At 39.4% G+C, this 72,089-nt stretch overlaps 2 protein-coding genes across 2 annotated transcripts; both read right to left on the bottom strand.

Annotated features, from left to right (window-relative positions):
* Positions 1-24,859: 24,859 nt before the first annotated feature.
* On the bottom strand, positions 24,860-27,588 carry LOC137743684 (protein disulfide-isomerase LQY1, chloroplastic). The gene is made up of 4 exons (XM_068483615.1): positions 27,264-27,588; positions 26,919-26,955; positions 25,623-25,706; positions 24,860-25,072 (listed from the first exon to the last, which is right to left on the bottom strand). The coding sequence occupies exons 1-4, from the start codon at positions 27,579-27,581 to the stop codon at positions 25,020-25,022; spliced, it is 492 nt and encodes a 163-aa protein (XP_068339716.1). The 5' UTR covers positions 27,582-27,588; the 3' UTR covers positions 24,860-25,019.
* Positions 27,589-28,760: 1,172 nt separating this feature from the next.
* Positions 28,761-48,861, bottom strand: LOC137741737 (ubiquitin C-terminal hydrolase 12-like). Its single transcript, XM_068481453.1, has 32 exons — positions 48,657-48,861; positions 48,276-48,345; positions 47,821-47,971; positions 47,570-47,727; positions 46,669-46,934; positions 46,368-46,586; positions 46,175-46,283; positions 45,983-46,098; positions 43,875-43,973; positions 43,076-43,185; positions 41,566-41,640; positions 40,655-40,733; positions 40,414-40,560; positions 39,970-40,050; positions 39,744-39,863; positions 34,513-34,635; positions 33,741-33,818; positions 33,541-33,629; positions 33,336-33,444; positions 32,893-32,961; positions 32,710-32,817; positions 32,086-32,141; positions 31,770-31,947; positions 31,595-31,696; positions 31,445-31,516; positions 31,179-31,244; positions 30,472-30,537; positions 30,264-30,350; positions 30,019-30,135; positions 29,805-29,879; positions 29,569-29,655; positions 28,761-29,406 (listed from the first exon to the last, which is right to left on the bottom strand). The coding sequence occupies exons 1-32, from the start codon at positions 48,684-48,686 to the stop codon at positions 29,365-29,367; spliced, it is 3,354 nt and encodes a 1,117-aa protein (XP_068337554.1). The 5' UTR covers positions 48,687-48,861; the 3' UTR covers positions 28,761-29,364.
* Between the last annotated feature and the right edge of the window lie 23,228 nt (positions 48,862-72,089).

Here is a 72,089-nt window from a genome sequence, read left to right as displayed (position 1 = left end):
ACCGAGGACACATGCCGATTTAAAAATGGCACGAATGGAGGAAATCATAAAGCACAACAGTGTCTCCAAGGCAGCAGCATCCCACGTGCTGCCCATGTCTCTTCTCTTGCTGCCAGTGCAGGGACGGGTCCCATCACTGCTGTAAACGTAGCACCTGCCACTTAGACTCAAACACAGCCTTCACCGAACCCGCCGAACCCGTTGCAAGGTCTTTCTGCTGACCAACTTCAACAGTTGGCTTAAGTTGTGTCCATGATGAATTTAAACAATACCTCTGGTAATAACAGTGCTTATGCGAATGCAGCAGGTCTGTCTCCTTTTATTGTTGCATCCATTAATTCTGTATATACTAAACCTTGGATTTTGGATAGTGGGGCTACCAATCATATCATTTTAGATTCTTCATATTGTTCCGAAAGCACATCTTCACCAATATCCACTGTTAAATTACCCACCGGCTCTTCAGCTAAAATCACTTCTACATGCATTGTACTGATAGGAGCATATTCATGCGACTTAAATGGCTTGTTCTCGTGCATTTACGTTATGTTTCTTTAGTTATTTTAGTCCTTTATGCTTCTTTTGTGTGTTTTCAGGTTCTAAGGGCAAAGTATGCAAAAGGATGCCTTTTGGAGCAAATTGGAGATTGGAATGGATATCATATGCTTGGAGCCAAGAGGATGGACGAAATTGAAGGATTCCTCCTTCATTGCAGCCACATGCACATTCAATCATTTACACCAAAACCTTGCACATGCTTTCCCATTTCATTATTCATTCACCTTGCAGCCACTCCACATGCATTTCTAGCTTTTCCTTTGCATTCCCTCTTTAATCAACACATGCATCCACTCACCAAGAAATCATTCATTCCACATGCACCCAAAACACCACCAGAAATCATCATTGCCGTGGGTACCTATCCCATTTCAGATTGTCATTCCACTTCATTGCACATGCATCTTCATAATTCAACACATCCATTCACCACAGAAATAAGGCCTTTGTGCCAGAAATTCATCCATTCCAAACACTCTTCCATAAACTCATCCATTGCAGAAATGTAGACATCAAACCACCCTTGTGCCGTGCCTTCCCTATTAATCCAAACACCACTCCCCAAACCATTCACACCATCAAACTCACCTTAGACCTTGTGCCACAACGAAGAGGAAGAGAAGAGTGCCTAAACGTTCATACAATTCAAGTTTGAGTTGTTGGAATGTTTAGGTGTTTCTTTGATTTCAATGTTTAATTTCAATGCTCTTTGTTTTGTACGAATGAGGAATGGATGATAAGAGGGCCTAAACGTTCATACAATTCAAGTTTGAGTTGTTGGAATGTTTAGGTGTTTCTTTGATTCTCTTTGTTTTGTACCATGAGGAACTAAACCCCCCTTGGCTAGGGGGGGATTCGAAATATATGTTTATGCTTGCATTTTGATTTGAATACTTCTAATTGCGTTTCATAAGTTGTGGATTCAATTTGTTTAACCGTTTGATTGATAACTTATTTATGTATGTTTATTGAGAATGCGCGCTTAATTTTCATGCATGAATATGACGCTAGAATATAAGTAAGTTTCACCTAATCGTTATGAACTTATATTCACAAGTAGTGGAGGTTGCTTATAAACAATCGCGTTAAACAAATTCTTGGCATAAGTTTCATGCAATCCATAGTAACGAATGCCTCGTCAACACTTATAATTTTCATAGAGCGTAATGATTCTTGCTTGTATCTCTTCTATGCATTCATGTTGAGGACTTGTGGGGAATGTTTTGAATTGTTGTATGCGCTAACCCATCCAATTCAATAACGTTAGGAAGATTTGAAGGTTAATTAGTGCATCACGGTTAACCCGGGGTGTTGAGTTTCATGGTTTATTGAAATGCAATTGGAAATCATTTTATTATGCAAGTATAACATGTATGGAGATGAACCCCTTAGCCATTCTATCATCCATTCATTCCATTCCATCAAATTCGTTTTACAATCTGTTTAGTTTATTAACTTGTTTTGTTATTTCAATTTTCGTATAAATCTAAATCCCCCTTTACTTTAATGTCCAATTTAGTTAGAAATCAATTTAGTTTGTGCTTTTAAGTGTTTTGATTCATTTTATTTCCCAATTTCGTCCAGATTCACCAAAACGCTCAAAACTGCCCAGAAAGTGATTTTAAGGCAGTTTTGAGTGTTTTGGGTGATGTTTGAGTCTTTTGGTTTGTGTTAATGTTTTAAGTGTTTAGTTTTACATTCTTTGAGTTAGTTTAGTGTTTTATATTGTGTTTTTAAGTGTTTTGATTCATTTTATTTCCCAATTTCGTCCAGATTCACCAAAGTGCTCAAAACTGCCCAGAAAGTGATTTTAAGGCAGTTTTGAGTGTTTTGGGTGATGTTTGAGTCTTTTGGTTTGTGTTAATGTTTTAAGTGTTTAGTTTTACATTCTTTGAGTTAGTTTAGTGTTTTATATTGTGTTTTTAAGTGTTTTGATTCATTTTATTTCCCAATTTCGTCCAGATTCACCAAAGTGCTCAAAACTGCCCAGAAAGTGATTTTAAGGCAGTTTTGAGTGTTTTGGGTGATGTTTGAGTCTTTTGGTTTGTGTTAATGTTTTAAGTGTTTAGTTTTACATTCTTTGAGTCTAGTATAGTGTTTCATATTGTTATTTTACGTTTTTGAGTCAAATCCAAGTGGTTAACAATCCCTCCTAATCCCCGGTCCAGAACGATCCCTACTTATACATATACTACAATTTGACGAAAAGAGGGTTTAATTTGTGTGCGTATAAATCTCGCACCATGTACCATTCAATTTAGATATTACCTTAGACAATGTTTTATGTGTTCCTTCTTTTCACCTAAATCTCATGTCTACCAGTCAAGTCACCGATTCTCTAAATTGTTGCGCCATTTTGTTTCCCACTTTCTGTGTCTTGCAGGACTTGGCTACAGGGAAGATGATTGGATCGGGTAAGCAACGTGATGGTCTTTATTACATGTCCCCGTTACAACGAACGCCTCTCTCCTGTCAAGTTTCCCATTCCTCCAATTTGTGGCATATGTGACTTGGACATCCTTCACCCACTTGCCTTAAATTAGTATTTCCTTCATTGTCTTCAAATAATTTTTCTTTTGATAGTAATTGTACTGTTTGTCCCATGGCTAAACAAACCAGACTTCCATTTCCTTTAAATTCTATATCAACTCATGCTTCCTTTGATTTGTTACATTGTGATATATAGGGCCCTCATAAAGTTCCTACACATTCAGGAGCTCGATTCTTTCTTACCATAGTTGATGATTTTACTAGGTGCACATGGGTTTTTTTGATGCAACATAAATTTGAAACTCAACACCTTTTAAAATCTTTTGTTACTTTTGCTCATACACAATTTCATGCAAATATAAAAGCAGTAAGGGTTGACAATGGGTTTGAGTTTTTGTCTATGAAAGATTTTTTTCAAACCAATGGCATTGAATACCAACGCACCTGTGTTTACACTCCACAACAAAATGACATTGTCGAACGTAAGCATTGTCACATTCTCACCATTGCGCGTAGCTTACGCTTCCAATCTCATGTACCCCTTTCATTTTGGGGTGAGTGTGTATCCACCACTGTCTATCTTATTAACCGATTACCATCTCCTTTGTTATCTAACAAATCTCTTTTTGAATTATTATATAAACGTCCACCATCTTTTGACCACTTGAAAGTTTTTGGTTGTTTGTGTTTTACTACTGTTGTTCACCCTGCTCATAAATTCGATCCTCGTGCTCAACGATGTGCCTTTGTTGGATACCCCACTGGTCAAAAAGGTTATAAACTATACGATTTGGACACTAAAAAATTCTTTGTCAACCGTGACGTTAAATTTACAGAAAATGCCTTCCATTTTCAGTCTCTACCTTCATCCCCTTTGACCCCCACCCTTCCCCTACATGACAGCGAGCCCCTCATATCTCCCCACCTACCTAATCTTGCTGACACCACAATCTCACTGCCAGCTTGTCAACCCTCTCATCCATCACCCTCTAATCCTAACCCCCGGACCCCACTACCTAATCCTACACCACCTGACATGCTCCCACCACCTAATCCTACCTTTCCTGCCATGCTTCCATCACCCTCCCTACCCAATGCCGTGTCTATCTCTCCTACCTCACCATCCACTAACATATCTGCCCTATCACCTGTCCTCTCCCATTCACCAGATGCCATGTCCGTTCAGTCACCCTCTCCACCCCTTCCACGCCAATCTATCCGTCCTAAGCACCCTCCCATACATCATAAAGACTATCATGTGACTAACCAGGTCAGTCACTCTCCTTCGGCGCCTCGTCCTTCCACAGATACTCGTTACCCTTTCTCTAATTTTCTTTCTTACTCACGCATTTCTTCTGCCCATTGTGTTTTTCTAGCCAACATTACAGGTCACACTGAACCTAATTCATATGCTCAGGCTATCCTTGATCCTAATTGGCGACATGCCATGCATGCAGAATTAATGGCTTTGCAGCAAAACAATACATGGACCATGGTTCCCTTACCTGCAGGTCATAAACCCATTGGCTGCAAATGGGTTTATAAAATCAAATACAACTCTGATGGCACAATTGAACGTTACAAGGCTTGTCTTGTTGCAAAAGGATACACTCAAATTGAGGGCATCGATTATCAGGAGACATTTTCTCTTACTGCCAAACTCACTACTCTTCATTGTCTCCTTGCTGTTGCCAATGCACATCATTGGTTCATTCATCAACTGGATGTTCAAAACGCTTTTCTCCATGGTGATTTGCATGATGTTGTTTTGATGGAACCTCCTCCTGGTCTTCGCCGACAGGGGGAGAACATTGTATGTCAGCTTAACAAATCTTTATATGGACTCAAACACGCATCTAGAAATTGGTTTTCGACTTTTTCAGTCACCATTCAAAGAGCAGGTTGCCAACAATCAAAAGCTGATTATTCTCTTTTTACCAAGGCTCAAGGTTCTTTGTTTACTGCAGTTCTTATCTATGTGGATGACATACTTCTTACAGGGAATGATCTTCAAGAGATGGAACGCCTCAAAACATTTCTTCTCACACGCTTCCGCATCAAAGATCTTGGTAATTTGAAATATTTTTTAGGCATTGAATTTTCTCGTTCTCATAAAGGCATTTTCATGTCTCAAAGAAAATATGCACTAGACATTTTGCAGGATTCTGGACTTTCGGGAGCATGACCAGACAAGTTTCCAATGGAACAAAATTTGAAACTCAGTCCCATTGATGGAGCATTGTTAGATGATCCCACCAAGTATAGAAGACTAGTCGGGCAATTGATTTATCTTACTGTCACTAAGCATGACATAGTCTTTTCAGTTCGCACATTGAGTCAATTCATGCATGAGCCTCGCAAGCCTCATTGGGATGCAGCTTTACGAATTCTCAGGTACATCAAAGGTACTCCTGGCCAAGGTTTATTATTTCTTGTCACTGACAATCTTGAGTTAAAAGCTTTTTGTGATTTCGATTGGGGAGGTCGCCGTGCCACAAGAAGGTCAGTTACAGGATATTGTGTTTTTCTTGGAAATTCTCTCATCTCTTGGAAATCCAAGAAACAAGACAATGTTTCTCGATCATCTACAGAAGCCGAATATCGAGCTATGGCCAACACATGTTTAGAGTTAACCTGGCTACGCTATATCTTGCAAGATTTAAAGGTTCTGCAAAAGGCTCCTGCACCTTTATTTTGTGATAATCAAGCTGCCCTATATATTGCAGCTAATCCTGTTTTTCACGAGTGTACAAAGCATATTGAAATTGATTGTCACATCGTTCGAGAAAAACTGCAAACTTGAATGATTATTCCCTCACATGTGCCTACACGTTTCCAGTTAGCAGATTTATTTACAAAGGCCTTGGGAAAAGATCAATTTGCGATACTACGAACAAGTTGGGAGTTCATAATATTCACTCTGCAACTTGAGGGGGAGTATTAAGAAATATTATGTAATATATTTACTTAATATGGTTTATGTCAAATCCCACCAAAAGAGGGATACGATTTTCTAGGACATTGTGTAAACACGAAAAGTTCCTGAAACAAGAAACAAGAATACCGTGTACAAAATATCTTTTTGTGTTTAATGATTTTGGGGTTACAATCTCTTTGTAATTTGATCCTCTGATTCTATCTTCGTAGGGTGTAGGTTTGTGGATGAGTTGTTGATCCAAAGGGCCGTCGGGGCTTGATCTAGGGATGAACAGTTGATGAACGGATCTTCGAGGGCTTTTGAGCTTGATCTTGAATACTGGGTGTATGGATTTCTTCAAGGGGGCCGTCGGAGCTTGATCTTGAGGGTTGATGGATGAGCGGATCTTCAAGGGCTTTTGGGCCTAATCTTGAAGATTGAGTGTATGGATTTCTTCAAGAGGCCGTCGGGGCTTGATCTTGAGGGTTGATGGATGAGCGGATCTTCAAGGGCTTTTGGGCCTAATCTTGAAGACTGATTGGATGTGTGGATTTGTTGAGGTTGTTGATCCAAAGGGCCGTTGGGGCTTGATCTTAGGACGAACGGATGATGAACACTTTCTTCAAGGGGCCGTCGGGGCTTGATCTTGAGTCGGCGGAAGTTCTTCAAGGGCCGTTGGGGCTTGACCTTGAAGGAGGGTTTGACGAAGAACGAAGAGTGTTTTCTTGATCCTTCGGGATTTGCTTGAGAGCTTTAGAGTTTCAAGGCTTCAAGGTTTTGGTGTGATGTAAATTCCCTTCTTTCTTTCTTTCTTTCTTTCTTTCTTTCTTTCTTCCTTTCTTTCTCTCTTTCTTCCTTTCTTTCTCTCTTTCTTCCTTTCTTTCTCCCCCCTAAATGAATGCCTTGGCTTCCTATTTATAGAATTTCAAAACTTGATTTTTGGATTTAAATAATCAGATGAAATAAATCATTTCTGCCAAGTAATGACACGTGTCCTATTTGATGACTTTTCCAATTTATTTCGATTTTTCATTGAGTCACACGCTACATGTAAAATTTATGTGACACGTGAGTGTTGAAATTTTAATTATTGGTCAACATTCATTTCACCGAAATTTCGATGTCCACAAATGCCCCCACTTCAAGGCGCGTCGTAGACATGTGCTTGTCACGTGTAGAAGATGCGTTTTGAAGTCCCTTAATGTAGATGTCAACCCAAGGGCCGTCGAGGCTTGATCTTGAATTGAGCTGGAAATTTCTTCAAGGGCCATCGAGGCTTGATCTTGAGTTCGACTGGAAGATTTTCTGGTTTCCTCCAATCGTTGATTTTCCACAAGCTTAATCTTGAACTGGGCTGGAAGATTCTTTTGGTCTCCTCCGAAGGTCTGAACTTACTCCTTTTATCTGGAGTTGAATTTGATTCAAGGGTGGTGAACACTTGATTTTGAATCGGACTTGTGATTTCTTCAAGGGCCATTGAGGCTTGATCTTGAACTGGGCTGGAGGATTCTTCTGGTCTCCTCCGCTCGTTGATTTTCCTTTGTGCTACTCTTGAACTGGGCAGCAGGATTCTTTTGGTCTCCCCCCGAAGGTCTACGAGCGGTTTCAGGATATGGCAGGCAAGTACGAAGTGGAGGTGCTGACCTGTTTCTTTGTTCAATCTTTCCAATTCGTATTGAATACGAATCGGAAAGATTGAAGTTTCCTTGTCCCTTCTCTGGCAGTGTATCAACCGTTGAAGATGACTACTCGAGAGCAATACTAGGTAAGCAATCAGGAATAGATTCCAGGTAGTCGGTTCCAGATCGGAAGACTGACTCCAAGTGCCGGCTGATTGCTTCTTTCACTTTGCCATGCGAGTAAGAACAAGGACAAAGGAAAAGACAGGGAAAAAGCATGATATGAGATACCTTTGCTTTCGAAGAAGCAGCGAATGAATCAACACATATATTTGTTGTGCTTGTCTCCACATGCTTCGATGTATCATTTTCACTTGCCTTACTTGCTCCCCTTTGCAGAAGTGGTATTTCCTTATGCAGGTTTAGCATCTTCTCTTGTAGTATTTGTCCTCCGATGCAGGAGTTGAATGCAACCTTTGCATTTAAATGGTGCTTCACTTCTTGGTGGCAACTGGTTTGAGTGGAGGTTCCGACATATTGCTTTCTCTGTCCTTGTCTTGGCAGGTGAGAACAAGGGCAAAGGAAAAGATAGGGAAAAAGCATGATATGAGATACCTTTGCTTTCGCCCTTGATGATATGAGATACCTTTGCTTTTGAAGAAGCGGTGAATGAATCAGCACATGCTTCAATCTATCGTTTCCTCCTGGGTCATCTGTACTCCAGGCATCTGGTATCTTCAAAGGTTGAATAGGTTTTCTCAAAGGAAGAAGAAGAATTGTGTATTTCGAGAGGCTTTGCTGGGAGTGCGCCCTCAGAGGTGAGGAAGAGTTGGGCATTTTCTTCAGGTCTGCCTTGCCATAAAAGACGAAGGTCGACACATATAGGGATTTCTTAATAGCAAGTGGTGGTACCGTTCTTTTACCCTTGTCGACAAACGTCTCTTCGATATCTGAACGACGCCTCTTCGATTTCTGAACGACGCCTCTTCGATTTCTGAACGAGCGCCACTTTTGACAAAGTTGCACGCGTTTTCTGAAAAGCAGAGAAAGCGTCGCCGAACTTTGCGCTTGTCGGCTAAAGACGTGTAGTTGCGATGATGGCCTCCACGCGTTCTCGACTTTGTCAGATATCTTTTGACAAAGTTGAACGCATTTTCTGAAAAGCCACGAACGCGTCGCCGAACTTCACGCAGGAAAATCCGGATTTTTGAATCGGTGGTCGTGTCGCTTGGCTTTTTACAGAGGTATCGATCACTCCAACATACACACTCTGAAAATTGCCCATTCTTGAAAATCGTCTCCGGCCTTTTGAGAATTATCTTCATCCACCCATTCTCTCTGAACACCTTTGAAAAAAATGACTAACTCATCGAACCTTTGCTTAGATTTGAGTCTCAGCAGCGATCCGGTTGCACCCGGTCAAGGTAATGTATGGCGCCCTTCTTTTTTATCTTCTAACGGTCCTCTTACAGGTGAAGACTCCGTGATGCAGGACGCCACAACAGCTACAATAGTAGCTAGGAACCTCCTCACTCCAAAAGATAGTAGGCTGCTGTCAGGACGGTCCGATGAGTTGGCCGTTCAAGAGTCCCTCGCTCTCAGCGTTCAGTGTGCAGGCTCTGTGTCCAACATGGGCCAACGCCTACTTGCTCGCTCCCGTCAGGTTGAATCGTTGATGGCAGAGGTGGAAAGTCTCAAGCAAGAGATCAAGCAGCTGAAGTATGAGAATAGAAGTTTGCACGTGCTTGCAAACAACTATTCGACGGGCATGAAGAGGAAGCTTGATGAGCTACAAGAGTCTGAAGGTCAGATTCAAAGTGACCGTCAAAGGTTTTCGTCTTTCCTCCAGAGGCACATTTTTCCTGGGTCTTCCAGTGTTTGGCCAAGTATTGAGGCCTCGAATGCTCTATCTTCGATGCCTCCCGCTCTGATGCCTTCCGCTCCGAGAGTTTTGCCAAATAATGGGGCTTCACGTGAACATCCTTTGTGAAAGCTCCAATCTTGTATTTTTTTTTTTTTTTTTTTTTTTTTTTTTTTCATGCTTGTAATTTCTTGAAGATTAATGGACATGTTTTATTTTATTCAGTGTATTGTGCTAAATACAAATAAAACATATACATCACTAAGTTTTTTTTTTTTCCTCCTTCGGTGGCACTGATCCACCAAAGTTTTTTTTTTTTTTTTTTTTTTTTTATGTTGGAAAGTGGCCAACTTGGCTATGCTTTCAGCTAGACAACAATTGCAAATGCTTTTGGCTATAAAAAATTATAAAGGAAGAAAAGGAGAAACATTTTCCTTGTTTTAGGGAGGAAAAACAGGAAAGTGTTTTTGTTTTTTTCTTCCACATCCGTTGGTTTAAATAGCCTTTGAAGCAAAGGAAAAAAAAGTGAAGATAGCTCATTTCGGTTTTGGAGAAAATAGAGAAGAAGAGAGAGCTCAATACTCTGCTGAGAAAAAAAAAAAACTGCAAATAGAGAAGAGAAGCTGCTGCTTCATTTGGTTAGTAATCATCTACCAAAGTAGTTGTTGTTTGTAATAGCTTTGAGCTATATGTATAGAGAAGAAATTATTCATTATATTTCTTCCTCTATTTGTTTCTTTGGTGTGTGAGAGCTTTTGGGTGTATTGGGTTATTTGGGCTGTGAGATTACCAACACTTTGTAAACTCCCATTTGGTTGATAGTGGATTATTGGGTGAGCTCCTACTGCTCCAAGGACGTACTCCAGTTACACTGACTGTGGAGGAACCTCGTTAAATTTTTTTTTGTCTTTTATATTTTGTTCTTGCATTTTTTTTTTTTTTTTTTTTTTTTTTTTTTGTGTTTTTTTTTTGTGTTTTTTTATTATATATATATATATATATATATTTTTTTTATTAATTTTTTTATATGGTGATCTGCAAGGCTGAGGCTGCCAAATCGACGAAGAACCCAGGAACGCGTAAATTGGTGGTGTAGAAAGAGTGGTGTTGTGCAAAGATTGCAAAGGGATTTTTGCTGTGTAATGCCTTTTGGTCACAGTCTTCCCTTGGTAGTGACGTTGCCGTGCCTCTTGCTGCTGCTTGGAGCTTGTTGCAGTGTGTCACTTTTACCGTGTGGGGTTATGCAAAAGACTGCAGCGAGTTTATGCTGTGTAGTGCCTTTTGATCATAATTTTCCTCGGTGGTGACGTTGTTGTGCCTCTTGTTGCTGCTTGCTGCACCGTCATCGCTGCACACCATTGCACTGTCTGTTGTCCTGCTGTTCAAGTTTTGTGGCTGTTTTTTTTTTTTTTTTTTTTTTTTTTTTTTTTTTGCGGTCATGGTATTTTTCAAATGTTTTAAGAGCAACACCATTACCATTCTTGCGAAGGAAAATGATTCGCAAGATAGGGGAACAACTCTGAAGATTTACGCCCCACTGACTGGCCTTAAGGCGCTTGCTCTTCCTACAAAAGACAACTCCATGCATATTAAGTCGTGGTCTTCTGAAGTATCTTGGAAGGTGGCAAACTTTGTTCGATCAAATACGAAGAGGGAGGCGTGCTCACCGGGGATTCTTATCTTGAACCCTTCACACCATGCTCATGACAGTCATCCGGCTTCGTTTAAGCTTCTCGGAGATCACATCCGCAGCGGAGCTATGGCTTGGAATGATGCCTTGTCGACTACCGGAGAAGCTGTTTTTGATGAGTCTTATTGGGAGTGGCTTGAAGATGTCTTGGGCCGATCTAAACATGTGCTTACTAGCATGGGCCTTTACCATGCCGTGTACGCATCTTTGTTTAGTTATGATCTCCATCATTCTGTCCTTCATGCGTTCTTCGAGCATTGGTGTTCAGCGACTAACACGCTTCATACAGCTCAAGGAGAGATGTCAATTTCACTTTGGGATCTCCACAAGATAGGGGGATTGCCAATCCAAGGTAAGTTTTATGACGAGGTCGTTCCTAGTGCGGAGGAACTTTCTCTCTGCAATAACCGAGGATTGCCTGCGAGTTGTCGCTGTTTATTTTGGGCATATCACAAGCTTTTCCAAGATGCTCGAAGTAAATCAGGCGTGAAGATTTCTTCATGGATCCGCTTCTGGTATTGGGAGGACACAAGGTACAAGAAGTCCTCGAAGAGAAGAAGTTGCAACAAAACCACTAAGCCAAAGGGAGACTCATATCCATCTGGTGCCATTGGTTCAGCTAGGCGCTGTTCCCCTGCCGAGTTGAGAGCGTTTGAGGACCTTGGCATAGCATCAGAGCATGTGGAAGAATCTTACCTAGCTGCTTTCTTAGCTTGTTGGCTTTGTAAGTTTGTTTTTCCAATTGGCGACGTCAACTTTGTTCGTCCTGGGGTTTTCAAAGTTGCTAGCAAGATGGCTGCAGGTGAATCTTTCAGTCTTGCTATCCCGGTTTTGGCCAATATTTATAATGGCTTGAGTGTTGTTTCGAACTCAGCAAACACTGAAGATCGTGCCGCGGTTCTTCCCTACCATTATGTGTATGGTTGGTTGGGTGAGTACTTCGGTACTCATTTTTTTTCTTCAACTCTAAACAAGTCAGGGCCTTTGATGACGAAGCATTCTGGCGTGCTTTCTTCGAAGAGCCTCGATGATTCCCAGGCGCAAGCACTGTTTAGAAGCTGCGAAGGCTTGAAGATGGACTATCTGGCGAGAGTTGGCTCGGTGCGGCGAGGCATCATGGACGATTCGCATCTTCGCTTCTCAGACTTATCTTACCTTGTAAGTCTTCGCTCAGGGTATGTTTCTTTGCGGCAAGAAGATCGATGCATTGTTCAGCCGTATAGTCCCCACCGTTTCAGCAGGCAATTTGGTTTTGTCCAACATGTGCCAGGCAAGCTGAAGGAAAAAAACCAATTAGACTCCTTGCAAGCCGTGTATATGCATTGGGAGTCTTGTACCCGTGCATGTACAAATGCTTCTATCACCCTGCCGGCAAAAGACGAGTTCAAGAGTAGTCCAGTAACCCGTGCTTACATAAGTTGGTGGTCAAAGGTATATTATGAGAATTCGGGGATGGCAAGTGGTACCAATTCTTCTCATTCACACCTCAATGTATTGAAGGAGGGGTGTTCTGTGGTTCCTACACAACTGATATCTTTTGATTGCGCGAGTGCTGCTACTTTGCAAGATAGACCAGTGGTTTTAGTCCCTCAATGCCCACGCTTGTCTTCTCAACATCTGGATGTATCTGAAGAGGCCGGTGATGAAGTTGATTCGCACGAAGATGGACTTGTTTTGCGGCAGGGTCAACAAGTTTTAAACAAGCGACGCCTTGAAGGCGCTCAGGCTGATAGCGATGTCAATTTTCGTCATAAGAAGAAAGAAGTGTTTAGGCTCCCTCAACTCGATGGTAGTGTGTCGTTTGAGAAAGACGTATGCATCTTCTTCTCTCTTATGACTTCTTCTGCTTTCATTGTTCTAGCTTTTGTTTCTAACAGCTTTCTTTGTTTTCTTTAGGTTGGGCCTTCTTGTTCTTTTGACTTGGCGACCACAGGTATTTATTCTTATACGGAGATGCTATTTGGAGGCGACCTACCCACAGGCGAGGAGATTGGGGATCCACCTGGTACTGAGCTTATCCCAAGTTCGTCAAGTTTCCCAAGTTTGCCGTGTGTAGGTGGAGGCATGCAAAATCCCGTCATGCATTCTACACCTTTGCCAGCTAGCTCTGAGATCTCTCTGAGAGGGCCAAACCTTAGTGGTACTGAGCAGCTTATTCATCGCATCAATCTTCGTGCGGCAATGGATATCAAGAGCCATATTGAGGGGAGGATTTTGAAATGCCCGTCGGAGGACCTTGCGTTGCTTAAAGAGGACTTGTCGAAACTTATTTCTGCAATTGACAATCTTAACATTGATTCTTCATCCTTGAAGATCAAGATCGCCGAAATTATGGCCGCCTCAACTGAGTATTCTTCCTTGCGTGTTATTTCCTCGAAGAAGTTGAGTCCAGATGTTAGAGCTCACCAACTTGCTGCAATAGACTTGTCACTAACCCAAGCCCGGTCTTCTCAGCAAGCTGCTTCGGGAGATTATCAATCTACAGAGACTTCTTTAGCTTCTGTCCGGGTACATCTAGATACGTTGATGCAAGAACAAGAACAGCTTGGCATCGAGGCATCAAAACTTGAAAGTGTTCTCGGGGAGCAGGGAGCTACACTTTCTCAATGCCAAGAGGAGATTTCACGCCTAGAACAAGAGAAAGACATGGCTATGGAGTTGCCCATCCTGTCTCTCACTGAGGTAGAGACTTTGAAGGCTTTGGAAGGCTTGCTTGAAGACCGCCTCCTTAGTTTTAGGGACATAGTTTTCAAGTAGTGTCTTCCGCCCTTTTTCTTTTGTAATCAGACTTTTTCCTTCAAAGAAATAAAATGTTTGCATTCTTGAATTTGCTCTTTATTCTTCAAAGCGTTTTTTTTTTTTTTTTTTTTTTTTTTTTTTTTGAGATGTGACTGTACTTGAAGTTTTGAAGTTTCAAGTTGCCTACGTACCCTTGGTTGAGGAGGGATCAAGTCATGACGTAGTTCAAATGAGTGATGGTTTTTTATGATGATTTTGCCGTACACAGTTTATGCTCTTGCGGGCCAGGAGCGTGGCACGTTTGCTTTAGGGGTAGTAGCGCTTCAAAAATCTGCCGTTGATGGGGCCGATCTTCAACCCGTCTTCTGCCGTGATTAAGTAGGCGCCATTGGTGTAAATCTCTTGTATTACGTAGGGTCCATCCCATTTTGATGTGAACTTGCTTTTTGTCTTATGGGTTGTAATGATAGGCCTACGCAATGCCAGCACGAGATCTCCGGCTTGGAAAGACCTTGGGCGGACTTTCTTGTTGAATGCCTTGGCTAACCGTGCTTGGTAGCATTCCAAGTGTTGTTGAGCTTCGAGCCTTCTCTCATCCAGCGCTTCCAACTCCTGAAGGCGCAACTTTGCATTTTCTTCATCAGTCAAGCCTTCTTGTATAGCCATCCTTAGTGAGGGGATTTGACTTTCAAGCGGTAGAACAGCTTCTACGCCATATACGAGAGAATAAGGTGTAGCTTGGGTAGGAGTCCTATGTGTAGTCCTATATGCCCAAAGTGCTTCACTTATTCTTTCATGCCAGTCTCTCTTTGTTCGGCCGATTACCTTTTTCAGGAGGTTGCACAGCGTCTTGTTGAATGCTTCTGCGAGGCCGTTGGCCGGAGCATGATACATGGAAGACTTGTGCTGCTTGAACTTGTATTTGTCGCAAAGCTCGTCCACGAGTCGGTTGGAAAACTGCTTTCCATTGTCCGTGATAATGTAGCGAGGCACCCCATATCGGTGGATGATATGCTCCTTGATGAAACGAACAACAGTTTCCTTTTTTACTTCCCTTAAAGGTATGGCTTCAGCCCACTTGGAAAAGTAATCTGTTGCAGCTAGGATGTAAGCTTCCCCTGCAGATGACTTTGGCGTAATTGGTCCCACAACGTCTAATCCCCATGCGTCGAACGGCCATGAAGCAACTGTAGGGTGTAATGGTTCAGGCGGTTGATGTATGAAGTTGGCGTGGAATTGGCAGGCTTGGCACCTTTTGGCGTGTTCCAGGCAGTCCTTCACCATGCTCGGCCAGTAGTAACCCATTCTTTTAAGCTGGAAATGTAGCTTTGGTCCAGATTGATGTGCCCCACACATACCTGAATGTGCTTCTTCCATGGCTTGATTAACTTCTTCCTCACCTAGGCATCTCAGGAGCAGTCCTTCAAAAGAGCGTCGGTAAAGTGTTCCTTTGTAGTAAAGGAAGCGAGGTGCTCGTCGACGTATTTCGGAACGGTGTCTAAGATCATCTGGAAGCTTTCCGTGCTCTAAGTAGTCGATCAGCGGCTGTCTCCACTCTTCAGCATCGACTGGAAGTACTGAGATGACATTTGTATCATCTAGTAACATTTCATTAACGAGAGGAATCACCCATCTTTGGCAAACTGGCACGTCTGCAACTTCATCTTTTCCTAGTGTCATACTTGAGGCTAGATTGGCGAGAGCGTCTGCCATTTGATTTTCCTTTCTTGGCACATGTTCTAGTGTCACAGCTTCGAACCTTTGTAGCAGTTGGGTCGCTAACCGGAAGTATGGGACGAGATCATCTTTCCTCACCTCATATTCAGTTAAGAGTTGATTGATTATGAGCTTGGAATCGCCATATACCTCAAGAGCTGTGATTTCCATGTTGATCGCCATTTGGAGCCCGATGATCAATGCTTGGTACTCAGCAACATTGTTGGAGCATAGCTCATTCAATTGGAAGGAGTAAGGTAGTATGTGCCTTTGTGGTGACATGAATACTACTCCTGCCCCTGCTCCGTCTGCTCGTGCGGATCCGTCGAAGAACATCGTCCATGTCGGGAAGATGTCGATGTAGAACACCTCCTCGTCAGGCAAGTCATCTGAGATTTTCCAATCAGCCGGGATTGGATGATCGGCAAGGAAGTCTGCTAGCGCTTGTCCCTTGACGGCTTTAGCTGGGACGTAGATGATCTCATATTGATTAAGAAGCAAAGCCCATTTAGCGAGTCGCCCTGTCAAGACTGGCTTAGTCATAACGTATTTGACAGGGTCGGCTTTAGCAACCAAGTGGATGGTGTAAGCATGCATGTAATGTCTGAGTTTCTGAATGGCAAACACCAAAGCGAGGCACATCTTTTCTATTGGGGAATAGTTCAACTCAGCGCCGGTGAGAGTTCGACTGAGGTAGTATAGTGCTCCTTCTCTTTGGGATTCATTCTCTTGCGCCAAGAGTGCTCCGATTGAACTTTCCTGAGCAGCAATATACAATATGAGTGGTTTCCCGGGCACAGGTGCCCTCAGGACAGGTGGACTTAACAAATATTTCTTTATGCTTTCAAAAGCATTATGGCATGCTTTGTCCCATACGAATGGAACATCTTTCTTCATAAGGCGACTAAACGGTTGACAACGCCCTGCGAGGTTAGAGATGAAGCGTCTGATGAAGGCTAGCCGTCCTTGTAGACTTTTCAGCTCGTGCAGGTTTCTTGGCTCGGGCATGCTTTGAATGGCCTTGATCTTTGATTGGTCTACTTCAATACCACGGTGCTTGACGATGAAGCCGAGGAATTTTCCAGAGGTGACGCCAAACGCACACTTTAACGGGTTCATCTTGAGGTTGTATTTTCGCAGCCTTTCGAACACTATTCGCAGATCCTTCAAGTGTTCTGATCTTTTCTTCGTCTTAACCACCACATCATCTACGTAACATTCTACATTTTTGTGTAGCATGTCATTGAAGATTTTCTGCATTGCGCGTTGATACGTAGCTCCAGCGTTCTTTAGACCAAAGGGCATTACCTTGTAGCAGTAGATACCTTTTGGAGTACGAAAGGCTGTTAGTTCCTCGTCTTCGAGGGCCATGCGAATTTGATTGTACCCAGAAGAGCCATCCATGAATGATAATGCCTCATGTCCAGTGGTTGCATCCACCATGATTTCAATAATTGGCAAGGGGAAGTCATCCTTTGGGCAAGCATCGTTGAGGTCCCGGAAGTCTACGCAAACACGTATTTGTCCTGATTTTTTAAGGACAATGACGATGTTGGAGATCCACTTGGGGTATTGCACTTCTCGAATAAAGCCTGCTTCGATTAGCTTGTCGATCTCGACCTCGATTTGTGGGATAAGCTCAGATCGATAGCGTCTTTGAGTTTGCTTTATCGGCCGTGTTCCAGGCCTGACCGCAAGATGATGAACAGCGATGATAGGGTCCAGGCCGGGCATTTCTTTGTAGGTCCAGGCAAAGACGTCTTTGTACTCTAACAACAACTGATAATACTCCTCTATCTCATATGTACTTAATAATGCACTTACGAAGATAGGTTTTGGTTCCTTGCTTGTACCTAAGTTGAGTTCCTTGAGATCATCGATTGTGGCTTGCCCCCCATCTTCGAGCTGTGGTGGTGCAGCAGTGACATCTTCCTCGGGGATTTCGTCTTCTTTACCTTCTTGAACCGTGACGTGGAAAACATCTTGGATCTCCTCTTCGGTGCTGCCTTCTCGAGCTTGTCGGCATAAGGATTGTCTGGTGTTCTGGGAGAGGCGTTCCTCGCAATCTTCATAGGAAGGAGCCTTGACCGGGTAATTGAAGAAGTCTTCTGGGAAGAGGTCGCACATTGTGATGGGGATGGACGATCTTTGTGTCGAAATTTCATTATCTCCAACACTTTCACATTGTTCTGGAGGTTGACAGGAGCTGTTTTGCCCCCTTTTCGACTGATAAACTTGTGGACAAGATGGTTGCTGCTTGTCCAATTTCTTCGAAGCGATCTTCGAAATGCATTCCTCACAATCTTCATAACAAGGAGCCTTGATCGAGAAATTGAAGACGTCTTCGAGGAAGAAAAGATCCCGCATGAACGATCTTTGTGTTGTAATTTCATCATCCTCAACATTTTCATGTAGCTTTGAAGGTTGACGGTAGCTGCTTTGCCCCCTTTCCGATTGGTGAACTTGTGGACAAGACATATGTTTCTCGTGCAGCTTCTTCGGAGTGACATGAATCCATCCTTCATCTTCGCTTAACTTGACTGACATGGTTTTGGAGCATGCCCCCAGCGGTTGAGGTGAAGACTTTGAGTCGAAAGAGCCAGAAGTGACATCTTTCTTAGGGATTTCATCTTCAGTGCCGTTCTCTTGGGTTTGTTGGCATGAAGATTTGCCAGTGTGGACGATGATGCGCCTCCTTACCTTCAATGGTCCTTTTGTGTCAACCTCTAGGATTGCTTGGCGCTTCATCCTTGAAGGAATCAAGCTTCGAACGTCGTCTTTTCCTCCTAACCCATCGAGCTTTTCTCCCTTTGGTGTTGTCTTCCTCTTTCCAAAAGGCTTCTCATTATCTTCAAATCTTTCTGAAGCTGATCGTTGCAGAGGAGAGATAACTGTGTTGCTTTGTTTCTTAAGCTTTAACAACCTTTCAAAAACAGAGCTTTGGGATGTCGGCGCTTTAAGCCTCTTGAAGACAGAGGTTCGGTCTTGACCACCAATGCGATTAAACACTGAAGTTCTGGAGCTTGACTGGCTCATCCTATCGAAGACCGACGTCCGATGGGAGGGTTTAGGCTCTTCTTGGTCTTGTTCAATGCTCATGCTGACATATTGAGTGCTAGTGTTTTTCGCTTGGCTTGAAATCATCACAGGTGCATTTGGTGTGAAACCAAGTCCGGCTTTGTTGTTGTCAACTCCGTAACCATGCTCCTTCAACTTCTTTTGAGTTTTGGTGAGGTTACGTTCTTCGTCATTGACAGTGTTTGAAACCTTCTTTCCAGCCACCGCAGAAGAAGCGAAGTCGTACCCGGCCTTTGACATGAGTTTGTAGGCGTTAGGGTCGAAACCTTCCTCGGTCCTCTTGGTTGGAAGAAAGCTTGATTCCACCTTCTTTGGTAGAGCTTTTATGAAGCCTTGTGGTAGTCTTGCGACCTTAGCACCCCCGAGCTGTGTCAAAGGCAAAACTGCATTTGTCTTGAGCAAGTTCACATTATCCGTGTGCCACTGTGTATCGGCTTTTCTAGTTTCGAATGGAGATTGACCATTCTTTCTTCTTGACATTGGGATATACCGGAATATGGGTGCGTTCGGTCCTTCTGACGGCATCCTACTCCCTTTGGTTGTTGCAGGTTTAGCAAACTCGTCATCATCTTTGCTTGAAGATGGCCCGGCCTGCTCTTTTTGTTTTTTAGGCATGGCTTGCCACTCCTGCTTTTTAGGTGCTGCTCTGCCCGTGGATTTGATCTCTTCCGGAAGGGCTTCGGGTACCGTCTCTTCATCCATGTAGAACTTGGCATCTGCAAAGTGTGATTCGGCTTCGGTGAATGGCTTGGTATCACCTTGGATCACCTTCACTCCTTCTCGGTAAAATTTTAGGCATTGGTGAAGGGTGGACGGCACTACCCCATTTGCGTGGATCCAAGGTCTTCCTAAGAGCAAGCTATAGGAAGTTCTTGCATCAATCACGTGGAATATCGTGCTTGATTTGAGCTCTCCCATGGTCATCTCTACTCGGATCATACCTATCGCCCTTTGTCCTCCTTGGTTAAAACCCTGGATCAGCAGACGGCTCAGGGATAGTTCATTCACCTTGATGCCGATTATGGTCATTGTTGATTTTGGCATGATGTTTATGGCTGACCCACCATCCACAAGCATGCGGTTAACTTTGTATTCCTTTATGTACCCGGAGACGAAGAGAGGACGGTTGTGAGGCTTTGATCCCAACAGTAGGTCTTCGTCAGTGAAGTTAATTACGTCATGGGTGGCACAACATGTGGCACATTCATGTGGCTGAAGCTTCGAGCCTTCGTCGTTACTTTCTTGCACTTCGTGGTCGTCGGGACCTGCCAAGACTGCTGCTAGTGCTCTTCGCATCTTTTTTGGCAATGGTAGCGCTTCCTCGATGCTAAAGTGTGTTGGCAGACCTTCTCCAGGTGTAAGGGTCTTTTCTACCTCAGTGGCAATAGCTTTGCCTTTTGAGGGCTCTTCTATTTCTACTTCAACCATGTGACAGGCCACGGTAGTGCACTGTTGGAAAAAGTCATTCGGGAAGTACTCACGCAAGGAAACGGGAATGCGTGGCTCCTGCTCCATAGGTTCCCTAGCATATGTTGTTTTATTATGCTTTATGTTTCTTTTAGGCTTCGCATTGTTGCGGCCGTGGTGATTTCTTCTTTGTTCCACCTTTGGCTGTATGACTTGTGGTCTTGGTTTCCTTGTCTTTTTGTAGGTTACCAATATCCATCCTTCTTCATCATCAGCATGTGTATCTTGGTCGCTTCTCTCCAGTGATGGTTGTGTAGGAGGTGCCGTGCAACTTAAGCATTCACGGGAATGGTCAGGTGTCATTTGGAGAGGCACAGGATTAAACGATCCAAACGCAATTGTAGTGGTATGCGTTGCGGCCGTGTCCTCAAGGTCGAGCTCAATTTGCCCTTGTTGTGCTAGCTTCATGATGAGTTCTTTGAGAACGAAGCACTTGCCAACAGGATGGCTCACAATACGATGATACTTGCAGTACCTAGGATCGTTTGTGCGATTCATTTCTTCAGGACGCTTGCATTCGGGTAGCTCAATCACCTTTTTTTCCAGCAAGTCATCTAACATGGCAGCCATGTCAGAGTCAGGAAAAGGGTACGTTTTCTGTTCCAACTCTCTCAAGGTGCTCTTGTATCTGTCTTGGGTGCGAGAAGGCTCACTTGTCTTTATCTCCTTCGCTTTCTTCTTGGAGGAGATCTTGATGGGCGCTGAGGAGGTCTTGATGGGCGCTGAAGAGGTCTTGATGGGGGTAGCGTTGACGGTGAAAGCTTCCTTAGCGGGCTTCTTCCCGGTCTTGTCTACATTTGGGGCGAATACTTTCTCCTTATTGAAGTTAGTAATTGGCTCCTTTTTCCCATGATTAGCGATACTCAGCTCCATGTCGTGGGAACGAGTTGCTAGCTCTTCGAATGTTCTTGGTTTTATGCCTTGGAGGATGTAATGTAACCCCCAGTGCATGCCTTGAACGCACATCTCAATGGCAGAGGTTTCAGAAAGCCGATCTTTGCAATCCAGACTTAAGGAGCGCCATCTATTTATGTAGTTGACGACAGGTTCATCTCTCCACTGTTTCGTACTGGTCAGCTCTAGCATGCTTACAGTACGACGAGTGCTGTAGAAACGGTTGAGGAATTCCCTTTCTAGCTGGTCCCAACTGTTGATAGACTCAGGTTCGAGGTCAGTGTACCAGTCAAAAGCGTTACTTTTCAGCGAACGCACGAACTGTTTGACGAGGTAGTCTCCCTCTGTCCCAGCATTGTTGCAAGTTTCAATGAAATGGGCGACATGTTGCTTCGGGTTGCCTTTTCCATCGAACTGCATGAATTTTGGGGGCTGATAACCCCTTGGCATCTTCAAAGCATCAATCTTCTTGGAGTAAGGCTTTGAGTATAGTACGGAGTCATGTGAGCTTCCTTCGTACTGTGTCTTGACAGTGCTTGCGATCATCTCCTGTAGCTGCTGGATAGAGAGAGATCCCATGAATGCCGTTTCTTGGTCTAGCTTTGGCTTCTCTTCAACTTTCTCCACTGGTGGCTCCTCTTCTTCGTCGTCTTCTTTCTTTAATAGGCCAATATTTGGGTCGACTTTCACGTCGGGCAGCGCATCTAGTTGGTTGACAAGTGCGGCAATCTGCAAGTCCTTCTCCTCCACAGTCCGTGTGAGCTTTGCGATTGCTTCATTCATCTGAGCTAGCTGCTCCTCGATTGAAGTTGCTCCAGTGGTCATAACTTGCATGGTTGTACTGCCGCTCGAATCAGCGTCGGAGAGTAGGGACTCTGAGTATTTCCTCGGGCTTTCCCCCCTTGATGCCTTTAGCGAGGCTAGGGTGATCACAGGCTCGTACCTCAGGTGCTCTTGTTCCTTTGACAGAGTCAATGCAGGGGCGGAAGCCGCGGCAAAAAGAGCTCTTGCCTTACTTCGGGTTACGATGCCCGAAATATCACCACTTGCGGCGATGATGTTCTTGTTCTTTGCTTTGATTGCAGGAACAGCTTGATCCTTTCTTGATGCCATTTGCGTTTTTCGATGATTGGAGGATAGAGATGAGAGGTAGAGATTATCCCACCGGGCGTGCCAAATTTGTAAACACGAAAAGTTCCTGAAACAAGAAACAAGAATACCGTGTACAAAATATCTTTTTGTGTTTAATGATTTTGGGGTTACAATCTCTTTGTAATTTGATCCTCTGATTCTATCTTCGTAGGGTGTAGGTTTGTGGATGAGTTGTTGATCCAAAGGGCCGTCGGGGCTTGATCTAGGGATGAACAGTTGATGAACGGATCTTCGAGGGCTTTTGAGCTTGATCTTGAATACTGGGTGTATGGATTTCTTCAAGGGGGCCGTCGAAGCTTGATCTTGAGGGTTGATGGATGAGCGGATCTTCAAGGGCTTTTGGGCCTAATCTTGAAGATTGAGTGTATGGATTTCTTCAAGAGGCCGTCGGGGCTTGATCTTGAGGGTTGATGGATGAGCGGATCTTCAAGGGCTTTTGGGCCTAATCTTGAAGACTGATTGGATGTGTGGATTTGTTGAGGTTGTTGATCCAAAGGGCCGTTGGGGCTTGATCTTAGGACGAACGGATGATGAACACTTTCTTCAAGGGGCCGTCGGGGCTTGATCTTGAGTCGGCGGAAGTTCTTCAAGGGCCGTTGGGGCTTGACCTTGAAGGAGGGTTTGACGAAGAACGAAGAGTGTTTTCTTGATCCTTCGGGATTTGCTTGAGAGCTTTAGAGTTTCAAGGCTTCAAGGTTTTGGTGTGATGTAAATTCCCTTCTTTCTTTCTTTCTTCCTTTCTTTCTCTCTTTCTTCCTTTCTTTCTCTCTTTCTTCCTTTCTTTCTCCCCCCTAAATGAATGCCTTGGCTTCCTATTTATAGAATTTCAAAACTTGATTTTTGGATTTAAATAATCAGATGAAATAAATCATTTCTGCCAAGTAATGACACGTGTCCTATTTGATGACTTTTCCAATTTATTTCGATTTTTCATTGAGTCACACGCTACATGTAAAATTTATGTGACACGTGAGTGTTGAAATTTTAATTATTGGTCAACATTCATTTCACCGAAATTTCGATGTCCACACATTGATGCAGGGTTAATTGGTTGACCTACTAATGTATATATTGTACTTTAAAGTTATCAATAGAAATCAATTCGAAACCAATTCAGTCTGCTTCTTTCAATTGCCCTGCCATTCAGACATTTTAATATTCGCTCATTTTTAAGAGTGTTCGAGTTTAAGTAGGTTTACATCTCAAACTACAACTAAACCAATGCTAATATTACAGGTTGATTTTGTTTGATTTAAGCTTCAAGCTAACTTAATCTATTCTATTAAGAGAACTCTCCTTGTCAAAATTTCTCTCCTTTTTTTATTTTTTATTTTTTTACTATTTTGTACCTTTTGACAAAATGACAATCATATCCTCATTTTTCCTATTTTACCCTCTTTTTTTTGAGAGAATGACGATCATATACTTATTTTTTCAATTTTACCCTTACTTTTGATATGCAATATTTACATAAGAAGGACAAAAAAGTAATTATGTAATATTAAAAAAAATTCACTTATTAAGAGAAATTGTTCACACACACAAAATGTGTGCTATCTGCTAGTAATAATAATTATTATTATAATAATCTAAACTGCCTATTAATGAAACTTTGTTTGTCAACTAAAAATCAATGAAATTATTATTATACCCTACAACATATAATTAAAAAAAAATTAGAAAAGAAAAAAAATATAGGCATTAAAATAATTTCACATAATCAAGTTTTTACTGTTTTTTTTTTTTTTTCTCAACCTCGCAGCATGTCAACTTATCAATACCTAAGCTGACATTTCTCTCTCTCCTGGTAACCGTCAACCCCAACTTACATCTCGCTCTCCCTGTCGACCCCCATTTCATTCATGCTGCCCGTTTAAAATAAGTAACTTCTCATAAAAACATTAGGAAAAAAAAAAAACAACTATTTGGAACAACAATGTTACATTTGCTACTACTAGTAGTAGCAATAATAATAATAATAATAATAATAATAATAATAATAATAATAATAATTAAAAAAAAACAAACGAAGAGAAAACCTCTTATTTTTTTTAAGATAGGGAAATGACGTCAAATTTTAATTTTTGTATTAAACAAAGGCTTTTGTTGTGAATGGTTTTTAAAATTAATCAAACTCCTCAATTTGGTCTTTAAGTTTCAATGTCAATCAGTTTATTTTTTGGCTTTCACTGTTTCACATCAATGTGGTTCTTTTGGTAAAATTCTATCAATAATTTAGTTAGTGTGTTGACGTAGCCGTTTAGTAACCATTTTATTTTTAGTTTTTAGATTTTACTGTTTTTGAAAGCTGAATACTTAAAACACTTTTAGTTTTTTGAAAAATGAAACACTCAAAACCAAAAGCTGAAAGTTACTTCTTTGAGTTTTGAAATTTTAGCTTTCAATTTTTTTTTTAAAATTTTTTTTTTATAAATTAATTAATTTTTAACTAAAAACAGTTTCAACACGAGTTATCAGTTTAAAAAAATAGTGAAAACGAAACGGCTATCAAATGACCATTTAGTAAATGGTTTTTATCCATTTCTCGCTAACGAATAATGCTTCAGAAGATCTTGATTCTAATAATAAACAATATATATATATATATATATATATATATATATATATATATAAACACACAACGGAAGAAAATACGAATTAGAATGCAATTTTTGGAATAAGCACATGTACATTAGAGAATGTGGCTACCACTTGAATGAACAAAAAGAAGATATGCATCTAGGCAAAAAGGAGTTGGAGCTAGAGAAAGTTCATTCAGAATTGCAAATAGGGAGAGAGATAGAGAGCAAAGTAATATTCTAAAAATTGTTACATAGTTCATAGCCGTCGAGAGTAGCCAGAACCTGCACATTTCTTGCAAAGTACCAATCCTACAAAAAGAAAAGAAAATCGATGAAGCTACTGCGAAAGCTACGGCCTTATAAATAAATGTGTGAGAAAATGAGAGATTGAACCATACAAAAAAAATATCAAAAATGTTCACAATCTGGTGACTAACTTGACAATCTGATTACTACCAGAATCATTGAGGGGCATGCAGAGTTCAAGACTAAAAGATCCTAATAATCTATGTCCCCAGAAACCAAGAGGAATAGCCTAATAGGAGTACAAGACTACTACTTCACTTGTTCTATGGCATTTCAGTACTTAGTAGTAGTACTGATGTGATTAGGGTTGCATTAGTATTAATCTACACGATTTACTTCCTGGGTACTCGCTCAGTACTACAACTTGTGACATGCGACACGGTACTTCAGTAGCACTTGTAGTTGTAGTACCGCAGACATTAAAAAATCAGAAGGGCGAGAGAGTATTATTAACCAAAATCCTAGATCGATTATGTCCTTCGATGATCATACATGCCTAATTAAGGTCTAAGGATCGTAATAATTGAGCAAAGAAGATGTCAGAAACTATTACCTGCACCCTTGCAAACCTTGCAGTCAACCAAGCCTGTCTCTAGCTTCATTTTGCCATTGTTGCAGAAGACACATTTCGTACCACCTACCGGTCCCAAACATATTCATGTATTAGGAGAAGACGGAAAGTACTGAGACACCACCGGGGGCAAGTCTCAGTGATAGACAAAATGTTCAAACAAATAAAAGAAATACTAAAGGTTGAAACAACGAAACTAAACAGATGGTTTACAGATCCGTATATTTTAATTCCAGTACTAACATTTTTTGTTTGCAGCATTGTGATCCTAATCCTATATGATAGATCCTTGGATGCTTCAAACTAAGGTTTTGTAGAGTAGGGATCAACAAGCAGATGTTCAACACTACATCACGTTCTAATGGTTGAGTACCATCGTGATTCCCCTGACTCGAGAACTCGTCCAAAACCTAGCTCAAACTGTGCACAATACTGTGAAATGCTCACAAAACAAGACTCCAAGAAGATAAATCGTAGCATCCACATCACATTGAAACTGAGAGAGTTCAAAATCATGATTAAGATAAAATTCAGAGTAGACTGTTCCCAAGTTATAATGTGCGACAGTGCGAGCTACAAAAGGGCTAATTGTACTTAAAACCCTTCAGTCTAAACTGGTTGGGTTCAGTCCCACATTTAAACCTCAACCTACGCTGGTCACCACTGGGAAAATCTTACTTGTCTGGTGACTGAAACTACGTGAAAAATAACATTAATCAAGATCCAAACAACACATGCTGTCAACCAAGTCCATCTTCGGCTTATTTCTTCGCTGCAGATCCTAAGTTTAAAATTGATCAACCATAAGAGACTTTACTGCATGATTAGTGTTACAATTTTCCCTTCCATATTAGCATGAAAAATGCATTAAAAAAAGGGCTAACTAAAATGCAAATGCCACACAAGTGGACATAAGCCCTAGCGGCCTAAAGCCTCCATTAGGAAAAGCTGTTTGGTCTCTGCTTGCACCATAAGATTAGCATCTGAGTGTCATATTAAGGGCCTGTATGGGACTACTAGGAGAAGAGCCAAAAGCGTTTTCGGACAACTAAAAGTTCTTTTGACTTAGTTTGGGAGAAAAACTTAAAAGTACATATGGGCCATAGAAGTGCTTTTTTGAGAGACTTGGATTTTTTAATAAAATTTCAACGTGTTTCTCTAGGTCAATGACATAAGTGCTGAAACTTTATCTGTATCATATTCATATTGCTGTCAATCATTCATTTCTTATGTCAAAATTAAAAACCAAGAAAACAAAAGCAACCGGAAAGTGATTACCATTGCCAGCACATCTCTCACAAGGCACAGGGTCACCCTGCAAAAGATTCATCACATTTAACCCAAAAAAGCTAAAATCCATAATCCCCATTTTGTAAAGATAATTATAATTTGGAAAAATAGCCACAACAAACGTATTTTGATATTTGGTTAGCAGAAATGATTAATTTTCAGTACAGACGGCATATTGATCTCATGTATCAACGACACAACAACACAACGATGTTATGATGACGACATAATAAACACTGATCATTTCTACAAAGAAATGTTAAAATATGTTTATTGTAGTGAATTGCCCCTATAACTTTTCGAAAAACAAAGGCAGAAGGAGTAGGTAGTTACCTTAAGGCCGAGAAAGAGGGAGAGAGCAATGGCGGCCAAGACACTGATAGTGGCAAGAAAAGTTTGGGTGTCCAAGGGTCTGTCGAAGCCAGCAAATAGGAGAATAGGTTGGACCAACAGCCGAGTGGTTGGCTGAATTATGATTTCACGTCCGGGGGCGGCAATAGTGGCAATGCCGGTGGCGGAGCAGCGGATGAGCGGAGGAGGGGTTTCGGGTTTTGTTTGAGGTTGGTGTGGAAAAGATTGAGATGTTGAAGGAAAAGAAGAAGAAGAAGAAGAGGAAAGAGGGTGGAGGGAATAGCAGGAAAGTGTGGCCATGGATACAAGTTAAAGCAGTATGTGGAGCTCAGTTTCGGTACTCCAATTCTTTTTATTTATTTATTTTACCTATTTATTTATAACTTTTTCGCAAGGAAAAGAAAAAGAAACTTTTTTCAATTTTTTGCATTAATTTAATAATTCGAAAAAGAAACAAGGACATAAAAAAATGGTTGCTTAGAATGGTAAAATGTGTGTGTGAAAACTATTTTACTTTGGAGTTTCATTTCATTGTCATGACTTTGACTGCCAACTATTTGGTAAATATTCCGTCTTTAACTTGTAAGTTGAAGGTCTTTGAGACGAATTTCGTGGATAATGAGTTTGATACAAAGTTATTATGAAAACAAGAATGCTATTTTTTATGTCATTTGTACCATCTATTTATTAGAGATGCAACACACATGTGTTTGTGGATTCTAACTCTATTAGACAGATGATACAAATAAGTAGTAAGTGTATTATTATTCTTATGAAAACTCATTGTGCTGCTTAGCCCAAATCTACCACCCATAGTATAAATATATTGTTGAACTTAAAAAAAAAAAAAAAAAAAAAAAAAGAGTCGTGTGAAAGCCCAACTAAGCTATCGTTGGACTTGAATTAACGACCTATGGGCTTAACTCGACATATGTTAGACCTGAACGAATACAATAAAACCTTTATAAAGTTGAGACTAAACCAATTTTATAACTTAGGAAGGTTCTTACTTAATAGAGGTTTAGTTAAAAAATATTAGTTATCGACATATCCTCAATGAACATTGCATTTACTAAATAAGATTATTTAAGCGCCACATATTTTATTTCTTGCATATTTTTGTCCTCATTGACAATTAGAAATATGTGGAGGCGTGTTTTCTTAACATGAGACCAAGAAAAATTTATAACTTATTACAACATGGAATTTATTCAATACATAGATGGGCTCAAGTTGGGACCGGGATTTTTGATGAATTTAAAAAGAGGTTATTCCATTGTAGAGTACTACTTTAAAAATGTTTTATTGTAATAGTTGGACCACCAGTAAGGGATTAATTACACAAACATCCCTAAGGTTTTTTAAGTTTTCACAAAACTCCCACGTCCCTTCCTCTCTCCACCTCTCTTTTGAGTGTCTTTTTTCCAACTAACAAGAATGTTATGCAGAGATTAGGTATACAAAGGCTTCTATCCAATCTATTCCCATATGGATTTGGTATACAAGAATGTTATGCGGAGATTAGCAAAGAGATGGTGATGACAAATTGACAAAGAGAGAATTTACCAATTCAATAACAGAAAAGAGCATATGTACTGTACTGCCCTCAATTCAATAGCAGCGCCTGGCAAATCTCTTTTACAAAAGTTTAGAAACATGTTTGGGAACTGACTAATCAACCAATGCGCCACCCCGTCCATCTCGGTATCTAAACCGACCAGAAACGCGAAGCAAAACATGCAAAAAATGGCTGACTGACACCAAACTATACCTCTATACGTTCACTAGTTCCAAAAATCTTGTTTACTTACTGTCAAACATTGATCTGATGATGGAAGTCCATTCACACGTCACCCAACGACGAAGCACCTCTGTCTAAAACTGTAGTTGAGTTCAAGAGGGGATTTTTCTTGAAGACACAAATTCGACTACCAAACGTTGCCAGACACCTTTTCAAAATTTAATATCACTGGATGGCTGCACAATCACTTTTCACCAATTCCCACTTTCACAGCCACACGATGTGAAGAATTTGCCCAACGCATCTCTGGAACGACAAAAAGCTCAATCATCCAACTACTTCCTAGTTGTAAATTTTTACTGGCTTTTCAAATGTATGACGATTCTGCAAAACACAAATTGTAAAAGTGGCAGAGTGATGTCAACATACAAGCCTATCCACAAATATATTTGAGCAAAAATATAATCTAGAAGTTTCAATGCCATCCTTGTTTTTAAAGAAAAATGGACACATGGAAGACGACCAAAACAGAAATATGCAACTCACCTGATTAGCTGCATAAGATCTTTTAGGAGCACTGTCAGAGTGCTCCAGCCCAAGATATTGCTCCCAAGCACCATAGACATCTCTTCTCTATATAGGATGGCAGATGAAAAACAAAACAATGGAAATAAAATCTTAGATTAGAAACATACTACGAAAGTAATAATGTAAACTTCTATTTCTAAAGATTTCCATATCTATAGTAAAATGTTTATTGATTTGCAATTTCTAATTCACACCTGAAACCGACTAGACACAATGTCCGAGTCCTGAAGATATTCTGGGCGACCTAGGGAAATAAATGCAAACTTCCACTGGCAAAGGGAAAAAAACGTGATGTTTCATCAGTAGAAAACAAAAATCCCATTTCATCATTTAAAACTTATGAGAATGTCTATCTTTCTAACAAAATTATAAAAGTGAATATGATGATAATGAGAACTTAGGTTGCACCTTAGCGAACTCCTCATCTGCAACCTGTAATTTCTTTTGTACTCGAGCTTTAATTTCAGCCAAAGTTTCACCTTCATGTATGACCAAGAAAAAAGGTTCCCCAAAGTTTTGAATTTGCTAGGAAAGAAAGGGAAAATTTGAGCATATAAGATACACAACATCATATGATATTCATTTTTGAAAGGCAAGCATACATCTGGAAGGCGAAAAATAGCAGAACTGTGAAACTAAATAGTTGCAACTACCATTTGGTTTTGAGCTGTGTCTTTAGTGAAATGGTATACATGAATTACACGATCATTAGGACCAAGATTTTTCTCTTCCTCAGGAACCTATGAATTGAAAGGATACAAAAAAACATCAATTAGACACTCATAACATAAAAAATGCAACCAATAGCTAGAATTAAGACCTCTTAGAGCATAAGCATGAGAGAGAGAGAGAGAGAGAGACCTCTTCAGCTCGTAATGTCCAGTATTGATCATTTATGTTCTCAATCTTTTCACTGCGAGGAAAAACCTGCAGATATTTTACAGCAAGATTGATTAGTAGCAATAACAATAAAAATCAACTTTGTATTTATAGGCATTCTAACGGCCATAGAAAATGGAAAAATGGATAAAAAGCCCCAAATGTAAATAATCCCATTCTTCCAACCAGTTATATCAACATTTGATTGAGAAAAGAACTAGAAAAAAGGAAAGGTAGATCTCAGAGAACCACGGAAAGCCCAAAAGGTAATTAACAGAATAGTGTCATGCCACACAAAAACGGCCTACGTTTTTGTGGTGGACTCATGCTTCATTTTACTCACGCTTGGATTTTATGTCCTCACCTTACCTGTAAGGCTTGATAAATATAAATTTTGATAAAAAGCTATGCCTATCGCAGAATTCACGATGTTGTACATTTGACATGCACAGATATAGAAAACAAGCCAATTAACACTTAGCTCACACAGCAGGACATAGAAAACATTACTTTCAAAGTGTGTTCTTACAAACTGTATACAAATAAAACCCTATTTTTGCGATGGTATTGTATAATTTACTTTAGAAAGAATCCGTTAATCAGACCAATACCTATCAATTTTTTCTTTCATATATCTACTTCACAGGTATGGTAGTCAGAGCATTTTTGTTGGAAGATGAAGCTCATACCTTGTAAATCTTGTGATAGAAAACTTCAAGCAACCTAAGTTCTGCATCCGGATGAGACAATTCAACCTGTTCCAAGATGGGATACACCCAGTTAGAGCCATAAACTCAGGGTATTAAACTAAGTAAATAAATGATTAAAGTAAACCATTAACAAGATCAACAAAAAAGTGGGCCAAAAAACAAAAAGTTCTACACACTACTAGTAAATAGTTAGTTTCAATTGGCTGGATAGGATGATAGTGACAATAACAAGCCAAAAATGTCACCTTAGTTTTAAGATCATTAATTACATCCCCAACAGTGCTCTGTTTTGGCAATCTTATGGTGTGAATGACCACCTGGTAAAAGACAGATATATCAGAAAATAATTAAAACTAACAAACCATAACTTTGTACGAACTTGTAGGTGTACTCACTTCTTCCTTAGTAGCATGATGGAATGCGACTTTCAGAGTTTTCAAACCTTGTAATTCAGGCAGAGGGATGTCCAACACTTCATAGTACAATATATCTGAAGTCTGTCATAGATTGTTGTAAGAGTTTTGTTCTAGGTATTAAAATAAATATCCCCTAGGGATGTGGAATTATTACCTGATTGTAGTGGACCAGCATATCAGTCAAGTGGTCAACCCCACGATACTTAATTGGCTGGGGTTTGGGTTGTTGTGAGTAACAGTTGTGCGGTGTAAGCCTAAGTTTGGATGGATCATCCAAACCAAGTTGTTGAGCTACTCGTTCCACAACATCATCATAGGTATGGAGTTTTGACCTTAAAATCAATAAGACAACCCGTGAGATTGTAATGACAAACTCACTTTTAGATCATATACAGGACAGTTAATGAACACAAATGCATTGGTATTGTAAATAATGTAGATAAACTTTAACCAACAATAATGTAGCTTACAGTTCTAGGGAGAAATCCTCTTCTTTGGGTTTCTCAAGGGATCGGAAGTGAACAACCTGTGACATACAGATGATAAAGACTTAGCCAAACCAAGGTACCTTTTTTTATGAGAAACAATTTTATTAAAATACACAATACTTACCTCCTGAACTCACAGAATTGTGACAATGAGAATATATCACCAACACAGGCATACATAATAGATATATAGGATACATTATCTGAAATAATGCTCCTCAAAAATATTTATAGTGAAATAACTAGATATTCAGACACAATAGTCATGAGAGAACATGGTCTAGTAATCTACAGTATAAAAGTCTACCCAGAAATTAGAAAACATGACTATTCCATCTTATTATACATGATGATGGGACATCACCCACAGTGCACCACAGTTAACTTCTTATATGGGTGGGCGAAACAAATCAATCATCCAGAAAACAAGCATGTATTTTAAATCCTTTTTCTAGTAACAGGACCAGCATGAGATCAAGCTTCAGTAAGAGTCTCACAGCCATACCAAAAGTCTGTTCTCATATGACTACCAATTCAAATAAAGCACCAAAGGAATAGTAGTTTCCAAATTCCAACACATTAAGTATAAGTTTCAGGAAGTCTTACTTGACGGTTGTGCACATATTCCAGAAAAGATGGGACATCATCATAGTGGAGATGTTCACCTTCAAATGAAGTTGACTTCTGAAAGCATACAATGTCTCCATCCTCAAGCTGCATACAATGACAAAAAGTTCAAATATTGACGAGCAAAAGTACTAATGAACACTGATAATATTTAGAAAATACCTGGCAGGCACGAAATGTGAACTTCTTATCGATGGGTTCACACATGACATTGGGCTCAAACTTAATTTCCTGGGAATCAGATCATCGGTAAGAAACCATGGTTGACAACTAAAGAAAGAATCAAAATAAATCAACCGCCACATAAATAATTAGTAAATAACAGAGACCAGTAATCAGGCAGCTCTACACCAGACAAACTCAACTTATGGCTCATGAACCTTGGATTCAATCGGTAAAGGCACAAGGTTTTGGGTACTTGTTTATAGATGAGACAAACAAATCAAACTTCTTCAACCAGTCATGGTTACTGTCGTGAACTGACTATTGTGCCATCCTTAGCTAAATTGCTAGTTTCATTGTCATAAGGACATATACCATGTAGTTCTAGAAGTTGCCTACAGAATGACACAAGGAGCTGAGACAGGATGTGATTGCATACAAACCTCATACAGGTCAATCTCTTCCTCGGGAGCATAGCCAGCCATTTCATTTAATTTTGACAAGATTTCAGCTGCCTTACCAGTACTCTTCACGAAAAGTCTTCCAACATATCTGACATTATGGAGAAAATAAGCAAAAAACATAAAACTTCATCTTCTTCCGTAACTTATTGAGTAAGAGTAACCCAAATATGCCAAATTAATGTACCGTAATTCTTCTTTTTCTGGATCATAAAGCTTAAAGAAAAGCAGGATATCATCCTTTGTCTTGTCAGGTGGAGCAATAGGGTGTAAATCCTGAATAAAAATGCAGAAAATCTGGGTAAATGCTACAAAGAACATTCCATACAAGAATGACACAATCTTTAGTAGTAAAGTACACAATCTTTAGTAGTAAAGTACAATTACCAGCCCAAGCTCTACTTCTAAGAATAACTTTAGTTCTGCATTATGAACCTTGTTCGATACCTCCCTCAACTGTCCAACCTACAATGCAATGAAAGAAAGACTGATGTAAAAAGCACTTTTCTGGACTATGTTTGATGATGTAAAAAGCAAAGTTAAGTCATCCATGTGGCCTTTATTACTCTACTGTACACATCAGCTACTTCCAGAAAATGTTTTTATTTAAAAATACAAAAGCAAAAAACTCTTTACTTGATGCTATAGAATGAATATTTCTGAGTCTTTCCAAAAAATAAAAAACTAATTTTCTTCAAAATTGTAATTTTCCATGGAAAACCTTTCCCAACCAAGACATACTAATTGTTCAACCATTTTTATTGAAACAATGTGGAGCAATTCTCATTGAAACAATGTGGCCTAAAAAAATCAAATAATCTCGGCCAGGCTTCACTACCAGTCAACCATGTGTAACAATAAGTATACATAGTGCACAAATATGGAATTAAGGCTTCTATACATTAACAAATATAATAAGGCATCCGATGTAATGCAACATGAAAGAACTGCTTCAACAACCACAAGTCAGACAGAAACTATAGCTCTTTTAAAAAACGCACTCTAAAAAGCATTAGCTTGTACATGCAAGCATCATCAAGAGCATGGTAGGCATCAAATGGATATGGAGATGAATTTCATCTGTCCCACAAACATTGAAGAAAAAGAAGAAAAAACTATACTTATAAACATAAAAATAGTAGCAGCACAAGATAAGTACAGATTGTGTTTCCTCCATAGGCGTTAATGGACGGTTAGGACGATATGTATGGTTTTGACGCTTTGCCCACAGCCAAAAACGCTGAAAATGCACTGGTATGCCAAACTCTTTCGCAACCTCCTCCTGAATGAAGCATTATGGAAAGCAATTAAGAATCGCAGCAAGGAAACACAGTCCATGTTATTGGAAGCAGCACATCACCACTAAAAAGAAAACACAAGATTGGAAGTGAAGACAGTGATACATATTCGGAATTTGGAGGAGGTACCTAGTTATCAATCATCTCTTATACAAATCTTTTTGGGAGCAGCTTTTATATATATATATATATATATAAAATAAATTAAATAAATTTCAGAATGGATATACTATATACCTTGAAGTCCACTTAGAATACTATGCAAAAGGCATAAATCCCTTGGAATGTTTCATTGAAATTTTGATTCATCTGCTAGCAAAACTTTTCACTGAGCTAGCAGCCAGTTCACCGACAAGTTTTCCGAACCTACAATCCATGTAACAAAAAAGCTACCTACAAAACTGCAAAGGAGCCCTAGCTGCCATTTTCATAAACTTATACCTTTGATTTTTAAATCTCAACAGGAAACCAGAAATTTAATAAAATGGGGATACAAATTGAGCAATCATAGTCACAGAAATTTAAAAACAGCTGAGCACCTTACTCTCAAAACAGAGTAACAACAACAACAACAAAGCCTTTTCCCACTAAGTGGGGTCGGCTATATGAATCCTAGAACGCCATTGCACTTGGTTGTGTGTCATGTTCTCCGTTTGATCCAAGTACTCTTAAGTCTTTTCTTAGAGTCTCTTCCAAAGTTTTCCTAGGTCTTCCTCTACCCCTTCGGCTCTGGACCTCTGTCCCGTAGTCGCATCTTCTAACCGGAGCGTCAGTAGGCCTTCTTTGCACATGTCCAAACCACCGTAACTGATTTTCTCTCATCTTTCCTTCAATTTTGGCTACTCCTACTTTACCTTGGATATCCTCATTCCTAATCTTATCCTTTCTCCTGTGCCCACACATCTAACGAAGCATCCTCATCTCTGCTACACCCATTTTATGTAAGTGTTGATGCTTCACTGCCCAACATTCCGTGCCATACAGCATCGCTGGCCTTATTGCCGTCCTATAAAAATTTTCCTTGAGCTTCAGTGGCATACGGCGATCACACAACACGCTGGATGCACTCCTCCACTTCATCCATCCAGCTTGTATTCTATGGTTGAGGTCTCCATCTAATTCTCCGTTCTTTTGCAAGATAGATCCTAGGTAGCGAAAGCGGTCGCTCTTTGGTACTTCCTGATCTCCGATCCTCACCCCTAATTCATTTTGACCTCCACTTGCACTAAAATTGCACTCCATATATTCTGTCTTTGATTGGCTTAGGCGAAGACCTTTAGATTCCAAAACTTCTCCCAAAAGGTTCAGCTTCGCATTTACCCCTTCCTGAGTTTCATCTATCAACACTATATCGTCTACGAAAAGCATACACCAAGGAATATCAACCTAAATATGTCCCGTTAACTCATCCATTACCAATGCAAAAAGGTAAGGACTTAAGGATGAGCCTTGATGTAACCTTACAGTTATGGGGAAGCTTTCGTTTTGTCCTTCATGAGTTCTTACGGCAGTCTTTGCTCCATCTTACATATCCTTTATAGCTTGGATATATGCCACTCGTACTCCTTTCTTCTCTAAAATCCTCCAAAGGATGTCTCTTGTGACCCTATCATACGCTTTTTCCAAATCTATAAAGACCATGTGTAAATCCTTTTTCCTATCTATATCTTTCCATCAATCTTCGTAAGAGATAGATTGCCTCCATGGTTGAGCGCCCTAGGATGAACCCGAATTGGTTGTCTGAAACCCGTATCTCTTGCCTCAATCTATGTTCAATGACTCTATCCTAGAGCTTCATTGTATGACTCATTAGCTTAATATCCCTATAGTTCATGCAATTTTGTACGTCGCCCTTATTCTTGTAGATAGGCACCAAAGTGCTCTTTCGCCACGCATTTGGCATCTTCTTCGTTTTCAAAATCCTATTGAAAAGGTCTGTGAGCCATGCTATACCCGTCTCTCTCAAGACTTTCCACACTTCGATCTGTATATCATCTGGGCCCACTGCTTTTCTATGCTTCATCTTTTTCAAAGCTACAACCACTTCTTCCTTCCTGATTCGGCAGTAAAAGGAGTAGTTTCTACACTCTTCTGAGTTACTCAACTCCCCCAAAGAAGTACTCCTTTCATGTCCTTCATTGAAAAGATTATGAAAATAACCTCTCCATCTGTCTTTGACCGTGTTCTCTATAGCAACAACCTTTCCATCCTCATCCTTGATGCACCTCACTTGGTTTAGGTCCCTTGTCTTCTTTTCCCTTGCTCTAGCTAGTTTATAGATATCCAACTCTCCTTCTTTGGTATCTAGTCGCTTATACATATCATCATAAGCCGCTAGCTTAGCTTCTCTCACAGCTTTCTTCGCCTCCTGCTTCGCTATTCTATACCTTTCACCATTTTCATCGGTCCTATCCTTGTATAAGGCTTTACAACATTCCTTCTTAGCCTTCACCTTTGTTTGTACCTCCTCATTCCACCACCAAGATTGCTTTTGGTGTGGAGCAAAGCCCTTGGACTCTCCTAATACCTCTTTTGCTACTTTTCAGATACAACTAGCCATGGAATCCCACCTTTGGCTAGCTTCGCCCCCTCTATCCCACACGCATTGGGTGATTACTTTCTCTTTGAAAATGGCTTGTTTTTCTCCTTTTAGATTCTACCATCTAGTCCTTGGGCACTTCCAAGTCTTGTTCCTTTTTCTCTCTCTTTTGATATGCACATCCATCACCAACAAGTGATGTTGATTAGCCAACCTCTCTCCTAGTATAACTTTGCAATCCTTACAAGTTATACGACCCCCTTTCCTCAGAAGAAAATCTATTTGTGTTTTTGACTATCCACTCTTGTAGGTGATCACATGTTCTTCTCTCTTCTTAAAGAAGGTGTTGGCTAAGAGGAGATCGTATGCCATTGCAAAATCCAAGATGGCTACCCCATCCTCGTTTCTCTCCCCAAAACCATGGCCACCATGAAAACCTCCATAGTTACCTGTGTCCTTGCCCACGTGTCCATTTAAATCTCCTCCTATAAATACCTTCTCCATCTGGGCAATTCCTTGCACCAAGTCTCCAAGATCTTCCCAAAATTTCTCCTTCAAACTCGTATCCAACCCTACTTGACGTGCGTATGCACTAATCACATTGATGAGTTCTTGTCCTATTACAATCTTGATTGCCATAATTCTATCTCCTACCCTCTTGACATCTACAACATCTTGTGTCAAGGTCTTGTCCACGATGATGCCAACACAGTTTCTCATTCTATTTGTGCCCACTCTCAAAACAAAGTATGCCCAGAAAACCCAGACGAGCATACATACCATTCAAGCCTAATTTGGCACATCCCAGATGAGTCCATCGTATTAGGAATATTTGCGATAAAGTTAGAGGTACTTTAGTTACCTACGGTTTCCCTTAGGTTTTCTCCTGGACTCTTGTTATTTCATATTATTTAGTTTGGCGTATTTTAGTACTTTTGTTACCCTAGGGTTTTCTTAGGTTTAGGTTCTATAAGTTTCCAACTGTAATCCCTTAGAGAGGATTTTGGAAGATTGAATAAATTTACAGCTCTATAATTTCCTTCCAATATTTCATGGGTGCTACCGGTCACCACATGCAACCGGTGTTTGGACTGCTGGATTTGTGTTCAACAAAATTAAGCGTGGATCAAATCTGGCGGTCCAAACCATGATGCACTTAGTCACCGGTTGCGCGGAAGGAAAATCGGTTTGCTTCTATCAGGATTGTGTGTTGCAACCTAAACCTAACCCTACATACAAAGCCACTGAGAGTGATTCTTACAAATTTAGGCCCCCCACCATATGTTTAACAATTACTCAATGGCATCAAATTTAAGCCACTGGGAGGAAAAATATAAATAGCCATATCTCACCATGAAACTTGATCAAAATCATACAAAAAAGAAAGAAAAAAAAACAAAACAAGGACCTGCCGTCCCTAATCCATGGTAGAAACAAATAGAACATATCTTTTGGTATACCTATAAATGTCATCCAGTGCTCAAAAGCATCACATGATTATCAATTGAATGAACGCCAAATTTAATCATACATTTGTTCTCTATATATAACTTCACTTGCCAGTTGCCATAATATTGTCATGTTTACTACTTTTCTAATTCCCTATAGTGCAGACCCTCAATAATATACACACATATATACATATACATACATACTATATATCTATATATATAGAGTTAGGATCCGGATAGTGGAGACGCATTTGACACACATTTTGACACACGTGTTTGTGGGGCCCACTACATAATGTATTTAAACAATCCAAACGTCTATCTTTTATGTCTTACCTCAAAGATCATGTCTACCAAAATCACACAAATCCAAAACCGTATGACCGTTAGAATAAATTTAGTGTTTCTTGTAGAACTGTATTTTTTCATTTTCTTCATTACAAAGGAATGTCTTAATGGTTTTGGATTTGTCTAATTTTTTGAAAGGATGATCTATGAATGATGTACTAAAACATAGATGGTTTGGATCATTGAAGTACATTACAAGGTGGGCCCTACAAAATGGGCTTCAAAATGTGTGTTTAAAGCATGTGTCCCCAGATCCTAAACCATATATATATAATTATATATATATATATATATATATATATATTTATAAAATATATTCCTCTTTGTGTGTGTACTTCTGCTTGTGTAGAATGGTTACAGTTACTAAACCGTAACTATACAAATGAAAATATGATGACACAAACAGGTCAGTTAACTGTTATGAGACAATGTAAGAGGACTTGAAAGCATCTAGAGTTCTATCCTCTGCTTCTACCTTACATCCAACCTACAAAGGGGGGAAAAATAACTTATTTTCTTTAAGAAAAAAGGAGAACTATCGACAAGTAAAGCAATAACTCTAGCCCTTCGAGTTTTAATACACTAACTAATATCTTGCAAAACGAAAGAGGACATAAGCAACCATTACAGCCATAACGTATTTAGCAGACAATATGGATAGTTGGATGCCAGCGGGAGAAGAAAGTTTTTTTCTTATTGATAGAAGAAAAAAAAGGTTTAAAATCAGGTGCAACAAGCACCTTCTGAATTGTACCTTAAAAAGGTTAAAAGGAGTCTGCTTCTGAATACGAAAACTTCTAACTTTGTCATGATCCACAAGATCAAAATAAATATCCTTCCCAATTTGCTCCATGAGGTTCTCATCCCTGGCAACCTAGATGAATCATATACCTCTTAAGCATATTCAAACTAGAAACTTGTACAAATTGACCATTAAAGTCACTTGTTAATAAGGGAGACGTTAACAGCTAAACCCCAACCTTTATAATAGTATACAGGTGTGCCTCTGCCTTTTCTTTCTTCTTGTGCTCCTTTTCTTCTTGTTCTTTTTTTAACCTCTCCTGACACAAGTCAATGAATTTATTTAGAACTTATCTCCCGTAAGGCAAAAGTGTATTGTTTTCATTTGTATATAAGTAACTCATAAATTAAGCAAGTTTGTCTACAAAGCAGTTGATGTGCCAAATGTATGAAACAAACAAGCAAAGCATGACCTTATTTGTAACTCATTTATTTCTGATTCCAAGTTCAAGTAGAACTTTACTTGGATCATTATGGGAAATTGATCTCAAACAACAGGATAATTGAGATAAGCATTGTTCAGAGGTTCATTCAAATACATCGTCAAATGGAGAAGCCACACATCCAATTTCTTAAAAATGAATAAAATACCCTAAAACTTGGCCTTAAGAACAGGATCTCACCCTCAGATGTTCAGCAATGTCCTTTTCATCCACATTGCAGATTATTTTATCTCTGTCACTTTCCCGAATGTACACCAGCATGTATGCATTTGAATATTTTGTAAATTTGAAAGGAGTGTTATTAAACCCAGGGTTTGTCTGCGGTAACTGTAAAACAATAAGCAAATTATGAAAAAAAAAAAAAACTTAAAAAGTATAAACATCGATTCAATATTCGCAGGCAGAAAATGGAAAAGCATACCTCTTCCTCACCACCATACTGCTCCTCTAGTGCCCTCTTTATGTCTTCTTTTGTGACCCTCTCATCATCGAATTTATACCTGCGAACCACACTTAATAACATGTGAAATAAAGGGTGCTTGATTGAATATAGTAGCAACTTCAGTTCCTTGCTTTCCCAGCATTTCTCAAAATTCAATCAAATGTCTAGAATTAGCATAAAACTTGGGAAACAGAATTGGCACAGAAACATACCAACTGAGGTGCCTATTATGACCCAAGGCCTCAAAACATCCGTATGGCATGGTCATTTACTATGTTATCATTACCTTATTGTGGCACACTGAAAGTGAATGTGAGTGTGGTTGCTACTTATCGAGGAGATTGATAAGATGGTGGTATGCTTAGTTATAGTCATATATATAGATTGCTATATAAAAGTTACAACCACATCCATGTTCATATATATAGAGATAGACACTGCTAAACATCAAACTTTCACCCAGAAAGGTTGACAATACAACTGTAGTGAGTCATTAATTGCCTTAAGATTCAAAGAATTCACAGATAAGGTCCCTTTTGTATTAGATAAGCTTCCTTGTTTTTTTTTTTCCAGCTTTTCTAAAGTGGTCCACTTCCCAATTTTGAAATTTGGATTTCTACTGTATATAGGCAATGAAATTGTCTCTTCTGAAAAGACAAATGCGGAAAAGGGTCCTCCTGATGCTAGGAAAGAAGTTGATCAAATTTAAAACGTAAAGTATATAGGCGTATTTGTACATGTGTGCTTCTAGAAATTCTGGCTTCAAACAAACAAAATGAAACCCAAACTAGGGGGTTGATGCAGCAAGGTGATGAGAATCAATCATAAGTTTTCCAGACAAGCAAAACATGTGTGCACACTTGAGAGATGGATACAGAACTGTGACATACCACTGATCAGAAAGTGTTGGCCTGATAAAGGCATAATAGTGTCCACCGTGCACCCCACCACTATGCACCAAAACACTGTAAACAACCATAAAATGGGTAAGTACAATAGAAAAATTAACTACAAATCGAAACTAATTCTTTTATAGGGAGATCAAAACATAGTCATCCTGTGTCTAAGGGAGACATAAAAATGCCTTAGAGTGTATGTTTATTCCACAACAATAATTTTTTGTAGAGTAAATTGTAACAACGGTCCCTCAACTAAAAATCCATTACCATTGGTCCCTCAACTCATCAAAATGTGCAGGTATGGTCCCTCAACTAAAAATTCATTACCAATGGTTCCTCAACTTTAACCCAATTGGAGAAATGGTCCCTCAACTTTACCTCAATTGTAGCAATGCTCTTTCCAACATAACTCATTTTGACAAAATTTTGATGAAGTTGACTAAAAGGACCATAGCTACACGTTTTGATGAGTTGAGTGACCAATGGTAATGGATTTTTAGTTGAGGGACCATTGCTCCAATTTGATTAAAGTTGAGGTTACAATTTACTCCTTTTTTAAGAAAAAAACATTATAGGTGAACGAGCAGTACAAGACAGGGAAAATGCAAGAAGAAGAAGAAAATAGAATAGGAAAGCACACCACATATATAAAATGAAACGTGTACATACATATAACATCATAACAACTAAAGGTGAAGAAGAAGAAAATAGAATAGGAAAGCACACCACAGATATAAAATGAGACGTGTACATACATATAACATCATAACAACTAAAGGAACACAGCCACTTAGAGCATCTCCAATGGAAGATGCAAAATGCCTTGAAATTGACATTTACATTTTTGGGTTGGCTTGAAAACACTCCAATGGAGGGATGTCAAATATCCATATTCGCCAGAAGATATAAATAAAAATGTAAATTTACATCTTTTGGAGGTCGCCCAACCAATCAAATAGAGAACGATGAATGAAATTCCAAATTTTACATCCCTCCCATTGGAGTAAAACTAACATTTACACCTCCTGGAAATGTAAAATGAGATGTAAATGTGGGTTTTACATATCAAATTTGTATCTCTCTTAGTACTATGAATCACGTGGCTGGCGAGTTCGATACCAATTTATTTCCCCACAAACAATTTGCAACAAAAGTGAAATTCAGCACCACTATCAGATAGTAACATCGACCAAAATATCCTCACAGCAGAAATTTTGGCACCCTACCAAGATTCCTTAAACGACGAAAATATTTCTGTCCAGAAAAAGGAGATGCAACTAAAAGAGCAAAGGGGTTTCCTACAAAGCATGCATGAGGAATTTAGAATTCTTTCAACAACGAGCTACATAGAATCCTTCCCCAACTATATCAAGCACCAGTAAGTGAACCTCATAACTATTATTATCATATGAAAGGGATCACCAGAAAGCTTCCCTAAGAGATTTAACTAAACAAAGTGGTCTCCGATACATGACAAATAAGAATGATGCTGAAAATGTACCTGTGAAGTGTGTAAAGGTTGCGAACACTCCTATCAGCTTCAGGCGATAAATATTTTCCATTCTCTCGATCAAGGTCAAGTTGTAACGGGAACTCATAATGATCATTAATCTACACAATGAGACCATCAAGAACTATATTTAATGTCAAGTAAAGAAATGCAGTTTATTAGTCTTATGTAATCAAATGCTAATCACATCACTCCAATCTCATCTGGAATAAATTATGAATGGATCAAGTTATAAAGGCCCTATTCACTTAAAAGCTGTGAATAATTGAGAAACAATCACTATGGAAAACTGGATGGGAAAAATAATGGAACTCAAAGCTATATTTTCCGGTGACAAACCCATATATGACAGACCAGTCTAATAAACAGGTCATTCAAGTCAAATGTCTGATAATAGAACCATTAATGGCCAGATCACAGGACATGCAAATCATAAGGATATCTTTAATGCAAACACAACATGGGTCCTTACCCTTTTTTGTCTAAACTTTGATTAAAATTGGTTTAATTAACTGAAACTGAACTTTCAGTTAAATCTAAATTTACTCTCTTTTGTATTCTTTCCTCAGCATTCATACTGACCACAACTTATCAAGTAAATATACTCTGATTGCGAATAAATGGATCATTAAATACAAACAACAGTTTCCCATCTTCATTTTCAAACAATCATTTGGACACAATTGTGATGGACAAACTATAGTGAAATTCATGGTAACAAACTAATCATGCACAAATAACAGTCACAATGGCATGTTATATCAATTTTTTCCCCTTATTGAATTCCAACCTTCACCATTGTGTCCCGCATGAAGTCATACTCAAATCGTTTCAGTTGAAGTTGAAGCACAGGGGGGAAGTCAATGAACAGAACACCTTTCTTGGCATCCTGAAAAGATCCCACAACGTCCAAAATGATCATCCAACAAATATAAGCCAATAAAACAATAGTTTTTCTTATGACAGACAGCCAAAAACAAAATGCAACAAACTGAAGATATAATCACACTTGTGGCCGAAGCAAACCAACTATTAGATTTGGGACGTTACAATCCCTCCACAAAACAAAAGACAAAGGTAGATTTAGCATGGGAAAGAGAGAGGGGAACAATAAATAGGAGAGAGGTAGGCGACAGGAGGAAACCAAGGAAAAGAAAAAATTGAACGTAAATATTGATGCTTAAAACTACCAACCAAATCAATTATATAAGTTTTTACTTTCTAAGATAAGATCTGCTTTTACAACTTCTACTGAATTTACGCAGCAACTTGTTTGAAAAGACCGTCAGTTTCTTTTGAACACCCCTAATATCGTGTGCAACTAGGCTATTCAAACATTGTTCTGCATCATTATTCAAACATTTTGTTTTAAAAAGAACCAAACTTTCATTTCAGATTAAAACAATACAACAGAAAACGAGATCTCTCTAAATTACAAGACAGAGGCTTTCCAATTTGAAAAATAACAGAAAACGAGCTCTCTCTAAATTCCAAAGCTACATGCACTCACAAAGATGCCCAACAGCATGCCCTTTCCCATAAGCATTCCACCTCCTCACAATATCCACAAAATTTCTGCTTTTCCTATCTCCACGTACCACTGGAAAAAATTCACAGCACTAAACCCCTTTTCAAAGCTTTTCACATAGTAACTTATTAGACGACATTGGAATGGACCAGCATAACCCTGCCTCCTCAATTAACCAAGCCCACAAAGAAAAAGCCAAGGGACAGGGCAACAACATTCAAAGTTCCAAACTTTTCAGTAGAAGAAATGGAGCCGGGATATCCAATGTGTATTGAGTGACTTAGAAGAAAACGTTACGGAATGCTCCAACTTCCAAACTCTCCTATTTGCTTTATGAGGGACGAGGGAGACTGGTCCTACAGTTGACAACAGCGACAACTCTGCTTCTTGATCATTCAGATTCCTTTGAAACCTCCCAACTTTAAGGCGAAGCAAAGAACTGACACACATTCTTGGAATAGATATGAAATTGTGATTACCTGTACAGATGCAGATATAACGAACAAAACTCTGTACCCTCAATCCATCTGTCCTTCCCAAAACCTCACTTTAAACTATGTCCTTCAGAAAGATTTGTCGATGGGCATCAACTTGTATCTCTTGCCACGACCTTCAGATCCCAACCAAATCAGACAAACCATACTTCTGAATTTGTTTTATCCCCTTGCAGCTGAGAAGAACAATCCACTATTTTCTTCTTCTTTCTTTTTTCTTTCCCATAATAAAATAACTCATCATATTTCCAAAATCCTGAAGGTTTATGAACTTGGATTGTGTAGACTATATCCATTCCAGCATTCAGGAAATTAAGTTTAACAACTGCCAACCTATTTCTTCCCCTCCCTCAGTTGTAACACCTATTTTACCACGCCTCAATCTTATTCATCAATTTGAAGGGCCTGTGAAAGCCCAACCCTTGCGACTTTGCTTTTTATAATTTTCTTCTCTTGTTTGGGTTGAAAATGCCTTGCAAAAGCAATGGTTCGATAAGTTGAAGAAAAAAAAATAGCTAGTCACCATCTAATTTGCAATCATCTTTACCTTGACTGCCTCAAGTTAATTTGTCTCCACCCAAGATGTCAGGTTTATTTGTTTACATTGGGGCCAAAAGTGTCCTAAGACACAAAGCTAAAATTCGAAATAGAAAGGCACGGATGGCATTGCAAAAATAGCATCCTGCAATCTTGATCAATGCAAGGAGCAAGCAAAAGTGAGCTGCTCAGAAGCTTAGTCAACAGAAATAAGTTTAACGCTCCAAAGCAATGAATTATCTAAAATTTTCTCAAATTAGCAAGCAGATAAGTCCCACAGAATTTCATGCAAAATTGTCCAAATTATCTACACCCTGAAAATTTAATAGAGCTACCAACCTGTAATCCATACTGTTCAGCATGATACTTGTTATCACCCTCAAGACGTTCCACTTCAACATACTTATCAAAGGAAGCATAAACATCATGACAGCCTTTGACATCAAGTTGAAGATCTGCCAGGCACATATTAAAAAACGTTATGCAAAAGGAGCAAACATGGGAGAGCTCAAAACAGAAAAAACGAAGTACCATAAAATGATTCCCTTCTTGTAGATTTGTAGTCCACATTGATGCATTCAATGTAGTTCATATGGTGTCCTTCGAATAACTTCTGTATAGTTCCCTCTACAACAGTTCCCTGGTGTACTTTTCATTAAGTATCCAGAGCTTCCAATTCATAAGATTTTCAAATTCATCAAACTAAGTTTAGTTAGAATTTTACCTTCATTTTGTGCTCAAGTTTTTCACACAAAACTCTATTGAGTTCTTGCACATCATGCTGCATAAATGAATCATATGTGTCCCATCCAAAAGACTTTGTAAGCTCTTTGGTCGCCACACTATTGTCACTGTACTGGAGCTTGTAAAATAGACTCTGCAGAGCCAATGGTATGCTTTGCGATGGCAAATCATTCTCGGTTGTGGGCATATGGTAAACAGCCTGAAGTATATAATCCAAGAAATTGTCTTCCTCAGATCTCTAAACAAACAAGTTAGCATGAGGGAGAAGGGCGGCCGCTAACCTTTCTGAAATAAGGAATATGATACAGAGTCTGGAGAAGAGAGTTCATGTAGCACGTTGCTCCTTGGTTCTTAAGCCCCACATAACCTGCCTCCTTTTTTGAGTCATATGTCCAGTAATCTACAACCCTACGAACGAGAACCTCGGCTTCAACTATAAGTGTATCATTCACAAGATACCCTCTACTGGGATCGTAAAGTTCACTAAGAGGCATAAAGGATGTAAAACCCCAATCACTTTCTCGCGCATTGAACTGGTGCTGTGTGTCTGTACCACACAAATACAGTGAGTTGAAATTTATATGCACAACAACAAAGCCTTATCCCACAAAGTGGGGTCGGCTGAAGAATCCTAGAATGCCACTGCGCTTGGTTAGTTGAAATCTATATGCACATTTTTGTTTAATTCTGCAGGTTTCTGTCTGTAAGTATACCAAATGTCAGCACCAGCTTACGGAATCGGTAAAATTTTGGTTTTCGAAACAACTCCAAATAATACAAGCCTAAACATAACTATTGAATTTCTAGATCACATGAACTGAATTCACCAAGTTTAAGTACCAGAAGCAAACCAAAAGGCCAAACACATCTACATTCTGAATTTCCCTATTACATAATGCACTCCCTACAACCAAGTCCTCCACTGGATTCATTGGGCTCTGATACTTGTAATGAACCATGAACGATTTTCTTTCCTAGCAAATCTACTTATTTTCATCAACATAAGAAACCATTATTTGCAACATTCCTGATTTCCACATTTAAATGCACACACATTCTGATAGATAGAGAATCACACCCAACATCGTGGATTAAGTCCGGAAATTCTTATATTGCCAAATGCTCCAATCCAAAATTTAATGAGCAGTGGAAGATTAGAAGAATATATATCCAAGGAGTTACCTTTTCGTACTGAATACTTGTTATGAATTTGATTGATAACCCCCAAGCTAAACTGTGCATGTCTACTCCACCCATATGGCAAACTTGAAGAATCCGCAACATCCAAATACATAGACAAATGATCCACATTGTTTCCCTTAGGAAAAATAAGCACGCGCCTGCCAAAGCAAAGCAAAGAGGAACATGTCAAAGAGGAATGTATCACAGCACAGTGAAGATGTAAAAAAAAAAATAGAGAAGATGACCAGTACCATTTATAGCCGCCAACAACAAATACATCTGAATAATACTTCTTCGTATTCATCCTAGTAAAGTTGTCAACTCTCCATGTGAATCTTGATGATGGAGGATCCTCCACTGGCTGGTTCTCCACATTATTAGCAGTTTCAGGTTGTGCAACGACTAATATGCAAAGAAACAAAAATGAAACATAAATATGTTACAAAATTTTCATGCTGTTAGTTGTTGAACGTACAACTAAAATAACAGTACTGCAAGAAAACTAAAAACTAAACTCAAAGGATCTATTTCAGTATCCAACTGTGCAGAACATGTATATATGATCTTTTTCAATGGACACTGTATGAGAACTTCCGAAAGTTTGCTTTCAAAAGCAAAAAAAAATAACTTAGTGAAGACAACCGCTTGTCAGATACAAGTAACACTAAAATTACAGGGAATGGACATGCTGTACGGATCATAATACCTTCCATGGGTTGGTGATTGTTCTCGGGCAAATCCGAATGCGGGACAAGCATCTCCTCGTCCTCTGGTTGCTGAAACAAAAACACAAGGGTGACGAAGAATTCTGAGCATTTACCAAAAGCAAACCCTTATTACTATTTCCAACAAAACCCTAAATTTCAAACAGCAATGGAGAGAATCATAACCATATTACAGAAATTTGGAAACCAAAGCCCTAAACAACCCCAAATTTCAATTTTAGTTCTTGGGAAAAAAAAAAAACCAATAACAATAATCTTAGGAAATACATACAAATTTGAACCAAAAACCAAACCTCTGATATCGGCAAACACCAAACACATAGATGCATGTATACTTAGAGAGAGAGGAGAGAGAGTCATACATCAATAGGGGCAGGCGTCACGACTGTCATGGTTGAAAGAAGCTGCGGAATGAGATATGGAAATACCTCACAGAAAGGTACGAGAGAGAAAGTGAGAGAGGGAGAGGGAGAGGGAGAGGGAGAGTAAAGGCTTGCAGTAAGAGAAGTGCAAAATGGCGATCACCAGAAGCTAGTCGAGGAGGGAGAGAGTCTTTGCTCTTCTTTATATGTAGGTGTCGGGTAGTACAGTAAGAGAAAATTTTCTTTATATAGCAGTGGTATCATTCTATATTCTGAACATACTGAAATATCCTCGTGTTGGTAAATCAACCAACGCAAATTCTTTTACGCAGACTGGTCTTTGGGCGTAGATCGTTAGATCTGATCTTAACGGCTGGGAACAGAGCAATCAAAGCAAGCACAGGGTGAAAGCAGGTCTCTCCTCTCTCTACATTTACCCAACTTTTTATTAATGTCCGTTTCTCTCTCCTCTCTCTGTTCCTCTCTCTTTTTCCTTTCTCTCTGCTTCTCTCGATCCCTTTATTACAAACAGATCACAAACCACCATCTTCTATACGTCAAGTAAACCCTCCTAAAGAAATTCCTTGTCATTCCTTATCATCCATGATCTTTCGTCCCACGAGCAGAACCACCTGAAGAAATCTAAGCCCATCAAGCTCAAAATCTAAACTTTGGAGCACGAGACCAAAATGTGTTGAGCTCGAGCAACGCGAGGTCACGATCAGGGACAACTTCGAGGTACGCCACCTTTATAACATCGTCTTGTCATGGCACAATGTGAGGTCACGATCTGGGTTTCTTCAAGTGTCTATGGAATTTACGGTTTAAGATTGAACAACGGGTCATATCCAGTACTCCGAGAAACTGTTAGATGTGAGATCCACATGCAACTCTCCCTGCGTAAGTGATGGACTCTGTGTTCATTTAATGGTGTCTTGCCAAAGCCTTGAGCAGGCTTTTAGGCTTTTCTAAACGAATTGATTAGGCGTGCTACTATTGACCAAGATCAAATGGTTGATTGTTTTTTAGATGTTTGTAAAGATTATTTATTCACGGCACAAGTAAACTGAGCCTTTTATAAAGGATTGTGCCGTGGAAGGATTAAATTCATGTTAGGAATTTTTTATGCCTTGGTGACAAGGACTATATATTTTCTTTGTATTGGTGCCAAGAGAGAACCACAAACCATTCGGAAGTAGTCCAAGTCGGTTTGCAATTTCCTTTTTAAATGTAAAGACAAAAAGTAAAATAAAAAAAATAACAAGTAAAGGGCTGAATGTAAATAAACTTTATAGATTTACCAGATTATTCCTATACTAAAGCACAACACAAAATCACTGTTAACTGGCGAAAATGCCCTCCAAATACTTTGTTGGTTGGGTTTTTTTATTTGCTTTTCCACAGTGAAAAGGCGTTTATGCCCTTGCTTTTCACTTTTTTTGCCGAACGAATTCACTGGCAGAGCTTCCTCTGAGTTGAATCATTAAACTTTTAATAGGACTTCTTTTAGAGTTTTTGTAATTTTTTTTTTTAATTTCTGTCGTTGTTTTTGGTTTTTTTATTTTTTATTTTTATCACCTTATTTTAATATACAATTCATAGGAATGGATCATGGATGTTCCATTTCTATGCATTTGTATTGTTACAAATACAAATATCAAATAGTGCATTTGTTATATTTGGATTTTGGCTTCCAAATATAAGGATAGGCAATTTGTTTATTTAACAATTGTTATGATTCTAGCTATACCCGCGGTTATATGAATTGTATAAATTTCTCAGGTGATATTATGATTACAGTAACTATGTTCCTTAGAAATAAGAATTTCACCTTTTTTTTATTACAAATTGAACCTCTGTTGCATAGCTGACGTTTAAGAGTTTACTTTTTGTGTTTTTTATTTATTGTATCTAATGACAATTCATGTTTAATAAATTTTTCGTTATTACAATATTTCATTTAAGCTTTCTTTTCTAACCACTCACAAAAAATTGTATGGAAAAATTTATTTTAATCCTTAAAAAAAGATGAGTTTTAGACTATAACTTTGTGTAAGATTAAAATTCAATTGTAGTCCCTGATACATCTCATTTATTATTTATATTTTGATGTTTTATTTATCTTTTTCTTTCTTTTTTAATGTATTAATTACATTTAAATTTAATTTTCATTTCATCTATTATAATATATTTTAATGTCTAAATTTAGGCAAACTAATTTTTTATAATATATTCCGATAACAATTTTGTATGTTCTTCATTTAGGTATATTAATACATTTGAATATTTTGGTATATCCATCGATACAAACATATAGGTATATTAATTCAATATAATGCATATTGGTACATACATTTTGGTACACATATTTGGGTATTGACTTTTAGGTACATTAATTCAATATACTATATTTTGGTATGTGTATTTTGGTATATACATTTAGGTACATTAATTCAATATAATACATTTCAGTACATATATTCAGGGTCATTATAATATATTTCGGTACAAACATTTAGGTACAAATATTTCGGTACAAAGAAGTCAATTTTATATATTTCAGTATAATCATTTCTATACCCTTGCGTATTTACATATTTTTATATCACAAATTTCTTTTAATATTTTCTCATTTATGTTCATTTATAATTAAAGAACTAAATATGACACATCCCAACCTAAATCAAGGCATGCTGGGCGTTACGTGAGGGTGACGTAGCCATGTGCACAGCGCGGAAGTGATAGTGATACGAATATGTGGGTAAATAAAAACCAAACTAGCTAATTTACATTAGGTAAGTATATAAGTGTGAGTGAAGATGTTTAAAGCAATGATACACATCATAAGAGCATAGACAACGTGTAGTCCAACAAGCTAAGTGTTAATTATACAGGATGTGAAGGAAACCTGACATTGTTTGGAGTTTGTCAGAATCCCCGTAGAGTCCTCGTGAGCCACCAACATGAACGTCTAACTAGAACCTAGAGGGGCGCAAAACAGAAAATGTGAGTGGGCAAAAACAAAGCTTTTAAAACCATTTCTCTTTCCAAAAGTAATAACCCCTACCGTAAAACCTGTATAATTCCCCAAAAAATAGTAATATATATGTATTTATAGAAATCAAGCTTGAGAGTAACGAAAACCAGGTATATGCCATGTCACTATCTCAGCAGTAAATATGTAAGCCAGGTGATATAAATCAATGTAAAAGTGATATGCCAGCCGGAGTCATCTAATGTGATATGTACAACTGAACCTATTGCTCATCAATCCAGCCAGAGTTACTTAATGTGACCTGTACGGCACTAAACCTGCACACGAGTCGAAACCACCTAATGTGGTCTATACGATAGGCTGGGTGTAAATAAATACGCTCAAGTGCTACGATCACGTGAAGGTTGTGCGACGAATCATAAGTCACCTACGAGTCGGAACTACCTAATGTGGTCTGTACGACAGGCTGGCACCTGATTTGGATCCAAGCTGAGCGTGCGGTGCTGGAGGTGAACGATCATGTGAAGGCTAGGCCCTGGTCACGGGTGGAGCACTAACACCGGGGTGCAGGACAATGAGCTCTACGTGTATCAATTCATAATCAACTACCATGCAACCATACCGTCAATATATACTCACCTGAACTCACCTGGGCCTCTGCAGCATCATGCAATATTATGCAAAGTTATACTAATGCATATGCTAAAATGTAAAGCAAACATAACATGGGATTTTAAACGAAATTCCATTTAAAATAGTTTCTGGGAAACGCATGTGTGTGTGTGTGTGTGTGTGTGTGTGTTGTGTATAGAAAACCAAAATCTTCTCACTGGTATGTAGCAGGGTCATAACCCCCGAGTATTGCCTGGCTGCGCTCGACCTCCGGAAACGTCTCACCTATATGTGAAACAACTATGTTAACGTTAATTTTAAGCACATAACCAAAACCGTGTAATAACTTCTCATTCGTTGCTCAATTGGAATGTTTGAATATACCATCGTGGCCTACTCAACACCACGAGCATCCCCATATTTTTAGAATAATTTTCCTATGTTCCACGCGCCCTCACGCACCAACCAAGGCACAGCCACACGCGCCGGCCACGTGCAGGCACGTGCCTGGCACACAGACGGAATCCCTAACGGCATTAGGGAATATTCCGTTAAATAACAGCATATTCCGTCTAAAAACTAACTATGATACCTGACACGGTTAGTATATTCCGTCAAAGTTGACGGAATATTCCTTGTCTTCTCTGGTGGTCCTTGCCGAAGTCGCCGTCTGTGTCGCCGGTTTCTAGAAAAACTTCAAACTTCAATATCTTCTTCAAAACTCAACCAAAGTCCACGAATTTTATATGAATTTAAAGCTCTCGAAGAATGCAACCATACCTATTTGGGGTCCTAAAACCGATGATAAGTTGTCGGAAGATTCCTTGAAATTCCAACTAAACCTGTAAACCCACAATCGAGCTTATTCCGATGTCCACAATACTCCAAAATTATTCCAAAGTGCTAGGGCTAACAATTGACCCCAAAACAAACCTTAAATTCTAATTAGACCCAAGAAAATAGGAGGTGTGGTGATTGGTCCATTTCCTTAGCCCAATTACGCATTCATTTATTCGTAACATTTTCATTACGAACCCAACTCGGCTCTAACTCGCTTCAATGCTCTCGTGACGTCAAGTACAATTTAATCACATTAGCAGGAAAAATAATTTAAAACTATATACATACATCCACGTCACTAAGCCTCAAGGGTATATTAATTCGTCATCTTCACTTATTCGAGGATAAAATGTATATTAATTCGGGACAGGTGGTCACAACCTACCCCCCTTAATAAAATGTCATCCCTGAAATTTCTATACACTAACATAACAAACCACTAATATCCATAAAATAAGCGTGGATACATATCTCGCATATGATCCTCCGTCTCCCAAGTGGCTTCCTCCACAAAACTTTCACCATGCACACAGTTTTGTTCCTTAGAACCTTATCCTTCCAATCTAAAATCGTCACTGGCTCTTCGTCGTATGTTAAGTCTGGATTAATTTCTAGTGGCTAAGGATGTATCACGTGTGATGGATCAGAGACATAATGACGAAGCTTAGAGACGTGAAAAACATCGTGCACCTTTGATAACTCTGGGGGTAACTCAAGTCTATAGGCAACTTCACCGACTCGCTCGGTGATCTGGTATGGTCCAATGTAGCGAGGACTTAACTTACCTTTCTTACTGAACCATACAACACCTTTCCACGAAGATAGCTTCAGAAATACCCAATCTCCAACTTTATACACCCCATCAGTGGCGTGTTTATCATCAAGGCTTTTCTGTCGATTCTGGGCTGCTCTCAGGTTAGCTTTAATTACCTGAATATTCTGGGTAGTCTCATCAACAATCTCTGGGCCCACTAACACCCTCTCACCAACTTCTGACCAACAAAGAGGAGTACGACATGATCCACCATAGAGTGTCTCAAAAGGCGACATACCGATACTAGAATGGTAGCTGTTATTGTAAGCAAACTCAATCAAATCCAAACGCTTATGTCAAGCGTCGCCAAACTGCAGTACTGAAGATCTCAACATATCTTCTAGTGTTTGGATAGTTCTCTCAGATTGCCTGTCTGTCTGTGAATGATACGCCGTACTATAGAGCAATCTTGTACTAAGAGCTTCCTGGAAAACCACCCAAAACTTAGAAGTGAACCTAGAATCCCGATCAGAAATAATACTAACTGGAACCCCGTGGTATTTAATAATCCCTGATATAAATAACTCAGTTAATCGGCTTAAAGAATAGTTCTCTTGAACTGGTATAAAGTGTGCTAACTTAGTAAGCCGATCCACTATTACCCAGATGCCATCATAACCATTTCGTGTACAAGGAAGCTTATACACGAAATCCATGGTAATATTTTTTTCATTTCCACTGGGGAACGGGAAATGGCTGCATTAATCCAAAAGGCTTATTCCTCTTAACTTTGACTTGTTGACAAATTGCACATCGACTCACATATTCAGCAATCTCTATTTTCATGCCGAGCTAGTAATAGAAAGGTCGAATAGTGTGATACATCTTGGTACTTTCAGGATGCATCGCATATGTTGATATATATGCTTCATCGAGAATATCTTTCTTTAGTTATGCAATATTCGGCACGTACATCCGACTTCCCTGCATAAGCATGCCATCAGATTCCCGAATCCTAAGATCCTTATTTTTCCCTCTTGATACTGCCTCTGATAATTCCTGAGATTCCTTAACATTCATTTTAGCCTTTAGCACATGATCAATTAAAATTGGTCTGACCTGGAAACTGGCAAGTAAAGCTTTTTCCCGATCTATCACTCCCAAATCAACTCCAATAAATCTTAATTCCGTGAGGAGAGGGATATGGCAAGCATATAAAGCATTAAGTCAGCCATGTGATTTTCTGCTAAGCGTGTCAGCCACCAAGTTTGCACGACTAGGGTGGTACCTAATCGTGCAATCATAATCACTGAGCAGTTTTATCCACCTCCGTTGTCGAAGGTTAAGATCTTTAAGGGTGCAAAGGTACTTGAGGCTTTTATGATCTGTGAAAATTCAGTACTTTTCCCCATACAAATAATGCCTCCAAATCTTCAAAGAGAAAATAATGGATGCTAGCTCGAGATCATGGGTAGGGTAATTTATCTCATGTGGTTTCAATTGTTGTGAAGCATATGCAATTGCCCTGCCATGTTGCATTAATACACAACCTAAGTCATTTAAGGAAGCATCACTGTAAATCTCAAAATTACCACTGTCGTCTGGAAGCGCCAAAACAGGTGCATGAGTGAGACAATACTTTAGCTGCTGGAAACTTCGCTCACAATCATCGTCCCACTCAAACCTAACATCCTTTCTATTCAACCTCGTCAATGGTAAAGCTATAGTAGAAAAATCTTTAACAAACATTTGGTAATAACCTGCTAAGCCAAGAAAACTCCTTACCTCGGTGACGGTTTGTGGCTGCTCCCAATTTTCGATCGTAGCTACTTTCTGTGGGTCCACCTGAGTACCCTGAGCTGATATAACATGCCCCAAAAATGCCACTTAATCTAGCCAAAACTGGCATTTGCTAAACTTAGCATATAATTGGTGCTCCCTCAATTTCTTCAAAACCAAAGTGAGATGTCGAGTTGGCTCTGCCTTAGACTTACAATACACCAAAATATTGTCAATAAAGATAATAACGAACCTGTCGAGGTATGGCTTGAATACCTGATTCATCAAGTCCATAAAAGTTGCGGGTGTATTCGTTAACCCGAATGGCATCACGAGGAATTCGTAATGACCATATCGAGTCCTAACAGCCGTCTTAGGTACATCTTCACTTCTGATCTTTAATTGATAATACCCAGATCTCAAATCAATCTTGGAGAACACGCAAGGACCTCGAAGCTAGTCAAATAAATCATCTATTCGCGTCAACGGATAACGGTTTTTAATCGTTACCCAATTCAGCTGTCGATAGTCAATACATAGCCTCAAAGTCCCGTCTTTCTTCCGTACAAACAAAATTGGGGCTCCCCAAGGTGAAGTACTAGGCTGAATGAAACCCTTATCAATCAATTCCTGCAACTGAGTTTTCAATTCCCTCAACTCAGTAGAAGCTATTCGATAAGAAGTTAAGGAGATAGGATATGTACCTGGAAGTAAATCAATAGTAAACTTTTCTTCTCTATCTGGTGGTAATCCAGGTAAATCGTCAGGGAAAACATCAGGGAAATGCCTAACTACTCGAACATCCTCCACATGGATATAATTATCCTCATTCAATACCACATGAGCCAAATAACCTTGGCAACCTTTCCTCAATAGCCGATTGGCCTTCATGGCATAAATGATGCCTTGTTTCAATCCACTACGTACACTCACAAATGTAACCATAGGCAGGTCCGGCCGATGAAAAGTAACTATCTTCTCATAACAATCCATCTTAGCACGATTGTAGTGTAACCAATCCATGCCTAGAATAACATCGAAGTCAACAATATTTAATGGAACCAGATTAGCTGGCATAACGATGTTTTCCACCAGAATAGGACATCCTTGATATACCCAACTAACATAACATGTCTCACCTCTAGGCATCGAAAACTCTAACTCATAACCGAGAGGTATGGGGTAGGGTTGCGTCGTCTGAACAAACGTATGAGAAATAACAGAGTGTGTGGCACCAAAATTAATTAATACTCTAGCAAAATGGCCAAGAATATTTAACATACCCATAATCAGATCAGGATTGTTCTGAGCATCTTGCAAGGTGATATGGTGAACATAGTCCTGTGGCTGTTGCCGTCCTCCACGACCCCTGTTACCTTGATTCCCACGTCCTTGTGTACCGCGTCCCTGACCAGGCTGATTAGGCTGCCTCGATGATCTTGCACTGCTAGAACAACCTCAACGTTCTGGGATTGCCCTTCGGGATACCATTGTGATCCATCAGCTGAATATGTTGGATATGTCGCATAACCTCTTGGATACTGAGCGTAACCACTCTACTGATACGGATCATGTGGGTATTGATAATGTCCTCCAGAATATGGAGCTATATCACCCTGATAATGATATGCTCCACCATAACCCGTTTGGGTATAACTACGAGGCCCAGGAATCTGCTATATGATACCGTTTGGTACGTAGGACGGGACGAAATAGAGTGGGACGAGATGTTCCGTCCCACGTTTGGTACGCCTAAAATAGGTGGAACGCGTTGTTACACGGGACGAGTTTTGAGTGAATTTTCGTTCCGCCTCCACCTCCTAGAACGACTCATTCCACATCCGTGGAACACAAAATTATAACCTCTCCGTCTCCTTCTTCTTCCTCCTCGCTTCCATCTGAAGTCATGGGGAGCTATCAGAAACGGCAGCCGTGGTGGGGACCAAAGCCACACCAGCAATGGCGACACTGGCAACGCCCTGGTGGAGAAAGACGTCGACTTCGCCAACTACTTCTACACCTATGCCTTCCGCTACCACCAGAAGGAGAAACTCTCCGATCGAGTCCGCATGGACGCTTACTACAACGCCATTTTCAAGAACAAGCACCACTTCCATGGCAAGGTACAACATCTCATGAACTCGCTACTTAATTACTCATCCTTTACCATTTGTTGTTATGCTATAAAATATTTGGGATAAATTTGGTTTTAAGGCCAGAAAGAACAAAAACTTACTGAAAAAGTTTTGAAATCGAGAGGTACCCACTTGATTTTTCCCGATGATTTGTTCAAAATCGGTCTGAAAGATTTCTTATTTGTTTGATTTAGGTTGGGGTTTTCTGTTTTTTGCAGGCGCGGAACAACCGTTCTCTTCCGTCCCTGCACGTACCAAACATGCACGGAACTTCCGTCCCGTCCCGTCCCGTCCCGTCCCGTCCCGTCTCGTCCTGTCCCGTTCCGTCTGCGTACCAAACGGTACCTATAGAAACTGGTGGTGGCAAGGCAAATGGCTGGGGTTTATGTTGGCTCTATGGGCACTGGATAGCCTAATGTCCCATCTGACCACAAACAAAACATCCACCTATGTTGCCTTGTCTATAATCCCCAAAATGTCGACTATTACATCTACGGGAAAACAGACCACTAGAACCACCAAAATCTCTGTCTTTGAAAGCGAGAACCGCCTAAACGTCCGCCCCTCCACGGCGCAGTGGAACTCGAGCCCCCATTAGAAGAACCAGAACTGGTACCACTTTTCTTAAAACTCTGTGTCTTGCAAGGACCTTGCGATGACTGACCTTTATCTTTATTACTATTTTTCTTCTGATTATTATCTTTTTCTTCTTCCTCCTCACTATCATCTGGAGCATTTTCAGAATCCTCAACTCGAAGTAGAACTTCATAAAACTCTTGATATGTCGAGCAGGGAGTAGTAGTCGCCATGGAACGCCACTTCTTTCTAGTACCCCATTTAAATCGTCGAAGCATTTCAGCAGGATTTTAAGCAATCTTCGGACAATACCGGGACAAATAAATAAACTTTCTATAATACTCATTAGCTAACATTTTCCCTTACTTTAATTGCGAGAATTCTTGCCTCCTATGATCCAAATACTTTGGGGGTACAAATCTTTTCTGGAATAATTGCTTAAAAACCTCCCAATCTGCAACTTCTTCTGGTGATAACTGAAAAGATTCTTGCCTCCACCAGGATGTAGCATCCTTACCCAAAAACCAAGTAGTCGTCTTGACCCATTTATCTTCAGGGAAACTCCCCTGTCGCTGCATCACTCGATAGGTTTTCTCGACATGATTAAGCCATTGCTCGGTTCCCTCGGGTCCCTCATGACCCATAGAATTATTCAACTTTAAGTTATATACAGTCTCCAAGGAAGTTCTCTATGGAGGACGAAGTGAGGACATAATGGCATTAACAATAGCCTCCCCAAGTTGGGTAATATTCGAAAAATTAGGCTTAGAAGAGGTACGTGACTCTCTACGAGGCGACATGGTTCTAACATAAGACATCAAAATGATTAGAATACTCACAAAATATGCAGGACTGCTAAACCTATGCTCTGATACCAAACTGACACACCCCGACCTAAATCAATGCATGTTGGCCGTCACGTAAGGGTGACGTAGCTATGTGCGCAGTGCGGAAGTGATAGTGATACGAATATGTGGCTAAATAAAAACCAAACTAGTTAATTTACACTAGGTAAGTATATAACTGCGAGCGAAGATGTTTAAAGCATGGATACACATCATCAGAGCATAGATAACCTAAGTGTAGTCCAGCAAGCTAAGTGTTAATTATACAATTTGTGAAGGAAACCCTACATTGTTTGGAGTCTGTCAGAATCGCTGTAGAGTCCTCGTGAGCCACCAACACGAACATCTAACTATAACCTGGAGGGGCGCAAAATAGAAAATGTGAGTGGGCAAAAACAAATCTTTTAAAAACCATTTCTCTTTCCAAAAGTAATAACCCTTCACCGTAAAACTCGTATAATTTCCCAAAAAATAGTAATACATATGTATTTATAGAAATCAAGCTCGAGAGTAACGAAAACCAGGTATATGCCATGTCACTATCTCAGCAGTAAATATGTAAGCCAAGTGATATAAATCAATGTAAAAGTGATATGCCAGCCAGAGTCACCTAATGTGACCTGTACGACTGAACCTATTGCTCATTAATCCAGCCGGAGTCACCTAATATGACTTGTACAACACTAAATCTGCACACGAGTAGGAACCACCTAATGTGGTATATACGACAGGTTGGGTGTAAATAAATACGCTCAAGTGCTACAATCACATGAAGGCTGTGCAACGAATCACAAGTCACCTACGAGTCGGAACCACCTAATGTGGTCTGTACGACAGGCTGGCACCTAACTTGGATCTAAGCTGAGCGTGCGGTGCGAGAGGTGAACAATCACGTGAAGGTTAGGCCCTGGCCACGGGCGGAGCACTAACACCAGGGTGCAAGACAATGAGCTCTACGTGCATAAACTCATAATTAACTACCATGCAACCATACCATCAATATATACTCACCTGAACTTAGCCTTCGCAGGATCATGCAATATTATACAAAACTATACTGATGCATATGCTAAAATGTAAAGCAAACATGACATGACATTTTAAACGAAATTCCATTTAAAACAGATTCTGGGAAACGCATATGTGTGTGTGTGTGTGTGTGTGTGTAAAAAACCAAAAGCCCACTCACTGGTATGTAGTAGGGTCGTAACCCCCGAGTCTTGCCTGGCTGTGCTCGTCCTCCGGAAACGTCTCACTTATATGTGAAACAACTATTTTAACGTTAATTTTAAGCACATAACCAAAATCGTGTAATAACTTCTCATACGTTGCTCAATTGGGATGTTTGAATATACCATCATGGCCTACTCAACACCATAAGCATCCCCAGATTTTTAGAATAATTTTCCGATGTTCCACGCGCCCTCATGCGCCGGCCAAGGCAAGGCCACACGCGTCAGCCAAGGCATGGCCACACGCGCCGGCCACACGGCGTTAGGGAATATTTCGTTAATGAACATCATATTCCGTCTAAAAACTAACGGTGAAACCTGACGCCGTTAGTATATTCCGTCAAAGTTGACGGAATATTCCTTGTCTTCTCCGGTGGTCCTCGTTGGAGCCGCCGTCTGTGTTGCCGGTTTCTAGAAAAACTTCAAACTTCAATATCTTCTTCAAAACTCAACCAAATTCCACGAATTTTATATGGATTTAAAGCTCTCGAAGAGTAAAATGCAACCTTACCTATTTGGGGTCCTAAAATCGACGAGAAGTTGTTGGAAGATTCCTTGAAATTCCAGCTAAACTTGTAAACTGATGGTTGAGCTTACTTCGACGTCCACAATACTCCAAAATTGTTCCAAGGTGCTAGGGAAGCTAGAAAAGTAACTTCTTAAGTCTCAAAACTAGGTAAATCCTTCGCGATCACGTCGGAGAAAATTAAACCCCTTGCTGAAGCTCGGGTATCTCGAGTTCTACACGCCTTCCCCTCAAACAAATGGTACGGCTAGACTTGTGAAGTCGAGGGGAGTATGATGGTGTCGTCCTTAAGCTCGATTTGTGTGTGTGTGATGGTGTTTGAAGGTTAGGGGGTTTGATTGTACGGACAAGAGGGAGAGTTCGAGAAAGAGGATGAGGATGAGGGAGGTTGGCATGTGTATGTGTGTGTGTCCGGATTGGGCAATTTTAAATTGCCTTAAGCCCTAATTGGGCTGCATGTTTAGGGCTAACAATTGACCCCAAAACAAACTTTAAACTCTAATTGGACCCAAGAAAGTAGGAGGTGTGGTGATTGGTCCATTTCCTTAGCCCAATTACACATTCATTTATTCGTAACATTTTCATTACGGACCAAACTCAGCTCTAGCTCGTGTCAACGCTCTCGTGACGTCGAGTACAATTTAATCACATTAGCAAGAAAAATAATTGAAAACTATATACATACATTCACGTCACTAAGCCTCGAGGGTATAATCGTCATCTTCACTCATTCGAGGATAAAATGTATATTAATTAGGTACGGGTCATCACAAAATATGTGCATATTAATAAAATTAAAATGTAATGTGGAGAGATTAAATAAAAATACACATTAAATAACAAAAATTGAATATAAATTTTAATAAAAGTACAGTTCAAGGGATTAAATTAAATATGTAATCTAGTACCAGGTTTTTTATTTTTTTATTTTTAATTTTCATTTTTTGCAAGGACTAATGTTCAAAAACCCCAAAATTGTACCATTTTGAATAGGTTGAAATGGAAGTTGTAATCCCAACTCCTCTTGATCGGTTATGGCCTACCAAAAAGTGGAAAAAATTAGAGCCCGCATATGTAGGATATGGAGGCCAAGAATTACGGGAACAACTGACAAATATATTGGTCTCCACAGCATATTGGTTTATGAAAAGGTGAACAATCATTTTTTTTTATAATAATTCTAATTAATAAAGATTTCATATTGTGTGTTGAAAATTTGTTAATTGTTTTAATGTGTATGATATAACATTTTTACTTTCTATGATAAGTAGTATCTATAATTTGTTTCTAAACTTTACACATTGCTTAGTTTGGTGTTGTCAAATAGAATATGATAAGTAGTAGCTCCAAAAATTGAAGATGGTAGTTGTTATCAGATTATGAACTTTCGAACCAATTGGATGAGAAACCAATATATGGTGGTTCCACATGACACTCAGATTGTTTTTACTACTAAGACTACTTTTCACAAACTGACATGTGTATTTCCACCTATTCCTCGCCACCGTTTTTTCTTGCAAGACTAAAATCGCCTACATCCTCGCTTGAACAAGGTTGATATCCTTATAGGTAATTTTTTTATATTTTTTATATGTATTATTTATATATCTTGCAAAACACTTTATCACAGTTTAACTGGATTTATTTGTCAAATTGCAAGACATCATTGGTCATGTAGTTGCAGTGCAAGACATAGAGCCTAACCAGATAAATCAAAGAATAGCACAAGTGTGACATAGTTGTGCAAAATATCAGGTTGTTTCTTCTGCATAATTAATTGAGTTTTAGATTCTTTTCACTCTTCATTATATCTGTACTACAAATATGTCAACCATTGTTTAGTCATTATATACCATTAAACAATTATATAATCATATTAAATAATTTAGAGTAAATTACATTTTACCACCTCAGGTTTGGGGTCTATTACAACCTCACACAACATCTTTAAAACATTTCATTTTCATACCTCAAGTACTATTTTATTTCAATATAATAGATCCGTTACATTTTTCATCCATTTATATGTTAAGAGCTGACGTGGCTGCCAAATTTGTGCCACGTGGCAAAAAAATAATTTTTATTCATTTAAAATATTATAATAATTTACCCAATTATAAAAATTAAAAAAAATTAAAAAAAAACTTGAAACCCAGAAGCCTCGCACCACTAGAACTCGTCGAATCAATCTCTAAAAAGCTCACAATCTACATCGACTACCTCCGATTCCGAGTTATGTGTCACAGCTAGTAAGCCTCCGTCCCCAAAACCCCGCACCACCTACCTCCCCAGCTCCCCTGGCTGATACTCCCCCATTCCAAGCCCAACCAATCCCACCGCGCTTTTTTCAACCTCTCCAATAGCAGAGTCCATTTCCTCCACCTTCCAGAAGCTTTTCTCATCACAAGCGCCGTTGTGGCTCCTCCCATGAATGGTTTGTCATCCTCGCCGAAACACCTTCCATCCTCCTCATTAACCCCCTCACGCGTGCCAAGTGCCACCTCCCTCCGCTCTCCACCTTCCCCAAGGTTGTTCGATTCGATTTGATTACTTCGATTTGGAGCTAGGGATTAGAGAGAGAGAAAGAAAGAGAGATGGAGTGTGTCTGATTTGGGGGTGGGCTCGGGTGGGGAGAAGAGGTGTGTCTGATTTTGGTTGGGGGTGTGCTCGGGTGGGGAAGACGAACTGGGTTTTGGTTTGTTTTTTTTTTTTTTTTTGCTTAACTTTAATTAATTTTTTTATTCAGTGTTTATGTCACATCCCGGCCCGGGGCGGATAACTTCCCGGGCCTGCTCCACCACCGTAGCACGATATTGTCCGCTTTGGGCTTACCATTCCCTCACGGTTTTGTTTTTGGGAACTCACGAGCAACTCTCCAGTAGGTCATCCATCATGGGATTGCTCTAGCCCCCTTCTCGCTTAACTTCGGAGTTCCTACGGAACCCGAAGCCAGTGAGCTCCCAAAAGGTCTCGTGCTAGGTAGGGATGAGAATATACATATAAGGATCACTTCCCTAGGCGATGTGGGATGTCACAGTTTAGACACGTCAGCACAAATGGGGACCCTTTATTTGCCATGTCATCACTTAATGGTTTACTTAACAGATTTTCCAACGGATGTATGAAATTGAAATAAAATGATAAGTAAATGTATGAAATTGAAATGTTTTAAAGATGTTGTAAGGAATTAAAATTGACCATAAACCTGAGAGGGTAAAATGTAATTTATTCAATAATTTAATGCCTCTTTGATAAGAAATTAAATTTGATTTTAATTGACTTTTAAAAGTTGGTTAATAATTTTTTTTTATCTTGCAGAAAAGAAGAAGTCACAATCACTTTATGGGCAGACATTGCACAAAGTTTTTCTTCTCCCTCGTTTCAAACGTTAGCACGACCAATCATTGCAGTTTTTACAAGCTTGAAAGTCAGGGTGTATCTAGGTATTTAGTTCAATACAAAATTAATCTGTTTTGTTGTTATTTACAAATCCGATATCTAAAATGGTAAGATAGGTAACTCTGTAAGTGTAGATAATATCGTTTGTTAAAAATGAAAAAATAAATAAATAAATAAAGAGAGAACATCTATCTATTAGTTTTAAAAATGAAAAAAAAATAATAATAATATCGTCTGTAAGTGTAGATAGTTATAATTCTATATCATACAATTAAGTTCTTAGTTTTAATCATACAAGTGAAAACCAGCCTAAAAATTCTGCATTTGTTATTAATAAGTTTATATTTAAGTTTTCTAATTACAGCAAACATTATAATAACAAAAGTTCTTGAATGTTCTGTTTGTTTTTTCAAATTTTTTCTTTTGCTACCAATTATTTGAAATGTTGTATTATATAAATGAACTTGTTGTGTTGTTATTGTCTCACAATTGTGTATAATTGTGCGTTTATTTCTTATTTACTTAACACTAATGTTTAAGTATGTACCAAGAATATCCCTATAAATGATGGTTGAAATTGATCATAGTACTTAGATTTTGTGCTCAGCAATTTCAATAATTTAATAATTAAAATTTCTGTTGCTATGAAAAAAATATTAATAGGCATTGTAAAGTGATGATCAATCTCTATTAATTTTTTTTATACTACAAACTTAATTCCAACAACTAATTTTACAACTAATTTTAACAAAGTATTCTTAATTCTTGAACATGAAACCAATGAAACCAATACCCTTATAATTGAGAAATCAGGTGAAAAGGTGTTTGGTGCAGCATGTAAAGACTTAGTGTTCAATCAAAGATTAGGAGATTAACAACCGTTACCAGATGAGTTTCTTAGACTTACAGGACAGAAAAAAGTTTTCCACCTAAATTTAGAGCTAGAAAATTTTTTGTCAATTCAAATGGTGTCTTGATCTACAATCTTTCTGAAAATTTAATGATGCAACCAGCAACTTCACAGTCCTTTTGTCAAAGAAATTAGCATGTCTTCAACAACAGTGTCATCTTTAACTACTCCACCTGAAACAACTATAGAATCCCATAAAAGAAAAAGGGAATCAATCAGAAGGCTACTTTTTATTGGTAGTGAAAAAAGGTTATCTTCTACTTCATAATATATGTTTCTATTCCTTAAATTAATTCCAAGTTGATCTACATTTATATTTTCAACCTTTTTAATATATTTAAAATAGTGAGGCATAAGATGACACACCCCGACCGAAATCAAGGCGTGCTAGCCATCACATAAGGGTGACGTAGCCATGTGTATAGTGCGGAAGCAAAAGATAATAATAAAGTACGAATAAATAAAAACCAAACTACTAAATAAGCTAGTTAAATTAACACCCTAGTGCGAGACTAAGTGTGATAAACATAATCAGAGCACAGAAAGCCTAAATGCAGTCCAGAAGAACGAATACTAATTACACAACACCCAAAGGTGATCCTACATTTGTGATGTTCACCGACAAGTCCTCGTGAGCCACCAAAGCACTTCTAACTAGAACCTGAAGGGGCGCAAAACAGAAAGTGTGAGTGGGCAAAAACAAAGTTGTTGATGCACAAAATCGACGAGGACTTTGGTATAACAGAAAGTGTCAAGTTTGTGACCTTCGCTAGATTGCTTTGGTCATTAGTGTGGATAAGTATGTAAATGAATAGAGATAGGGAAGCAAACAACACAAGATGTACGTCGTTCACCCAGATTGGCTACGTCCACGGAGTAGAGGAGTTCACATTAGTTGTGAAGGGTTTACACAAATACATAGGTTCAAGCTCTCTTTTAGTGAGTTATAGTGAATAGTTTAGTACAAATGACATTAGGGATTATTGTGGGAGAATGATCCCCTTTTATAGAAGAGAGTTTCTAGCTTTGTTATGACATTGACACATGTCGTGTTGTGATTGGCCTCTGATATCGACACGTGTTGCGCTATGATTGGCCTCTGATACCGACATGTGTCGTGTTGTGATTGGCCTCCTGGTTGGAGGAAAAGTCTTGTGTGTCCTTGACGGTATGCTGTTGACCGGTGCTTAGTAGTTTCGGGATTGATCAAGTATGGTACAAACAAAAGCTTTTCAAAATCATTTCATTCTCAAAAGTTTTAACCTCTCTCCGTAAAACCTATATAATTTCCTAGAAAATATAATATATAAATATATCACAACCATGCTCAGAGTAGCAACATTCACAAATTTGTATGCATGTAAGCCATGTTAACTAACTCAGCATATGATGTAAGTAACCCAGGTAATGTCAATCAATGTAGAATATAAGTTAGCCGGAGTCACTTAACGTGACCTGTACGGCTGAATCTAGAGCTCAAATCCACAACTCAATCACTACACCTGCACACGAGTCGGAACCACTTAAAGTGGTATGTACGATAGGACTGGGTGTAAATAAGTGCGCTCAAGTGCTACGATCACGTGAAGACTGTGCGAAAAATCGTGGATCACCTACGAGTCGGAACCACCTAAAGTGGTCTGTACGACAAGACTGTGCACCTAACTTGGATCCAAGATGAGCGTGTGGTGCGAGGTGAACATCACATGAAGGATTGTGCCCTACTTTGGGCTGGAGCACTAACATCGGGGTGCAGGTTTATGAGCTCTTTATGCATCTCACATAACCACTGATTCACAACCATAAACTATAACTTACCTGGTACTTACCTATGCGTCCGCAGCACCAAACACAAATATATGCAACTATTAATGCATAATTAAAATAGGCAAAGACTATGCAATATGCTCAAGCCACCGCTTTGCACCCTCATATCCTTCACGACCCTCAAACTTATCCAGCTTTAGATTATACATGGTCTTTAGAGGAGTTCTCTAAGGAGGGTGGAGCGCAGACTGAATAGCAGTAGCAATAACTTCCCCCAACTGAGCTATATCGGGGAAACTAGGCTCAGTTGAGCGACGTGGTTCTTTACGAGGCGGCATAATTCTGACAGAAGATACCAAATCAATTAGAACACTCACAAAATATGCAGTACTGCCAAACCTACGCTCTGATACCAAATTGACACACCCCGATCGAAATCAAGGCATGCTGGCCGTCACATGAGGGTGACGTAGCCATGTGCATAGTGTGGAAGAAAAAGATAATAATAAAGTATGAATAAATAAAAACTAAACTACTAAAAAAGCTAGTTAAAGTAACACCCTAGTGCGAGACTAAGTGTGATAAACATAATCAGAGCACAAAAAGCCTAAGTGCAGTCCAGAAGAACGAATACTAATTACACAACACCCAAAGGTGATCCTACATTTATGATGTTCTGTCAGAACCACCGACAAGTCCTCGTGAGCCACCAAAGCACTTCTAACTAAAACTTGGAGGGGCGCAAAACAAAAAGTGTGAGTGGGCAAAAATAAAGCTTTTCAAAATCATTTCATTCTCAAAAGTTCTAACCCCTCTTCGTAAAACCTGTATAATTTCCCATAAAATAGAATATATAAATATATCACAACCATGCTCAGAGTAGCAACATTCACAAATATGTGTGTATGCAAGCCATGTCAACTAACTCAGCATATGATGTAAGTAACCCAGGTAATGTCAATCAATGCAGAATATAAGTTAGCTGGAGTCACCTAACGTGACCTGTACGGTTAAATCTATAGCTCAAATCCACAACTCAATCACTACACCTACACACGAGTTGGAACCACCTAAAGTGGTCTGCACAACAGGAGTGAGTGTAAATAAGTACACTCAAGTGCTACGATCACGTGAAGACTGTGCGAATAATCGCGGATCACCTACGAGTCGGAACCACCTAAAGTGGTCTGTACAACAGGACTGTGCACCTAACTTGGATCCAAGATAAACGTGTGGTACGGGAGGTGAACATCACGTGAAGGACTGTGCCCTACTCTGGACGGGAGCACTAACACCGGGGTGCAGGTTTATGAGCTCTTTATGCATCTCACATAACCACTGATTCACAACCATAAACTATAACTTACCTGGCACTTACCTGTGCGTCCGCAGCACCAAATACAAATATATGCAACTACTAATGCATAATTAAAATAGGCAAAGACTATGCATGGCATTTAAAACATATAACCATTCAATTTCTTTTTCTAGGAAAATCCACAAGTATATAGGTATATACGGAAAACCAAAAGCCCACTCACTGGTATGTGGAAGGGTCGTAGCTCCCAAGCCTCGAGTGACTGTGCTCGTCCTCAGGATAGGTTTCACCTATATGCGAAACAACTATAAAAATGTCAATTTAAAGCACATAACCAAAACTAGGTAATAACTTCTCATACAATGCTTAAATGGGGTGTTTGGATATACCAACGTGATCTACTCAACCTCACGAACATCCCCATATTTTTAAAATAATTTTTCGAGGCCCCACACGCCGGCACGCGCCGGCGAGTGCACGGATCTACGCGCCCCCCACGCGCGGCCACGTGACAGTCACACTGACGGTGTCAGTTAACGCCGTCAGGAATATTCCGTTAAACCCTAACGGATTCCATTAAAATTGACTGACGGCATCAGCATATCCCGTCCAAGCTGACAGAATATTCCATCTTCGTCTCCGGGGAGTCGCCGGTCGCTAGAAACTGAAAAATCTTTAAAACCTTTGTTTCTCACTCGTTTCTTCACCATTTTCTATGAAATTTGCACCAATGGAAAGCTGGAGATGAGTAAAACAACGTTATACCTGTTTGAAACCTCAAAGATCACGGGATCTCGCTGGAGAAATTCGAGAAAAATCGGCCAACTTCAAAACTAGCTTTCCCGACATCCACTTTCACCCAACGAACCACTCCGAGCTTCCTGATGACCTCACTAAGCTTTCTATAAGCTTCAAATTCCCTAAAAACCAATATTTCATGTGTGCATAAATAGTGAAAAAATCGGAAGTTCATGGTTCTACATGAAATCGAAGGATTCCTTACCTGAATTTGGTATGATTGAACTTGTATGGTCTTCACGAACACAAAGGTACCATTTTTCACTTCGATCCGTCACGTTTGCAAGGGTTTTGAGTCTCGTCAGTACAAGTGAGAAGGAGAGAGAGAGTTACGGGGAAAGAAAAGGGATGGGGGTGTGTGTGTGTGTCCTGTAGAATCAACCCCCCCAAAACAATTAAACAACACCCCAAAATGGCGAATACCCACCAAGGGCAAAATTATCATTTCACACTTACGGTACAAATAATTCGGGACGGGCTGTCACATAAGAGGTATTAGAAGAAAACTGCAAGAGTTTGACAAAATTCACATCAAGTTGTTGAAAAAGAAATCCCTCTCCGACTGGTTCAAGAGCTGATGCTCTTCCACAAAAGAAAAACTAGGTAACAATGCTTTATCCTTTTGTTTTTCACAATAGAAATCTATTCATATGCAAATTTAATCCATGTGTTTAAATATTTTAATTTCTTTTCTATTTATATAGGTTGCTTTATCAATAATCAACGCCAAAATATTTTTGATGTACTGCGAACGAAGTTTATCATCCTCTGCTATTGTACATATAGCAATCTTCATTGATATTTTTTGCTATGTGAATTGCCCCCTGTACAACATGAATTCCCTATTCTGCCGGTTTAAAACGAATTCCATATCCAAAAAGGTCCCTCTCTCAACAAGTATAAATACACCCTTCGAAGGTTAATATATGGGAATGCAATTATCACATACTATTCTTTTGTCCACTGCTTAAGTCTCATGTATTGCTTAATAACTTAACCGTTGGAGAGCCTTTAGCAGATACCCCACCAGTGCCAAGGTTGTCTTACGTGTGTTTGCTATTTCACAAGTAGTTGAGTTTGTGCATTTATTCCGTATACGGTGATGCGCGAGTGAACTTATATTCCTCTAACCAAATCACTCTACCACAATCATGTCTGCCTCAGATTAACACCCATACGTCTTTGTCGCTCCACATCACAACTATGCCTCCGTTGACAAAACCACCTTTACTATGGACCAAATATGGTAAAATTTGATGAGGATCAATGCCTTTATCAACAAACTTCACAAGGTTTCAAGAGCCTCTCAAATGAAGGAACGATTAAAACTTATCGATCTCAAAAGACATGTTAAAGCCCTGGAGGAAGAAATATTTGCCTTTGAGGAGCTGCTGACTATGACACGTCTATTTAAACCCCAACAGAAATTGTTAATCTGAACCCCTGTGTGAAGCGCCATCGTCTAACTCCCAAAACCTCTCGCAAGAAGCCTAGGAGTGGAGGGAAATATTGAGATTTCTATGGGATTTGTAGTGACTAGCATGCATATACAATTCTAAATTCATATACATAAGTAACAGAACCATATTATCACATATTATCAAAGCTATAGTCATGCAAATCCCCTTCAAGAAGCATAGGTTCATATATGATGCATCAAACAAAATATTGAAGAACAAAGTGAAGGTTGAGTTTTATACCTCTTGATCTAGACTTTAGACCAAGGATGGACCACTTCCAAGCTCTTTGTGTTTTTGAACTCCTTGAGTCTAGCCTCCCTCCTTGCTTCCTCCACTTTTAAGATTTAGAGCTCCTTGGTTCTCCTAAGCCTTCAAGTGTAGAAGACCTCTAAAGATCCACACCCACTAGTGTAGTGAGATAGATGAAGGAATAACCAAAAGGAGAAGAGATGATTAGTTAACTCTCCCTTTGGTGGGCGGTTTTGTGTGAGAAGAAAAGAGAGAGTTTATTTTCTCTTTGAGGCAAGAAAGACTCACAAAAACCCTAATGAAACTTTTTCCATTAAACCCCATTTATAAACGTAGAAGAAGTAAGTCAACTAATTGACTCTCTCTTTTCTTTCCTCACCTTAGGCCGACCACTTAGTGTTGCTTTGGGCTTTGGGCTTTTATCATTTCAAGTCATCTTATGCTTGAATAAAAAGCCCAATGGGTTTGGGCCCAATGGGCACGAGTGAACCGAACTTTTCTTTAAGCCCGAAATGATCTTTCATCGCTTCTATGCTTTATTTAGGCTTTCTAATTAATCATTGTTAGGGCCCAAAAATGTCACACACCAACCGAACCAAGTCTTAAAGCCAATTGTCATGCAAAGCCTACATTCAAGCTGAAACACATGCCAAGGCACGAGATCAATGAGGAATATATTTACAAACATGCCATGCCATGGTGATTAAGTCAAATATTCACGCCATGCTTCCTTAGCCACAATTCATGCTAAGGCCAAGTCATATATTCGGGTTTGTCAAGAGGATTGTGGTGTGGATGGTTATGGAAGATTATCGGGCCTACGTGGAATGAGGGTCATGGAAGACTTTGGGCAGCATGGGGGCCCAATGATCCAAGTCCATACCTTTTGCATTTCACGCATGGATCATTGAGAGAGAACTAACCTAGTTTACCCTTTTCCCTAACAAGCCAACTCCCTTAGTTAGGACTAAATTAGATTCTTGCATTAAATGCATGTTAAGCCCAACAAGTCAAGCATTTAATGTTGACTTTTCCTTCCCAACCTGCACAGACAACCAACACGCGAAAGCCATGAGGCTTGCTACAAAAAATAATTCATGTGGAAGGCTGCCTTGGGAAAGCCGTGTCTCAGGAAGAAGTAATCTGCAGGTCTCAACAATGCAGCTACCTTACACCAAAAGGGGAATAATATGAGGCCTAAAGAGAAATGAGGGGAAGACTAAGCCACAAAGGGGGAT

Source organism: Pyrus communis, chromosome 8 (assembly GCF_963583255.1).
Source record: "Pyrus communis chromosome 8, drPyrComm1.1, whole genome shotgun sequence".
NCBI classification, from domain to species: Eukaryota; Viridiplantae; Streptophyta; class Magnoliopsida; order Rosales; family Rosaceae; genus Pyrus; species Pyrus communis.
The sequence above is the reverse complement of the archived record's forward strand: the minus strand, read 5'-3'. Positions and strand labels throughout refer to the sequence as shown.

What these genes read in the sequence shown, in the direction of transcription:
- LOC137743684 (XM_068483615.1), bottom strand. Translation starts at nt 27,581, where the DNA reads ATGGCCACACTTTCCTGCTATTCCCTCCACCCTCTTTCCTCTTCTTCT. An exon ending in TGAGAGATGTGCTGGCAATG is followed by an intron (nt 25,707 to 26,918) that starts GTAATCACTTTC and finishes TGGGACCGGTAG; the next exon opens with GTGGTACGAAATGTGTCTTC. An exon ending in CAAGGTTTGCAAGGGTGCAG is followed by an intron (nt 25,073 to 25,622) that starts GTAATAGTTTCT and finishes TTCTTTTTGTAG; the next exon opens with GATTGGTACTTTGCAAGAAA.
- LOC137741737 (XM_068481453.1), bottom strand. Translation starts at nt 48,686, where the DNA reads ATGACAGTCGTGACGCCTGCCCCTATTGAT. An exon ending in AAGAGATTGACCTGTATGAG is followed by an intron (nt 32,962 to 33,335) that starts GTTTGTATGCAA and finishes TCTGATTCCCAG; the next exon opens with GAAATTAAGTTTGAGCCCAA. An exon ending in TGCTGGTCCACTACAATCAG is followed by an intron (nt 31,697 to 31,769) that starts GTAATAATTCCA and finishes AATCTATGACAG; the next exon opens with ACTTCAGATATATTGTACTA.